This window comes from Leuresthes tenuis, unplaced genomic scaffold (assembly GCF_036924035.1).
Source record: "Leuresthes tenuis unplaced genomic scaffold, fLeuTen1.0.hap1 SCAF_22, whole genome shotgun sequence".
Classification (NCBI taxonomy): domain Eukaryota; kingdom Metazoa; phylum Chordata; class Actinopteri; order Atheriniformes; family Atherinopsidae; genus Leuresthes; species Leuresthes tenuis.
The window spans coordinates 27,408,226-27,480,314 of record NW_027325376.1 but is presented as its reverse complement, the minus strand read 5'-3'; the positions used below and the strand labels follow the sequence as shown (position 1 = coordinate 27,480,314).

Sequence of the window (72,089 nt, the reverse complement as noted above, 5' to 3'; positions counted from 1 at the left end):
CCATAATTGCTGAAAAATGTGTTAGAAAAGTAAGAATGCAGGACAATTCATCATCAAAAGCGGGAGAGGTGTTTGGCTGCAACAACCTGTGAATGTCCAGCCATAATTACTCACAAACGGGTAAGAAAAGGTAGTATTGCCAGACCATACATGATCAAAACAGGGAGCGGAGGTGGTTCAGCTGCAAGGTGTGAATGTCTGACTAAAGTTTGTAAAAAGCGGGTAAGACAAGGTGCGAATGCCTCACAATGTATGATCGAAAGAGGGAGCGGAGTTGGTTCAGCTGCGAGAAAGAGTAAATGTCTGCCTAAAGTTCAAATATATTCACAAAAGCGGTAGGAGAGGTCTTCGGATGAGAGTGGTTGAGAATTTCAAACCATAATCTATAAAATGCGGTGAAAAAAAAGGTGTGATAGAACACTAAAAGGTGGAGCGGAAGTGTTCGGCTGCAAGAAGGTGTGAATGTCCGACTATATTTGATGAAAAGCAGGTGAAGCAAGGTCTGAATGCCCAACCTTACATCATCAAAAGCTAGATCAGAGGTGTTTGGCTGCAAGAAGGCCATAGTTTGCCAAAAGCGGGTAAGGTGCGAATGACCGACTAAATATCAACAAAAGTGGGGGCGGAGGTCTTCGGATGCAAGTGGGTGTGAATGTCCCACCATACAAGTATGGTGGAGAGGAAGCTGTGAATGGCCGACCATAGTAAAAAGCGGGTGAGAAAAGGTGCGAATGTCAAACCATACATGATCAAAACAGGGAGCGGAGGTGTTTTGCTGCGACAAGGTGTGAATATCCACCCATAATTAATGAAAAGCGGGCAACAAGTAGGTTCGACTGCCCAACCATACATCATCAAAAGCAGGATTGGATGTGTTCGGCTACAAGAAGGTTTGAATGTCTGACCATAGTTTGTAAATGCGGGTAAGAAAAGGTTCGAATGCCCGAACATACACCTTCAAAGGAGGGAGCGGAGGTGTTCCGCTTTAAGAAGGTGTGAATGTCCGACCATAGTTGGTAGAAAGCGGGTAAGAAAAGGTTAAAATACCCGACTGCACACAATCAATAGCGGGAGCGGAGTTGTTCGGCTACTAACAGGTGTGAAAGTCTGACCATGGTTTGTAAAAAGCGAGTAAGAAAAGGTGCGAATGCCCGACAATGTATGATCAAAAGCGGAAGCGGAGGTGTTCGGCTGGAAGAAGGTGTGAACGTCCGACCAAAGTTTGTAAAAAGCAGTTAAAAAAAGGTTCGAATATCCAACCAAACATAATCAAAAGTGGGAGCAGAGCTGTTCGACTGCAAGTAGGTGTGAATGTCCAGCCATAATTACTCACAAACGGGTAAGAAAAGGTAGTATTGCCAGACCATACATGATCAAAACAGGGAGCGGAGGTGGTTCAGCTGCAAGATCTGATTGTCCAACCATAATTTGTAAAAACCGGGTAAGAAAAGGTTCGAATGCCCGAATACATACCATCAAAAGCGGAAGCGGAGGTGTTCGGCTCCAAGAGGGTGTGAATGTCCAACCATAATTGCTAGAAAACATGAAAGAAAATTTTCGAAAATCAAACCGCACATGATCATAAGTGGGAGAGGAGGTGTTCAGCTGCAAGAAGGTGTGAATGTCCACCTATAATTCCTGAAAAATGGGTAAAAAAAAGGTACGAATGCCCAACCATACATCATCATAAGCAGGAGTGGATATGTTCGGCTACAAGAAGGTGTGAACGTCCAACCAAAGTTTTTAAAAAGCAGTTAAGAAAAGGTTAGAATATCCAACCAAACATAATCAAAAGCAGGAGCAGAGCTGTTCGACTGCAAGTAGGTGTGAATATCAGATCATAATTTGAAAAAAACTGATGAGAAATGGTGAGAATGCCCTACTATACACCATCAAATGTAGGAGCGGAGTTGTTCGGCTGTGAGTAGGTGTGAATCTCCGACCATAATTGCTGAAAAATGTGTTAGAAAAGGTAAGAATGCCGGTCCATACATCTGGCTGCAAAAAGGTGTGAATGTTCGACTAAAGTTTGTAAAAAGCTGGGAAGACAAGGTGCGAATGCCTGACAATGTATGATCAAAAGCAGGAGCGGAGGTGTTCAGCTGCAAGAAGGTCTAAATGTTCATCAATAATTGCTAGAAAACATGAAAGAAAATTTTCCAAAATCAAACCGCACATGATCATAAGTGGGAGAGGAGGTTTTCAGCTGCAAGAAGGTGTGAATGTCCACCTATAATTCCTGAAAAATGGGTAAAAAAAAGGTGCGAATGCCCAACCATACATCATCAAAAGTAGGAGTGGATGTGTTCGGCTACAAGAAGGTGTGAACGTCCAACCAAAGTTTGTAAAAAGTAGTTAAGAAAAGGTTCGAATATCCAACCAAACTGTTTGACTGCAAGTAGGTGTGAATGTCAGATCATAATTTGCAAAAAGCTGATGAGAAAAGGTGAGAATGCCCGACTATACACCATCAAATGCGGGAGCGGAGTGTTTCGGCTGTGCGTAGGTGTGAATCTCCAACCATAATTGCTGAAAAATGTGTTAGAAAAGGTAAGAAATCCGGTCCATACATCATCAAAAGCGAGAGAGGTGGTGTTCGGCTGCAAGTAGGTGTGAATGTCCAGCCTTACAAGTATGTTGGAGAGGAAGCTGTGAATAGCCGACCATAGTTTGCAAAAAGCTGGTGAGAAAAGGTGCGAATACCCAGCCATACACGATCAAAACAGGGAGCGGAGGTGTTTGGCTGCGACAAGGTGTGAATGTCCACCCATAATTAATGAAAAGCGGGCAACAAGTAGGTTCGAATGCCCAACCATACATCATCAAAAGCAGGAGTGGATGTGTTCGGCTACAAGAAGGTTTGAATGTCCGATCATAGATTGTAAAAAGCGGGTAAGAAAAGGTTTGAATGCCCGAATGTACACAATCAATAGCGGGAGCGGATGTGTTCGGCTACAAGAAGGTGTGAAACTCCGACAATGGTTTGTAAAAAGCGGGTAAGAAAAGGTGCGAATGCCCTACAATGTATGATCAAAAGAGGGAGCGGAGGTTTTCGGCTACAAGAAGGTGTGAAAGTCCACCCATGGTTTGTAAAAAGCGGGTAACAAAAGATTCGAATGCCCGACTATACACCATCAAAAACAGGAGCGGAGGTGTTCAGCTACAAGAAGGTGTGAAAGTCCACCCATGGTTTGTAAAAAGCAGGTAAGAAAAGGTTCGAATGCCCGAATATACACCATCAAAAGCGGAAGCGGAGATGTTCGACTGCAAGAAGGTGTTAACCTCCGACCAAAGTTTGTAAAAAGCAGGGAAAAGCGATAAAAAGCTTTTCGTGAGTTCATGCATTTTATTTTGCTTATAAAATGCATTCCTTCACTCAAACTATGTTAAAACTTATTTGTCCTTCATATTTACCATGTCTAGAAAGATTTAAACAAAAAAACAACGTAGTACTTTGCAGTGAAAGAAAGAGCAAATCTAAAGTTTCAGGAATCCGAGTATAAGCTTGCTTTCATGAGTTCTGCACGATTTCGGATTTTGCTGTGAAATTAATTGCTTTGCTCAAACCAAGTTAAAACTGCTTTGTCCTTCCATATTTATCAATATCGAGATAGAGGAGTGGATGTGTTCGGCTACAAGAAGGTTTGAATGTCCGAGCATAGTTTGCAAAAAGCGGGTAAGAAAAGGTTCGAATGCCCGAACATACACCATCAAAAGAGGGAGCGGAGGTGTTCCACTGTAAGAAGATGTGGATGTCCAACCATAGTTGGTAAAAAGCGGGTAAGAAAAGGTTAAAATACCCGACTGTACACAATCAATAGCGGGATTGGAGTTGTTCGGCTACAAGAAGGTGTGAAAGTCCGACCATGGTTTGTAAAAAGCGGGTAAGAAAAGGTTCGAATATCCAACCAAACATAATCAAAAAAGGGAGCAGAGCTGTTCGACTGCAAGTAGGTGTGAATGTCCAGCCATAATTACTCACAAACGGGTAAGAAAAGGTAGTATTGCCAGACCATACATGATCAAAACAGGGAGCGGAGGTGGTTCAGCTGCAAGAAGGTGTGAATGTCCGACTAAAGTTTAAATATATTAACAAAAGCGGGAGGAGAGGTCTTCGGATTAGAGTGGTTGAGAATTTCCAACCATAATCTATAAAATGCGGTGAAAAAAAAGGTGTGATAGAACACTAAAAGGTGGAGTGGAAGTGTTCGGCTGCAAGAAGGTGTGAATGTCCGACCATAATTGCTGAAAAATGTGTTAGAAAAGGTAAGAATGCCGGACCATACATCATCAAAAGCGGGAGAGGTGGTGTTCGGCTGCAAAAAGGTGTGAATGTTCGACTAAAGTTTGTAAAAAGCTGGTAAGACAAGGTGCGAATGCCTGACAATGTATGATCAAAAGCAGGAGCGGAGGTGTTCAGCTGCAAGAAGGTCTAAATGTCCATCAATAATTGCTAGAAAACATGAAAGAAAATTTTCGAAAATCAAACCGCAAATGATCATAAGTGGGAGAGGAGGTGTTCAGCTGCAAGAAGGTTTGAATGTTCACCCATAAATCCTGAAAAATGGGTAAAAAAAGGTGCGAATGCCCAACCATACATCATCAAAAGCAGGAGTGGATGTGTTCGGCTACAAGAAGGTGTGAATGTCCGACCAAAGTTTGTAAAAAGTAGTTAAGAAAAGGTTCGAATGTCCAACAAAACATAATCAAAAGCGGGAGCAGAGCTGTTCGACTGCAAGTAGGTGTGAATGTCAGATTATAATTTGCAAAAAGCTGATGAGAAAGGGTGAGAATGCCCGACTATACACCATCAAATGTGGGAGCGGAGTGTTTCGGCTGTGAGTAGGTGTGAATCTCCGACCATAATTGCTGAAAAATGTGTTAGAAAAGGTAAGAATGCCGGTCCATACATCATCAAAAGCGAGAGAGGTGGTGTTCGGCTGCAAGTAGGTGTGAATGTCCAGCCATAATTACTCACAAACGGGTAAAAAAAGGTAGTATTGCCAGACCATACATGATCAAAACAGGGAGCGGAGGTGGTTCAGCTGCAAGGTGTGAATGTCCGAATAAAGTTTGTAAAAAGCGGGTAAGACAAGGTGCGAATGCCCGACAATGTATGATCAAAAGAGGGAGCGGAGGTGATCAGCTGCAGGAAGGTCTGAATGTCCAACCATAATTTGTAAAAACCGGGAAGAAAAGGCTCAACAGCCCGACTATATCATATCACCATCAAAAGCAGGAGCAGAGGGGTTCAGCTGCAAGAAGGTGTGAATGTCCATCAATAATTGCTTTAAAACATGAAAGAAAATTTTCGAATATCAAACCGCAAATGATCATAAGCGGGAGAGGAGGTGTTCGGCTGCATGAAGGTGTGAATTTCCGGACATAATTTCTGAAAAATGGGTAAAAAAAGGTGCGAATGCCCAACCATACATTATCAAAAGCAGGTGTGAATGTCAGATCATAATTTGCAAAAAGCTGATGAGAAAGGTTGAAAATGCCCGACTATACACCATCAAATGCGGGAGCGGAGGTGTTCGGCTGTGAGTAGGTGTGAATGTCCGACCATAATTGCTGAAAAATGTGTTAGAAAAGGTAAAAATGCCGGACCATACATCATCAAAAGCGGGAGAAGTGGTGTTCGGCTGCAAAAAGGTGTGAATGTTCGACTAAAGTTTGTAAAAAGCAGGTAAGACAAGGTGCGAATGCCTGACAGTGTATGATCAAAAGCAGGAGCGGAGGTGTTCAGCTGCAAGAAGGTGTGAATGTCCACCCATAATTCCTGAAAAATGGGTAAAAAAAAGGTTCGAATATCCAACCAAACATAATCAATAGCGGGAGCAGAGCTGTTCAACTGCAAGTAGGTGTGAATGTCAGATCATAATTTGCAAAAAGCTGATGAGAAAGGGTGAGAATGCCCGACTGTACACCATCAAATGCGGGAGCGGAGTTGTTCGGCTGTGAGTAGGTGTGAATCTCCACCCATAATTGCTGAAAAATGTGTCAGAAAAGGTAAGAATGCCTCTCAAAAAGCGGGAGAGGTGGTGTTCGGCTGCTAGTAGGTGTGAATGTCCAGCCATAATTACTCACAAAGGGGTAAGAAAAGGTAGTATTGCCAGACCATACATGATCAAAACAGGGAGCGGAGGTGGTTCAGCTGCAAGAAGGTGTGAATGTCCATCAATAATTGCTTTAAAACATGAAAGAAAATTTTCGAATATCAAACCGCACATGATCATAAGCGGGAGAGGAAGTGTTCGGCTGCAAGAAGGTGTGAATGTCCTCCCATAATTCCTGAAAAATGGGTAAAAAAAGGTGCGAATGCCAAACCATACATTATCAAAAGCAGGTGTGAATGTCTGAGCATAATTGCTGAAAAATGTGTTAGAAAAGGTAAGAATGCCGGACCATACATCATCAAAAGCGGGAGAGGAGGTGTTCAGCTGCAAAAAGGTGTGAATGTCCACCCATAATTCCTGAAAAATGGGTAAAAAATAGGTGCGAATGCCCAACCATACATCATCAAAAGCAGGAGTGGATTTGTTCGGCTACAAGGTGTGAAAGTCCGACCGTGTTTTGTAAAAAGCGGGTAAGAAAAGGTGCGAATGCCCGACAATGTATGATCAAAAGAGGGAGCGGAGGTGTTCGGCTGCAAGAAGGTGTGAACGTCCGACCAAAGTTTGTAAAAAGCAGTTAAGAAAAGGTTTGAATATCCAACCAAACATAATCAAAAGCGGGAGCAGAGCTGTTCGACTGCAAGTAGGTGTGAATGTCAGATCATAATTTGTAAAAAGCTGATGAGAAAGGGTGAGAATGCCCGACTATACACCATCAAATGCGGGAGCGGAAGTGTTCGGCTGTGAGTAGGTGTGAATTTCCGACCATAATTGCTGATAAATGTGTTAGAAAAGACTAGAATGCCGGACCATACATCATCAAAAGCGGGAGAATTTGTGTTTGGCTGCAAGTAGGTGTGAATGTCCAGCCATAATTACTGACAAACGGGTAAGAAAAGGTTGTATTGCCAGACCATACATGATCAAAACAGGGAGCGGAGGTGGTTCAGCTGCAAAGTGTAAATTTCTGACTAAAGTTTTTAAAAAGCGGGTAAGACAAGGTGCGAATGCCCGACAATGTATGATCAAAAGTGGGAGCGGAGGTTTTTGGCTGCAAGGTCTGAATGTCCAACCATAATTTGTAAAAACCGGGGAAGAAAAGGCTCGAAAGCCCGACTATACACCATCAAAAGCGGGAGCGGAGGTCTTCCGCTGTAAGGTGTGAACGTCCGACCATAGTTGGTAAAAAGCGGGTAAGAAAAGGTTAAAATACCCGACTGTACACAATCAAAAGACGGAGCGGAGTTGTTCAGCTAAGAGGTGTGAAAGTCCGACCATGGTTTGTAAAAAGTGGGTAAGAAAAGGTTCGTATGCCCGAATATACACCATCAAAAGAGGGAGTGGAGGTGTTCGGCTGCAAGAAGGTGTGAACGTCCGACCAAAGTTTGTAAAAAGCAGTTAAGAAATGGTTCGAATATCTAACCAAACATAATAAAAAGCGGGAGCAGAGCTGTTCGACTGCAAGTACGTGTGAATGTCAGATCATAATTTGCAAAAAGCTGATGAGTTGTTCGGCTGTAAGTAGGTGTGAATCTCCGACCATAATTGCTGAAAAATGTGTTAGAAAAGGTAAGAATGCCGGTCCATACATCATCAAAAGCGGGAGAGGTGGTGTTCGGCTGCAAGTAGGTGTGAATGTCCATTCATAATTACTCACAAACGGGTAAGAAAAGGTAGTATTGCCAGACCATACATGATCAAAACAGGGAGCGGAGTAGGTGCAGCTGCAAGAAGGTGTGAATGTCCGACTAAAGTTTGTAAAAAGCGGGTAAGACAAAGTGCGAATGCCCGACAATGTATAATCAAAAGAGGGAGCGGAGGTGTTCGGCTGCAAGAAGGTCTGAATGTCCAACCATAATTTGTAAAAACCGGGAAAAAAACAATCGAAAGCCCGACTATACACCATCAAAAGCGGGAGCAGAGGGGTTCAGCTGCAAGAAGGTCTGCATGTCCATCAATAATTGCTTTAAAACATGAAAGAAAATTTTCGAATATCAAACCGCACATGATCTCAAGCGGGAGAGGAGGTGTTCGGCTGCAAGAAGGTGTGAATGTCCTCCCATAATTCCTGAAAAATGGGTAAAAAAAGGTGCGAATGCCCAACCATACATTATCAAAACAGGGAGCGGAGATGGTTCAGCTGCAAGGTGTAAATTTCTGACTAAAGTTTTTAAAAAGCGGTTTAAAAACTGATTTGTCCTTCATAGTTATCCATGTCTAAAAATGTTTGAAGCAACTTCCTCATATTACCCTGAATGAGAAAGAACCACACTTGTGATTAAGCCATACGTTCCTTTTGAGGAGTTCTGCATGATTTGGGATTTTGCTATTAAATAAATTCCTTCACTCAAACCGAGTGAAAACTGATTTTACCTTCATATTTATGAATGTCTAGATCGACTTCAACAAAGAACAACATTGTATTTTGCAGTAGAAGAAGTTGAAATTGATCTAGACATTGATAAATATGAAGTTCAAAGCAGTTTCTACTTGGTTTGAGTGAAGGAATGATTTTTATAGCAAAATCGGAAATCCTGCACTCCTCAAAAGGAACGTATTGCTCAACCAAAGGGATGCTTCTTTCTCATTCAGGATAATATGAGGAACTTTATGCTTGATACATTTTTAGACATGGATAATTATGAAGGACAAAGCAATTTTAACTTGGTTTGAGCAAAGCAATTCATTTACAGGAAAATCCGAAATCGTGCAGAACTCATGAAAGCAAGCTTTTTCTCGGATTCCTGATCCTCCAGTGTTGCTCTTTCCTATACTGTAAAATACAACGTTATTCTTTGTTGAAATTGATCTAGACATTGATAAATATGTAGGACAAAGCAGTTTTCACTTGGTTTGAGTGAAGGAATTAATTTTATACATAAAATCCCAAATCATGCAGAACGTATGAAAAGAAGCTTATTCTCGGATTCCTGATCCTTCAGTGTTGCTCTTTCTTCTACTGCAAAATACACTGTTGTTATTTATTGAAGTCGATCTAGACATTGATAAATATGAAGGACAAAGCAGTTTTCACTTGGTTTGAGTGAAGGAATTAATTTTATACATAAAATCCCAAATCGTGCAGAACTCATGAAAATAAGCTTATTCTAGGATTCCTAAAACTTTTGATCTGCTCTTTCTTTTACTGCAAATTACAACGTTTTTTTTTTTTTTAAATCTATCTAGACATTGATAAATATTAAGGTAATAGCCGTTTTAACATAGTTTGAGTGAAGGAATTCATTTTATAGATAAAATCCCAAATCATGCAGAACTCCTCAAAAGGGGCGTATGGCTTAATCACAAGTGTGGTTCTTTCTCATTCAGGGTAATATGAGAAAGTTTATGCTTGAAATATATGTAGAAATGGGTACATATGAAGGACAAAGCAGTTTTAACTTAGTTTGAGTGAAGGAATTTATTTTAAAGCAAAATCCGAAATCGTTCAGAACTCATGAAAGCAAGCTTATTCTCGGATTCCTGATCCTTCAGTGCTGCTCTTTCTTCTACTGCAAAATACAACGTTGTTCTTTGTTTAAGTCGATGTAGACATTGAAAAATATGAAGGACAAAGCAGTTTTCACTCGGTTTGAGTGAAGGAATTCATTTTATAGTAAAATCCCAAATCGTGCAGAACTCATGAAAATAAGCTTATTCTCGGATTCCTAAAACTTTTGATCTGCTCTTTCTTTTACTGCAAATTACAACTGTTTTTTTTTTTTAATCTATCTAGACATTGATAAATATTAAGGTAATAGCCGTTTTAACATAGTTTGAGTGAAGGAATTCATTTTATAGATAAAATCCCAAATCATGCAGAACTCCTCAAAAGGGGCGTATGGCTTAATCACAAGTGTGGTTCTTTCTCATTCAGGGTAATATGTGAAAGTTTATGCTTGAAATATATGTAGAAATGGGTACATATGAAGGACAAAGCAGTTTTAACTTAGTTTGAGTGAAGGAATTTATTTTATAGCAAAATCCGAAATCGTGCAGAACTCAAGCTTATACTCGGATTCCTGAAACTTTAGATTTGTTCTTTCTTTTACTGCAAAGTACAACGTTGTTTTTTGTGGAAATCTATCTAGACATTGATAAATACCAGCCGAACATCTCTGCTGTCGCTTTTGATAATTGATGGTTGGGCATTCTTACCTTTTCTTACCCGCATTTTATAAATTATGATCCGACATTCACACCTACTTGCAGTCGAACACCTTCTCTCCCGCTTTTGATGCTGTATGGTTGGGCATTTGCACCTTTTTTTACCCATTTTTCAGTAATTATGGATGGACATTCAGCCCTTCTTACAGCCGAAAACCTCCGCTCCCTCTTTTGATCTTACATTGTCGGGCATTCGCACCTTGTCTTACCCGCTTTTTACAAACTTTAGTCGGACATTCACACCTTCTTGCAGCTGAACCCCCTCCGCTCCCTGTTTTGATCATGTTTGGTCTGGCAATACTTCCTTTTCTTACCCGTTTTTGAGTAATTATGGCTGGACATTCACATCTTCTTGCAGCTGAACACCTCTCCCGCTTTTGATGATGAATGGTCCGGCATTCTTACCTTTTCTAACACATTTTTCAGCAATTATGGTCGGACATTCACACCTACTCACAGCCGACCAATTCCGCTCCCGCATTTGATGGTGTATAGTCGGGTATTCTCACCCTTTCTCATCAGCTTTTTGCAAATTATGATCTGACATTCACACCTACTTGCAGTCGAACAGCTCTGCTACCGCTTTTGATTATGTTTGGTTAGATATTCGAACATTTTCTTAACTGCTTTTTACAAACTTTGGTCGGACGTTCACACCTTCTTGCAGACGAACAACTCCTTCCCGCTATTGATTGTGTACAGTCGGTATTGTAACCTTTTCTTACCCGCTTTTTACCAACTATGGTCGGACGTTCTTACCTTCTTACAACGGAACACCTCCGCTCCCTCTTTTGATGGTGTATATTCGGGCATTCGAACCTTTTCTTACCCGCCTTTTATCTATGGTCGGACATTCAGACCTTCTTGCAGCTGAACACCTCCGCTCCCACTTTTGATGGTGTATAGTCGGGCTTTCGAGCCTTTTCTTCCCCGGTTTTTACAAATTATGGTTGGACATTCAGACCTTGCAGCCTAAAACCTCCACTCCCTATTTTGATCATACATTGTCGGGCATTCGCACCTTTTCTTACCCGCTTTTTACAAACTTGCACCTTCTTACAGCGGAACACCTCCGCTCCCTCTTTTGATGGTGTATGTTCGGGCATTCAAACCTTTTCTTACCCACTTTTTACAAACTATGGTCGGATATTCAAACCTTCTTGTAGCCGAACACATCCACTCCTGCTTTTGATGATGTATGGTTGGGCATTCAAACCTACTTGTTGCCCGCTTTTTACTATGGTCGGCCATTCACAGCTTCCTCTCCACCATACTTGTATGATGGGATGTTCACACCCACTTGCATCCACTTTTGTTGATATTTAGTCGGTCATTCGCACCTTACCTGCTTTTGGCAAACTATGGCCTTCTTGCAGCCAAACACCTCTGATCTCGCTTTTGATGATGTAAGGTTGGGCATTCAGACCTTGCTTCACCTGCTTTTCACCAAATATAGTCGGACATTCACACCTTCTTGCAGCCGAACACTTCCGCTCCACCTTTTAGTGTTCTATGGGGCATTCACACCTTTTTTTTCACCGCATTTTATAGATTACGGTTGGAAATTCTCACCCACTCTCCTCCCGCTTTTTTTAATTGACAGTCAGGCATTCGAACCTTTTCTTACCCGCTTTTTACAAATTATGGTCGGACATTCACACCTACTTGCAGCCGAATATTTCCGCTCCACCTTTTAGTGATGTATGGTTGGCATTTGCACCTTTTCTTACCCTCTTTTTATACTGATTGCTGAAGATTAAGTTGTTCTTTCTCAAACTACAAAATTTTTTTTATTGTTGAAACTTGATTTGAAGTGGATAAATAAAGAGGACAAACAGTTTTAAGTCAGGCTGATAGAAGGAATTAAATTTTTAGCAAAATCTGTACTTCGTCATATGTCGAGAGATGCTTATTGCTGAAGAAGTTCTTTCTCATTCTACAAAGTACAACGTTGTTTATCGTTGAAACTTGATTAGACATGAATAAATATGAAGGACAAAGCAGTCTTAACTTGGTTTAAGTTAAGGAATTCGTTTTATAGGAGAATCCGAATTCGTGCATAACTCGTAAAATAGAGCTTATTTTCGGATTCCTGAAGAATGAGTCTGGTTCTTTCTCATAATACAAAGTTTGTTGTTTATTGTTGAAACTTCATCAGAAGTGAAGAAATAAATGAATGCCTATCAACAAATGTGGGATCTAAACTCTAGTGCTTCCTCTAAAATAATTTCCATCCATCCATCATCTGCCGCTTATCCGGGGGTCGGGTCGCGGGGGCAGCAGCTTGAGTAGAGAAACCCAGACGTCTCTGTCCCCGGCCACTTCCTCCAGCTCTTCCGGGGGGACCCCGAGGCGTTCCCAGGCCAGCCGAGAGACATAGTCTCTCCAGCGTGTCCTGGGTCTTTCCCGGGGTCTCCTCCCAGTGGGACGTGCCCGGAACACCTCCCCAGGGAGGCGCCCAGGGGGCATCCTAACCAGATGCCCGAGCCACCTCATCTGACTCCTCTCAATGCGGAGGAGCAGCGGTTCTACTCCGAGCCCCTCCCGGATGACTGAGCTTCTCACCCTATCTCTAAGGGAGAGCCCAGACACCCTGCGGAGGAAATCCATTTCGGCCGCTTGTATTCGCGATCTTCTTCTTTCGGTCACTACCCACAACTCGTGACCATAGGTGAGGATGGGAACGTAGATTGACCAGTAAGTAGAGAGCTTTGCCTTCTGGCTCAGCTCCCTCTTCACAACGACGGGTCGGTGCAGAGCCCGCAACACTGCAGACGCCGCACCGATCCGCCCGTCAATCTCCCGCTCCATTCGTCCCTCACTCGTGAACAAGACCCCGAGATACTTGAACTCCTCCACTTGGGGAAGGATCTCATTCCCGACCCGGAGAGAGCATTCCACCCTTTTCCGGCTGAGAACCATAGTCTCGGATTTGGAGGTGCTGATTCTCATCCCAGCCGCTTCACACTCGGCTGCAAATCGCTCCAGTGAGAGCTGAAGGTCACGGCCTGACGACGCTAACAGAACCACATCATCTGCAAAAAGCAGAGACCCGATTCTGAGGTCGCCAAATCGGACACCCTCAACGCCCTGGCTGCGCCTAGAAATTCTGTCCATAAAAGTTAGGAACAGAATCGGTGACAAAGGGCAGCCCTGACGGAGTCCAACTCTCACCGGAAACGTATCCGACTTACTGCCGGCAATGCGGACCAAACTCTGGCACCGGTCATACAGAGACCGAACAGCCCCTATCAAGGGGTCCGGCACTCCATATTCCCGGAGCACCCCCCACAGGACTCCACGAGGGACACGGTCGAACGCTTTCTCCAAGTCCACAAAACACATGTAGACTGGTTGGGCGAACTCCCATGCACCCTCCAGGATCCTGCCGAGGGTATAGAGCTGGTCCACTGTTCCACGGCCAGGACGAAAGCCACACTGCATCTCCTGAATCCGAGGCTTGATTATCCGACGGATCCTCCTCTCCAATACCCCCGAATAGACCTTACCAGGGAGGCTGAGGTGTGTGATACCCCTATAGTTGGAACACACCCTCCGGTCCCCCTTTTTAAAGAGGGGGACCACCACCCCAATCTGCCAGTCCAGAGGCACTGTCCCCGATGTCCACGCGATGCTGCAGAGGCGTGTCAGCCAAGACAGCCCTACAACATCCAGAGCCTTGAGAAACTCAGGACGGACCTCATCCACCCCCGGGGCCTTGCCACCGAGGAGCTTTTTGACCACCTCGGCAACCTCAGCCCCAGAAATGGGAGGCCCCGTCTCCGAGCTCTCCGACTCTGCCTCTTCCGAGCACGTGTTGGTAGGATTGAGGAGTTCCTCGAAGTACTCCCCCCACCGACTCACAACATCCCTAGTTGAGGTCAGCAAAGCCCCGTCCCCACTGTAAACAGTGTTGACTGTGAGCCGCTTCCCCCCCCTGAGACGCCGTATGGTGGACCAGAATCTCTTCGAGGCCGTCCGGAAATCGTTCTCCATGGTCTCACCGAACTCCTCCCAGGCCCGAGTTTTTGCCTCAGCAACCGCCGAAGCCGCGGCCCGTCTGGCCTGTCGGTACCTATCAGCTGCTTCCAGGGTCCCACTGGCCAAAAAGGCCCAATAGGACTCCTTCTTCAGCTTGACGGCTTCCCTCACCACTGGTGTCCACCAGCAGGTTCGAGGGTTGCCGCCACGACAGGCACCGACCACCTTACGGCCACAACTCCGATCAGCTGCCTCGGCAATGGAGTCACGGAACATGGCCCATTCGGACTCAATGTCCCCCACCTCCCCCGGGATATGGTTGAAGCTCTGCCGGAGGTGGGAGTTAAAGCTCCTTCTGACGGGGGATTCTGACAAACGCTCCCAGCAGACCCTCACAATACGTTTGGGCCTGCCAGGTCTGATCGGCATCCTCCCCCACCAGCGGAGCCAACTCACCACCAGGTGGTGATCAGTTGACAGCTCCGCCCCTCTCTTCACCCGAGTGTCCAGGACATACGGCCGCAAGTCCGATGATACAACCACAAAGTCGATCATCGAACTGCGGCCAAGGGTGTCCTGGTGCCAAGTGCACATATGGACACCCTTATGTCTGAACATGGTGTTCGTTATGGACAGTCCATGACCAGCACAGAAATCCAACAACATAACACCACTCTGGTTCAGATCGGGGGGGCCGTTCCTCTCAATCACACCCCTCCAGGTCTCACTGTCATTGCCCACGTGAGCATTGAAGTCCCCCAGCAGAACGAGGGAGTCTCCGGTAGGAGCATTCTCCAGTGCCTCCCCCAGAGACTCCAAAAAGGGTGGGTACTCTGAACTGCTGTTTGGCGCATAGGCACAAACAACAGTCAGGACTCGTCCCCCCACCCGAAGGCGGAGGGAGGCTACCCTCTCGTTCACTGGGGTAAACCCCAATGTACTGGCACACAGCCGGGGGGCAATAAGTATGCCCACACCTGCTCTGCGCCTCTCACCACGGGCAACTCCAGAGTGGAAGAGAGTCCAACCCCTCTCAAGAGGACTGGTTCCAGAGCCCGAGCCGTGCGTCGAGGTGAGTCCGACTATATCTAGCCGGAACCGCTCAGCCTCGCGCACCAGCTCCGGCTCCTTCCCCAACAGAGAGGTGACATTCTAAAAAATAATTTGCTTTCTCAATTCAGAAATTTGTGTGTGTAAGTCACAACACCCGTGACACCAAAACGGCTTTCTTTTCTCTCTTTTCTCTACACTCTACACTGTGAGCACACACACCAAATCAGAAAGGCTTTTTTCTCTCTTTTCTACATTATGGACTGGGGGGACACAAAACCGCTCTCTCTTTTTTTTTTTGATTGTGTGCCAGGGCGTTGTCTCACGTATTAGATTATGCTTAAGATACGAATGGGTTTATCAGTCACATCAGAATCCATACATACTGATCCTCCCGTAATAAAATGGTCGGATCTTATCAAACACACTTTGTTTCTTGTGACAATCAAGTCAGCGAAACAGCGTATACACGTCAAGACCCTGAATCAAGTTTGCCACAAGAACTCATAAGTTTGGCAGTATTGCTCTGCCGTCAGCAATCATATACCCATTTTATTTTCGTGAGACATGTGCAGGCACCTGTTCATCTACTGTTCTATCACTATGAATTAGTTTATCTATTATCAATAAGGATACTTCTACAACTACTATCAAAGTATGTCCGGACTTCTTATGTTGTCAGTTGCTATATATGAATAAGTGGGTAGCTACTGACAAGCATTAAGCATGTCACACAGCCCAAACATATAACATTTCAGGACACACCACACAGTTAACAACCACAGTGAAGCGTGTCAAAGCCCAAACATGTAACATTCAACAGGACACTTACACAACACATTCAAATCAAACAGTCAGACAACATACAAGAACATATACCCCAGCCAGCATTGCTCCTTGCCTATTTTCCTACAGCTCACTATGTGTGTGCACACCTTTATTCACAAACTCTTCAACTTATACTCTTTTACCGAAGCTGCTACAGCTCGATTGGCCGAATACCCTTAGATCCTATTTCGGTGAATTTGACATCTGCCTTACATGTAACAGATTAGCGGTTTAGCAGTTTTAATTTAGTTTGAGTGAAGGAATTCATTTTATAGCAAAATCCGAAATCGTGAAGAACTCATGAAAGTAAGCTTATTCTCGGATTCCTGAAACTTTAGATTTGCTCTTTCTTTTACTGCAAAGTACAACGTTGTTTTTTTTTTGACAGTTTTAACATAGTTTGAGTGAAGGAATTCATTTTATAGATAAAATCCCAAGAGTCTGCTGAGAAAAGAGAGTGAATGCGAAGTAGACTTTAACACGGCTCTGGGAGCGAGCAGAGTGTGGGCTAAGCGGGAGAATTGCTTGAAAGAAACGCGACACCGAATGAGCGGTCAGAACAAAGCCTCAATACGGTGTTCCCGTGGTGTTTTTGTTGCTGCCTTGTCTTTTGCACAGAGTAAAAGACAAGGCAACCATCGAATAGGGCCCGATTGTTCCTACTTGGTCAGCCGAGGAGCAAGGGGGGGGAGAAAGCGTCTCAATCAAGCAAAGCTCACCATGGGGAAGGTGGCTATGCCAACTAGCCTGATGCCCTGCTCCCGCAGTGACGGATAATCGTACTCTGGTTTCTCTTCATAACGTACAACTCTTTCGCCTTTTATTAAAGACTTCCGTGGAGAGCAGCACTAATGAGTTGTTTCTATTTTTGGCAGGATTAACCTGCGGGTGAAGCCCTTTCTGTCTGTGCAAAAAAAATCTTGTTACTGTGCAGAGTGACTTCTCTGAGTAGAGTCGCCTTACCTGTTGCGACTGTGCCGATGTTTGAAGCTGGAGTGCAAAGGTGTTGCTTGAATGGTGCTTGCTGGAGCGTGCGGGAGTGCAAAGTTATACCATTTAAAAGGGCTGAAGAGTGCTCATTGCAGCGGGTGGGCCATAGTAAAAAGCGGTTGAGAAAAGGTGCGAATGTCAAACAATACATGATCAAAATAGGGAGCGGAGGTGTTTGGCCGCGACAAGGTGTGAATGTCCACCCATAATTAATGAAAAGCGGGCAACGAGTAGGTTCGAATGCCCAACCATACATCATCAAAAGCAGGAGTGGATGTGTTCGGCTACAAGAAGGTTTGAATGTCTGACCATAGTTTGTAAAAAGCGGGTAAGAATATCCAACCAAACATAATCAAAAGTGGGAGCAGAGCTGTTCGACTTCAAGTAGGTGTGAATGTCAGATCATAATTTGCAAAAAAGCTGATGAGAAAGGATGAGAATGCCCGACTATACACCATCAAATGCGGGAGCGGAGTTGTTCGGCTGTGAGTAGGTGTGAATCTCCAATCATAATTGCTGAAAAATGTGTTAGAAAAGGTAAGAATGCCAGTCCATACATCATCAAAAGCGAGAGAGGTGGTGTTCGGTTGCAAGTAGGTGTGAATGTCCAGCCATAATTACTCACAAACGGGTAAGAAAAGGTAGTATTGCCAGACCATACATGATCAAAACAGGGAGCGGAGTTGGTTCAGCTGCAAGAAAGAGTAAATGTCTGCCTAAAATTCAAATATATTCACAATAGCGGTAGGAGAGGTCTTCGGATGAGAGTGGTTGAGAATTTCCAACCATAATCTATAAAATGCGGTGAAAAAAAAGGTGTGATAGAACACTAAAAGGTGGAGCGGAAGTGTTCGGCTGCAAGAAGGTGTGAATGTCCGACTATATTTGGTGAAAAGCAGGTGAAGCAAGGTCTGAATGCCCAACCTCACATCATCAAAAGCTAGATCAGAGGTGTTTGGCTGCAAGAAGGCCATAGTTTGCCAAAAGCGGGTAAGGTGCGAATGACCGACTAAATATCAACAAAAGTGGGGGCGGAGGTCTTCGGATGCAAGTGGGTGTGAATATCCCACCATACAAGAATGGTGGAGAGGAAGCTGTGAATGGCCGACCATAGTAAAAAGCGGGTGAGAAAAGGTGCGAATGTCAAACCATACATGATCAAAACAGGGAGCGGAGGTGTTTTGCTGCGACAAGGTGTGAATATCCACCCATAATATATGAAAAGCGGGCAACAAGTAGGTTCGACTGCCCAGCCATACATCATCAAAAGCAGGAGTGGATGTGTTCGGCTACAAGAAGGTTTGAATGTCTGACCATAGTTTGTAAATGTGGGTAAGAAAAGGTTCGAATGCCCGAACATACACCATCAAAGGAGGGGGCGGAGGTGTTCCGCTGTAAGAAGGTGTGAATGTCCGACCATAGTTGGTAGAAAGCGGGTAAGAAAAGGTTAAAATACCCGACTGTACACAATCAATAGCGGGAGCGGAGTTGTTCGGCTACTAACAGGTGTGAAAGTCCGACCATGGTTTGTAAAAAGCGAGTAAGAAAAGGTGAGAATGCCCGACAATGTATGATCAAAAGCGGAAGCGGAGGTGTTCGGCTGGAAGAAGGTGTGAACGTCAGATCATAATTTGAAAAAAACTGATGAGAAAGGGTGAGAATGCCCGACTATACACCATCAAATGCAGGAGCGGAGTTGTTCGGCTGTGAGTAGGTGTGAATCTCCGACCATAATTGCTGAAAAATGTGTTAGAAAAGGTAAGAATGCCGGTCCATACATCTGGCTGCAAAAAGGTGTGAATGTTCGACTAAAGTTTGTAAAAAGCTGGTAAGACAAGGTGCGAATGCCTGACAATGTATGATCAAAAGCAGGAGCGGAGGTGTTCAGCTGCAAGAAGGTCTAAATGTCCATCAATAATTGCTAGAAAACATGAAAGAAAATTTTCCAAAATCAAACCGCACATGATGATAAGTGGGAGAGGAGGTTTTCAGCTGCAAGAAGGTGTGAATGTCCACCTATAATTCCTGAAAAATGTGTAAAAAAAAGGTGCGAATGCCCAACCATACATCATCAAAAGTAGGAGTGGATGTGTTCGGCTACAAGAGGGTGTGAACGTCCAACCAAAGTTTGTAAAAAGTAGTTAAGAAAAGGTTCGAATATCCAGCCAAACTGTTTGACTGCAAGTAGGTGTGAATGTCAGATCATAATTTGCAAAAAGCTGATGAGAAAAGGTGAGAATGCCCGACTATACACCATCAAATGCGGGAGCGGAGTTGTTCGGCTGTGCGTAGGTGTGAATCTCCAACCATAATTGCTGAAAAATGTGTTAGAAAAGGTAAGAAATCCGGTCCATACATCATCAAAAGCGAGAGAGGTGGTGTTCGGCTGCAAGTAGGTGTGAATGTCCAGCCATACAAGTATGTTGGAGAGGAAGCTGTGAATAGCCGACCATAGTTTGCAAAAAGCGGGTGAGAAAAGGTGCGAATGTCCAGCCATACATGATCAAAACAGGGAGCGGAGGTGTTTGGCTGCGACAAGGTGTGATTGTCCACCCATAATTAATGAAAAGCGGGCAACAAGTAGGTTCGAATGCCCAACCATACATCATCAAAAGCAGGAGTGGATGTGTTCGGCTACAAGAAGGTTTGAATGTCCCAGCATAGATTGTAAAAAGCGGGTAAGAAAAGGTTTGAATGCCCGAACATACACCATCAAAAGAGGAAACGGAGGTGTTCCGCTGTAAGAAAGTGTGAATAGCCGACCATAGTTGGTAAAAAGCGGGTAAGAAAAGGTTAAAATACCCGAATGTACACAATCAATAGCGGGAGCGGATGTGTTCGGCTACAAGAAGGTGTGAAATTCCGACAATGGTTTGTAAAAAGCGGGTAAGAAAAGGTGCGAATGCCCTACAATGTATGATCAAAAGAGGGAGCGGAGGTTTTCGGCTACAAGAAGGTGTGAAAGTCCACCCATGGTTTGTAAAAAGCGGGTAACAAAAGATTCGAATGCCCGACTATACACCATCAAAAACGGGAGCGGAGGTGTTCAGCTACAAGAAGGTGTGAAAGTCCACCCATGGTTTGTAAAAAGCGGGTAAGAAAAGGTTCGAATGCCCGAATATACACCATCAAAAGCGGAAGCGGAGATGTTCGGCTGCAAGAAGGTGTTAACGTCCGACCAAAGTTTGTAAAAAGCAGGGAAAAGCGATAAAAAGCTTTTCGTGAGTTCATGCATTTTATTTTGCTTATAAAATGCATTCCTTCACTCAAACTATGTTAAAACTTATTTGTCCTTCATATTTACCATGTCTAGAAAGATTTAAACAAAAAAACAACGTAGTACTTTGCAGTAAAAGAAAGAGCAAATCTAAAGTTTCAGGAATCCGAGTATAAGCTTGCTTTCATGAGTTCTGCAAGATTTCGGATTTTGCTGTGAAATTAATTGCTTTGCTCAAACCAAGTTAAAACTGCTTTGTCCTTCCATATTTATCAATATCGAGATAGAGGAGTGGATGTGTTCGGCTACAAGAAGGTTTGAATGTCCGAGCATAGTTTGCAAAAAGCGGGTAAGAAAAGGTTCGAATGCCCGAACATACACCATCAAAAGAGGGAGCGGAGGTGTCCCACTGTAAGAAGATGTGGATGTCCAACCATAGTTGGTAAAAAGCGGGTAAGAAAAGGTTAAAATACCCGACTGTACACAATCAATAGCGGGAGCGGATGTGTTCGGCTACAAGAAGGTGTGAAAGTCCGACCATGGTTTGTAAAAAGCGGGTAAGAAAAGTTGCGAATGACCGACAATGTATGATCAAAAGAGGGAGCGGTGGTTTTTGGCTACAAGAAGGTTTGAATGTCCGACCATAGTTTGTAAAAAGTGGGTAAGAAAAGGGTGAGAATGCCCGAACATACACCATCAAAAGAGGGAGCGGAGGTGTTCCGCTCTAAGACGGTGTTAATGTCCGACCATAGTTGGTCAAAAGCGGGTAAGAAAAGGTTAAAATACACGACTGTACACAATCAATAGCGGGATTGGAGTTGTTCGGCTACAAGAAGGTGTGAAAGTCCGACCATGGTTTGTAAAAAGCGGGTAAGAAAAGGTTCGAATGCCCAAGTATATACCATCAAAAGCGGAAACGGAGGTGTTCGGCTGCAAGAAGGTGTGAACCTCCGACCAAAGTTTGTAAAAAGCAGTTAAGAAAAGGTTCGAATATCTAACCAAACATAATCAAAAAAGGGAGCAGAGCTGTTCGACTGCAAGTAGGTGTGAATGTCCAGCCATAATTACTCACAAACGGGTAAGAAAAGGTAGCATTGCCAGACCATACATGATCAAAACAGGGAGCGGAGGTGGTTCAGCTGCAAGAAGGTGTGAATGTCCGACTACAGTTTAAATATATTAACAAAAGCGGGAGGAGAGGTCTTCGGATTAGAGTGGTTGAGAATTTCCAACCATAATCTATAAAATGCGGTGAAAAAAAAGGTGTGATAGAACACTAAAAGGTGGAGTGGAAGTGTTCGGCTGCAAGAAGGTGTGAATGTCCGACCATAATTGCTGAAAAATGTGTTAGAAAAGGTAAGAATGCCGGACCATACATCATCAAAAGCGGGAGAGGTGGTGTTCGGCTGCAAAAAGGTGTGAATGTTCGACTAAAGTTTGTAAAAAGCGGGTAAGACAAGGTGCGAATGCCTGACAATGTATGATCAAAAGCAGGAGCGGAGGTGTTCAGCTGCAAGAAGGTCTAAATGTCCATCAATAATTGCTAGAAAACATGAAAGAAAATTTTGGAAAATCAAACCGCTAATGATCATAAGTGGGAGAGGAGGTGTTCAGCTGCAAAAAGGTGTGAATGTCCACCCATAATTCCTGAAAAATGGGTAAAAAAAAGGTGCGAATGCCCAACCATACATCATCAAAAGCAGGAGTGGATGTGTTCGGCTACAAGAAGGTTTGAATGTCCGAGCATAGATTGTAAAAAGCGGGTAAGAAAAGGTTTGAATGCCTGAACATACACCATCAAAAGAGGGAACGGAGGTGTTCCGCTGTAAGAAGGTGTGAATAGCCGACCATAGTTGGTATAAAGCGGGTAAGAAAAGGTTAAAATACCCGAATGTACACAATCAATAGCGGGAGCGGATGTGTTCGGCTACAAGAAGGTGTGAAACTCCGACAATGGTTTGTAAAAAGCGGGTAAGAAAAGGTGCGAATGCCCTACAATGTATGATCAAAAGAGGGAGCGGAGGTTTTCGGCTACAAGAAGGTGTGAAAGTCCACCCATGGTTTGTAAAAAGCGGGTAACAAAAGATTCGAATGCCCGACTATACACCATCAAAAACGGGAGCGGAGGTGTTCAGCTAAAAGAAGGTGTGAAAGTCCACCCATGGTTTGTAAAAAGCGGGTAAGAAAAGGTTCGAATGCCCAAATATACACCATTAAAAGCGGAAGCGGAGATGTTCGGCTGCAAGAAGGTGTTAACGTCCGACCAAAGTTTGTAAAAAGCAGGGAAAAGCGATAAAAAGCTTTTCGTGAGTTCATGCATTTTATTTTGCTTATAAAATGCATTCCTTCACTCAAACTATGTTGAAACTTATTTGTCCTTCATATTTACCATGTCTAGAAAGATTTAAACAAAAAAACAACGTAGTACTTTGCAGTAAAAGAAAGAGCAAATCTAAAGTTTCAGGAATCCGAGTATAAGCTTGCTTTCATGAGTTCTGCACGATTTCGGATTTTGCTGTGAAATTAATTGCTTTGCTCAAACCAAGTTAAAACTGCTTTGTCCTTCCATATTTATCAATATCGAGATAGAGGAGTGGATGTGTTCGGCTACAAGAAGGTTTGAATGTCCGAGCATAGTTTGCAAAAAGCGGGTAAGAAAAGGTTCGAATGCCCGAACATACACCATCAAAAGAGGGAGCGGAAGTGTTCCACTGTAAGAAGATGTGGATGTCCAACCATAGTTGGTAAAAAGCGGGTAAGAAAAGGTTAAAATACCCGACTGTACACAATCAATAGCGGGATTGGAGTTGTTCGGCTACAAGAAGGTGTGAAAGTCCGACCATGGTTTGTAAAAAGCGGGTAAGAAAAGGTTCGAATGCCAAAGTATATACCATCAAAAGCGGAAACGGAGGTTTTCGGCTGCAAGAAGGTGTGAACTTAAGACCAAAGTTTGTAAAAAGCAGTTAAGAAAAGGTTCGAATATCCAACCAAACATAATCAAAAAAGGGAGCAGAGCTGTTCGACTGCAAGTAGGTGTGAATGTCCAGTCATAATTACTCACAAACGGGTAAGAAAAGGTAGTATTGCCAGACCATACATGATCAAAACAGGGAGCGGAGGTGGTTCAGCTGCAAGAAGGTGTGAATGTCCGACTAAAGTTTAAATATATTAACAAAAGCGGGAGGAGAGGTCTTCGGATTAGAGTGGTTGAGAATTTCCAACCATAATCTATAAAATGCGGTGAAAAAAAAGGTGTGATAGGACACTAAAAGGTGGAGCGGAAGTGTTCGGCTGCAAGAAGGTGTGAATGTCCGACCATAATTGCTGAAAAATGTGTTAGAAAAGGTAAGAATGCCGGACCATACATCATCAAAAGCGGGAGAGGTGGTGTTCGGCTGCAAAAAGGGGTGAATGTTCGACTAAAGTTTGTAAAAAGCGGGTAAGACAAGGTGCGAATGCCTGACAATGTATGATCAAAAGCAGGAGCGGAGGTGTTCAGCTGCAAAAAGGTCTAAATGTCCATCAATAATTGCTAGAAAACATGAAAGAAAATTTTTGAAAATCAAACCACAAATGATCTTAAGTGGGAGAGGAGGTGTTCAGCTGCAAGAAGGTTTGAATGTTCACCCATAATTCCTGAAAAATGGGTAAAAATTGTCCGACCAAAGTTTGTAAAAAGCAGTTAAGAAAAGGTTCGAATATCCAACAAAACATAATCAAAAGCGGGAGCAGAGCTGTTCGACTGCAAGTAGGTGTGAATGTCAGATCATAATTTGCAAAAAGCTGATGAGAAAGGGTGAGAATGCCCGATTATACACCATCAAATGCGGGAGCGGAGTTGTTCGGCTGTGAGTAGGTGTGAATCTCCGACCATAATTGCTGAAAAATGTGTTAGAAAAGGTAAAAATGCCAGACCATACATCATCAAAAGCGGGAGAGGAAGTGTTCGGCTGCAAGTAGGTGTGAATGTCCAGCCATAATTACTCACAAACGGGTAAGAAAAGGTAGTATTGCCAGACCATACATGATCAAAACAGGGACCGGAGGTGGTTCAGCTTCAAGAAGGTGTGAATGTCCATCAATAATTGCTTTAAAACATGAAAGAAAATTTTCGAATATCAAACCGCACATGATCATAAGCGGGAGAGGAAGTGTTCGGCTGCAAGAAGGTGTGAATGTCCTCCCATAATTCCTGAAAAATGGGTAAAAAAAGGTGCGAATGCCAAACCATACATTATCAAAAGCAGGTGTGAATGTCTGACCATAATTGCTGAAAAATGTGTTAGAAAAGGTAAGAATGCCGGACCATACATCATCAAAAGCGGGAGAGGTGGTGTTCGGCTGCAAAAAGGTGTGAATGTTCGACTAAAGTTTGTAAAAAGCGGGTAAGACAAGGTGCGAATGCCTGACAATGTATGATCAAAAGCAGGAGCGGAGGTGTTCAGCTGCAAGACGGTCTAAATGTCCATCAATAATTGCTAGAAAACATGAAAGAAAATTTTCGAAAATCAAACCGCAAATGATCATAAGTGGGAGAGGAGGTCTTCAGCTGCAAAAAGGTGTGAATGTCCACCCATAATTCCTGAAAAATGGGTAAAAAAAAGGTGCGAATGCCCAACCATACATAATCAAAAGCAGGAGTGGATGTGTTCGGCTACAAGAAGGTGTGAAAGTCCGACCGTGGTTTGTAAAAAGCGGGTAAGAAAAGGTGCGAATGCCCGACAATGTATGATCAAAAGAGGGAGCGGAGGTGTTCGGCTGCAAGAAGGTGTGAACGTCCGACCAAAGTTTGTAAAAAGCAGTTAAGAAAAGGTTTGAATATCCAACCAAACATAATCAAAAGCGGGAGCAGAGCTGTTCGACTGCAAGTAGGTGTGAATGTCCTCCCGTAATTTCTGAAAAATGGGTAAAAAAAGTTGCGAATGCCCAACCATACATTATCAAAACAGGGAGCGGAGATGGTTCAGCTGCAAGGTGTAAATTTCTGACTAAAGTTTTTAAAAAGCGGTTTAAAAACTGATTTGTCCTTCATAGTTATCCATGTCTAAAAATGTTTGAGGCATAAACTTCCTCATATTACCCTGAATGAGAAAGAACCACACTTGTGATTAAGCCATACGTTCCTTTTGAGGAGTTCTGCATCATTTGGGATTTTGCTATTAAATAAATTCCTTCACTCAAACCGAGTGAAAACTGCTTTTACCTTCATATTTATGAATGTCTAGATCGACTTCAACAAAGAACAACATTGTATTTTGCAGTAGAAGAAGTTGAAATTGATCTAGACATTGATAAATATGAAGTTCAAAGCAGTTTCCACTTGGTTTGAGTGAAGGAATGAATTTTATAGCAAAATCGGAAATCCTGCACTCCTCAAAAGGAACGTATTGCTCAACCAAAGGGATGCTTCTTTCTCATTCAGGGTAATATGAGGAACTTTATGCTTGATACATTTTTAGACATGGATAATTATGAAGGACAAAGCAATTTTAACTTGGTTTGAGCAAAGCAATTCATTTACAGGAAAATCCGAAATCGTGCAGAACTCATGAAAGCAAGCTTTTTCTCGGATTCCTGATCCTCCAGTGTTGCTCTTTCCTATACTGTAAAATACAACGTTATTCTTTGTTGAAATTGATCTAGACATTGATAAATATGTAGGACAAAGCAGTTTTAACTTAGTTTGAGTGAAGGAATTTATTTTATAGCAAAATCCGAAATCGTGCAGAACTCATGAAAGCAAGCTTATTCTCAGATTCCTGATCCTTCAGTGCTGCTCTTTCTTCTACTGCAAAATACAACGTTGTTCTTTGTTTAAGTCGATGTAGACATTGATAAATATGAAGGACAAAGCAGTTTTAATTTGGTTTGAGTGAAGGAATTCATTTTATAGTAAAATCCCAAATCGTGCAGAACTCATGAAAATAAGCTTATTCTCGGATTCCTAAAACTTTTGATCTGCTCTTTCTTTTACTGCAAATTACAACGGTTTTTTTTTCTTAAATCTATCTAGACATTGATAAATATTAAGGTAATAGCCGTTTTAACATAGTTTGAGTGAAGGAATTCATTTTATAGATAAAATCCCAAATCATGCAGAACTCCTCAAAAGGGGCGTATGGCCTTATCACAAGTGTGGTTCTTTCTCATTCAGGGTAATATGAGGAAGTTTATGCTTGAAATATAGGTAGAAATGGGTACATATGAAGGACAAAGCAGTTTTAACTTAGTTTGAGTGAAGGAATTTATTTTATAGCAAAATCCGAAATCGTGCAGAACTCATGAAAGCAAGCTTATACTCGGATTCCTGAAACTTTAGATTTGTTCTTTCTTTTACTGCAAAGTACAACGTTGTTTTTTGTGGAAATCTATCTAGACATTGATAAATACCAGCCGAACATCTCTGCTGTCGCTTTTGATAATTTATGGTTGGGCATTCTTACCTTTTCTTACCCGCTTTTTATAAATTATAATCCGACATTCACACCTACTTGCAGTCGAACACCTTCTCTCCCGCTTTTGATGATGTATGGTTGGGCATTCGCACCTTTTTTTACCCATTTTTCAGTAATTATGGATGGACATTCAGACCTTCTTACAGCCGAAAACCTCCGCTGCCACTTTTGTTGGTTTATAGTCTGGCTTTCGAGCCTTTTCTTCCCCGGTTTTTACAAATTATGGTTGGACATTAAGACCTTGCAGCCGAAAACCTCCGCTCCCTCTTTTGATCATACATTGTCGGGCTTTCGCACCTTGTCTTACCCGCTTTTTACAAACTTTAGTCGGACATTCACACCTTCTTGCAGCTGAACCACCTCCGCTCCCTGTTTTGATCATGTTTGGTCTGGCAATACTTCCTTTTCTTACCCGTTTGTGAGTAATTATGGCTGGACATTCACATCTTCTTGCAACTGAACACCTCTCCCGCTTTTGATGATGAATGGTCCGGCATTCTTACCTTTTCTAACACATTTTTCAGCAATTATGTTCGGAGATTCACACCTACTCACAGCCGACCAACTCCGCTCCCGCATTTGATGGTGTATAGTCGGGTATTCTCACCCTTTCTCATCAGCTTTTTGCAAATTATGATCTGACATTCACACCTACTTGCAGACGAACAACTCCTTCCCGCTATTGACTGTGTACAGTCGGTATTGTAACCTTTTCTTACCCGCTTTTTACCAACTATGGTTTGACGTTCTTACTTTCTTACAACGGAACACCTCCGCTCCCTCTTTTGATGGTGTATTTTCGGGCATTCGAACCTTTTCTTACCCGCCTTTTATCTATGGTCGGACATTCAGACCATCTTGCAGCTGAACACCTCCGCTCCCACTTTTGATGGTGTATAGTCGGGCTTTCGAGCCTTTTCTTCCCCGGTTTTTACAAATTATGGCTGGACATTCAGACCTTGCAGCCGAAAACCTCCACTCCCTCTTTTGATCATACATTGTCAGGCATTCGCACCTTGTTTTACCTGCTTTTTACAAACTTTAGTCAGAAATTCACACCTTGCAGCTGAACCACCTCCACTCCCAGTTTTGATCATGTATGGTCTGGCAATACTACCTTTTCTTACCCGTTTGGGAGTAATTATGGCTGGACATTCACACCTACTTGCAGCCGAACACCACCTCTCCCGCTTTTGATGATGTATGGACCGGCATTCTTACCTTTTCTAACACATTTTTCAGCAATTATGGTCGGAGATTCACACCTACTCACAGGCGACCAACTCCGCTCCCGCATTTGATGGTGTATAGTTGGGTATTCTCACCCTTTCTCATCAGCTTTTTGCAAATTATGATCTGACATTCACACCTACTTTCAGTCGAACAGCTCTGCTCCCACTTTTGATTATGTTTGGTTAGATATTCGAACATTTTCTTATCTGCTTTTTACAAACTTTGGTCGGACGTTCACACCTTCTTGCAGCTGAACACCACCGCTTCCACTTTTGATGGTGTATATTCAGGCATACAAACCTTTTCTTACCCGCTTTTTGCAAAACTTGGTCAGACTTTCACACTTTGTTGCTGAACAACTCCGCTCCCTCTTTTGATTGTGTACAGTCGGGTATTTTCACCTTTTCTTACCCGCTTTTTACCAACTATGGTCCGGCATTCAAACCTTCTTGTAGCCGAACACCTCCACTCCTGCTTTTGATGATGTATAGTTGGGCATTCGCACCTTTTCTTAACTACTTTTTACAAACTTTGGTCGGACATTCACAACTTCTTGTAGCCGAACACATCCACTCCTGCTTTTGATGATGTATGGTTGGGCATTCGCACCTTTTTTTACCCATTTTTCAGGAATTATGGGTGGACATTCAAACCTTCTTGCAGCTGAACCCCTCCTCTCCCACTTATGATCATTTGCGGTTTGATTTTCGAAAATTTTCTTTCATGTTTTCTAGCAATTATTGATGGACATTTAGACCTTCTTGCAGCTGAACACCTCCGCTCCTGCTTTTGATCATACATTGTCAGGCATTCGCACCTTTTCTAACACATTCTTCAGCAATTATGGTCGGACATTCACACCTTCTTGCAGCCGAACACTTCCGCTCCACCTTTTAGTGTTCTATCACACCTTTTTTTTCACCGCATTTTATAGATTATGGTTGGAAATTCTCAACCACTCTCATCCGAAGACCTCTCCTCCCGCTTTTGTTAATATATTTAAACTTTAGTCGGACATTCACACCTTCTTGAAGCTGAACCACCTCCGCTCCCTGTTTTGATCATGTATGGTCTGGCAATGCTACCTTTTCTTACCCGTTTGTGAGTAATTATGGCTGGACATTCACACCTACTTGCAGCCGAACACCACCTCTCTCGCTTTTGCTGATGTATGGACCGGCATTCTTACCTTTTCTAACACATTTTTCAGCAATTATGGTCGGAGATTCACACCTACTCACAGCCGAAACACTCCGCTCCCGCATTTGATGGTGTATAGTCGGGCATTCTCACCCTTTCTCATCAGCTTTTTGCAAATTATGATCTGACATTCACACCTACTTGCAGTCGAACAGCTCTGCTCCCGCTTTTGATGTTTGGTTGGATATTCAAACCTTTTCTTAATACACCTTTTCTTAGCCTAACACATCCGCTCCCGTAATTGATTGTGTACAGTCGGGTATTTTAACCTTTTCTTACCCGCTTTTTACCAACTATGGTCGGACATTCAAACCTTCTTGTAGCCGAACACATCCACTCCTGCTTTTGATGATGTGTGGTTGGGCATTCAAACCTACTTGTTTCCCACTTTTCATTAATTATGGGTGGACATTCACACTTTGTCGCATCCAAACACCTCCGCTCCCTGTTTTGATCATGTATGGTTGGACATTCGCACCTTTTCTCACCGGCTTTTTGCAAACTATGGTCGGCTATTCACAGATTCCTCTCCACCATACTTGTATGGTGGGATATTCACACCCACTTGCATCCGAAGACCTCCACCCCCACTTTTGTTAATATTTAGTCGGTCATTCGCACCTTACCCGCTTTTGGCAAACTATGGCCTTCTTGCAGCCAAACACCTCTGATCTCGCTTTTGATGATGTAAGGTTGGGCATTCAGACCTTGCTTCACCTGCTTTTCACCAAATATAGTCGGACATTCACACCTTCTTGCAGCCGAACACTTCCGCTCCACCTTTTAGTGTTCTATGGGGCATTCACACCTTTTTTTTCACCGCATTTTATAGATTACGGTTGGAAATTCTCACCCACTCTCCTCCCGCTTTTTTTAATATACAGTCAGGCATTCGAACCTTTTCTTACCCGCTTTTTACAAATTATGGTCGGACATTCACACCTACTTGCAGCCGAATATTTCCGCTCCACCTTTTAGTGATGTATGGTTGGCATTTGCACCTTTTCTTACCCTCTTTTTATACTGATTGCTGAAGATTAAGTTGTTCTTTCTCAAACTACAAAATTTTTTTTATTGTTGAAACTTGATTTGAAGTGGATAAATAAAGAGGACAAACAGTTTTAAGTCAGGCTGATAGAAGGAATTAATTTTTTAGCAAAATCTGTACTTCGTCATATGTCGAGAGATGCTTATTGCTGAAGAAGTTCTTTCTCATTCTACAAAGTACAACGTTGTTTATCGTTGAAACTTGATTAGACATGAATAAATATGAAGGACAAAGCAGTCTTAACTTGGTTTAAGTTAAGGAATTCGTTTTATAGGAGAATCCGAATTCGTGCATAACTCGTAAAATAGAGCTTATTTTTGGATTCCTGAAGAATGAGTCTGGTTCTTTCTCATAATACAAAGTTTGTTGTTTATTGTTGAAACTTCATCAGAAGTGAAGAAATAAATGAATGCCTATCAACAAATGTGGGATCTAAACTCTAGTGCTTCCTCTAAAATAATTTCCATCCATCCATCATCTGCTGCTTATCCGGGGGTCGGGTCGCGGGGGCAGCAGCTTGAGTAGAGAAACCCAGACGTCTCTGTCCCCGGCCACTTCCTCCAGCTCTTCCGGGGGGACCCCGAGGCGTTCCCAGGCCAGCCGAGAGACATAGTCTCTCCAGCGTGTCCTGGGTCTTTCCCGGGGTCTCCTCCCAGTGGGACGTGCCCGGAACACCTCCCCAGGGAGGCGCCCAGGGGGCATCCTAACCAGATGCCCGAGCCACCTCATCTGACTCCTCTCAATGCGGAGGAGCAGCGGTTCTACTCCGAGCCCCTCCCGGATGACTGAGCTTCTCACCCTATCTCTAAGGGAGAGCCCAGACACCCTGCGGAGGAAATCCATTTCGGCCGCTTGTATTCGCGATCTTCTTCTTTCGGTCACTACCCACAACTCGTGACCATAGGTGAGGATGGGAACGTAGATTGACCAGTAAGTAGAGAGCTTTGCCTTCTGGCTCAGCTCCCTCTTCACAACGACGGGTCGGTGCAGAGCCCGCAACACTGCAGACGCCGCACCGATCCGCCCGTCAATCTCCCGCTCCATTCGTCCCTCACTCGTGAACAAGACCCCGAGATACTTGAACTCCTCCACTTGGGGAAGGATCTCATTCCCGACCCGGAGAGAGCATTCCACCCTTTTCCGGCTGAGAACCATAGTCTCGGATTTGGAGGTGCTGATTCTCATCCCAGCCGCTTCACACTCGGCTGCAAATCGCTCCAGTGAGAGCTGAAGGTCACGGCCTGACGACGCTAACAGAACCACATCATCTGCAAAAAGCAGAGACCCGATTCTGAGGTCGCCAAATCGGACACCCTCAACGCCCTGGCTGCGCCTAGAAATTCTGTCCATAAAAGTTAGGAACAGAATCGGTGACAAAGGGCAGCCCTGACGGAGTCCAACTCTCACCGGAAACGTATCCGACTTACTGCCGGCAATGCGGACCAAACTCTGGCACCGGTCATACAGAGACCGAACGGCCCCTATCAAGGGGTCCGGCACTCCATATTCCCGGAGCACCCCCCACAGGACTCCACGAGGGACACGGTCGAACGCTTTCTCCAAGTCCACAAAACACATGTAGACTGGTTGGGCGAACTCCCATGCACCCTCCAGGATCCTGCCGAGGGTATAGAGCTGGTCCACTGTTCCACGGCCAGGACGAAAGCCACACTGCATCTCCTGAATCCGAGGCTCGATTATCCGACGGATCCTCCTCTCCAATACCCCCGAATAGACCTTACCAGGGAGGCTGAGGTGTGTGATACCCCTATAGTTGGAACACACCCTCCGGTCCCCCTTTTTAAAGAGGGGGACCACCACCCCAATCTGCCAGTCCAGAGGCACTGTCCCCGATGTCCACGCGATGCTGCAGAGGCGTGTCAGCCAAGACAGCCCTACAACATCCAGAGCCTTGAGAAACTCAGGACGGACCTCATCCACCCCCGGGGCCTTGCCACCGAGGAGCTTTTTGACCACCTCGGCAACCTCAGCCCCAGAAATGGGAGGCCCCGTCTCCGAGCTCTCCGACTCTGCCTCTTCCGAGCACGTGTTGGTAGGATTGAGGAGTTCCTCGAAGTACTCCCCCCACCGACTCACAACATCCCTAGTTGAGGTCAGCAAAGCCCCGTCCCCACTGTAAACAGTGTTGACTGTGAGCCGCTTCCCCCCCCTGAGACGCCGGATGGTGGACCAGAATCTCTTCGAGGCCGTCCGGAAATCGTTCTCCATGGTCTCACCGAACTCCTCCCAGGCCCGAGTTTTTGCCTCAGCAACCGCCGAAGCCGCGGCCCGTCTGGCCTGTCGGTACCTATCAGCTGCTTCCAGGGTCCCACTGGCCAAAAAGGCCCGATAGGACTCCTTCTTCAGCTTGACGGCTTCCCTCACCACTGGTGTCCACCAGCAGGTTCGAGGGTTGCCGCCACGACAGGCACCGACCACCTTACGGCCACAACTCCGATCAGCTGCCTCGGCAATGGAGTCACGGAACATGGCCCATTCGGACTCAATGTCCCCCACCTCCCCCGGGATATGGTTGAAGCTCTGCCGGAGGTGGGAGTTAAAGCTCCTTCTGACGGGGGATTCTGACAAACGCTCCCAGCAGACCCTCACAATACGTTTGGGCCTGCCAGGTCTGATCGGCATCCTCCCCCACCAGCGGAGCCAACTCACCACCAGGTGGTGATCAGTTGACAGCTCCGCCCCTCTCTTCACCCCAGTGTCCAGGACATACGGCCGCAAGTCCGATGATACAACCACAAAGTCGATCATCGAACTGCGGCCAAGGGTGTCCTGGTGCCAAGTGCACATATGGACACCCTTATGTCTGAACATGGTGTTCGTTATGGACAGTCCATGACCAGCACAGAAGTCCAACAACATAACACCACTCTGGTTCAGATCGGGGGGGCCGTTCCTCTCAATCACACCCCTCCAGGTCTCACTGTCATTGCCCACGTGAGCATTGAAGTCCCCCAGCAGAACGAGGGAGTCTCCGGTAGGAGCATTCTCCAGTGCCTCCCCCAGAGACTCCAAAAAGGGTGGGTACTCTGAACTGCTGTTTGGCGCATAGGCACAAACAACAGTCAGGACTCGTCCCCCCACCCGAAGGCGGAGGGAGGCTACCCTCTCGTTCACTGGGGTAAACCCCAATGTACTGGCACACAGCCGGGGGGCAATAAGTATGCCCACACCTGCTCTGCGCCTCTCACCACGGGCAACTCCAGAGTGGAAGAGAGTCCAACCCCTCTCAAGAGGACTGGTTCCAGAGCCCGAGCCGTGCGTCGAGGTGAGTCCGACTATATCTAGCCGGAACCGCTCAGCCTCGCGCACCAGCTCCGGCTCCTTCCCCAACAGAGAGGTGACATTCTAAAATAATTTCCTTTCTCAATTCAGAAATTTGTGTGTGTAAGTCACAACACCCGTGACACCAAAACGGCTTTCTTTTCTCTCTTTTCTCTACACTCTACACTGTGAGCACACACACCAAATCAGAAAGGCTTTTTTCTCTCTTTTCTACATTATGGACTGGGGGGACACAAAACCGCTCTCTCTTTTTTTTTTTGATTGTGTGCCAGGGCGTTGTCTCACGTATTAGATTATGCTTAAGATACGAATGGGTTTATCAGTCACATCAGAATCCATACATACTGATCCTCCCGTAATAAAATGGTCGGATCTTATCAAACACACTTTGTTTCTTGTGACAATCAAGTCAGCGAAACAGCGTATACACGTCAAGACCCTGAATCAAGTTTGCCACAAGAACTCATAAGTTTGGCAGTATTGCTCTGCCGTCAGCAATCATATACCCATTTTATTTTCGTGAGACATATGCAGGCACCTGTTCATCTACTGTTCTATCACTATGAATTAGTTTATCTATTATCAATAAGGATACTTCTACAACTACTATCAAAGTATGTCCGGACTTCTTATGTTGTCAGTTGCTATATATGAATAAGTGGGTAGCTACTGACAAGCATTAAGCATGTCACACAGCCCAAACATATAACATTTCAGGACACACCACACAGTTAACAACCACAGTGAAGCGTGTCAAAGCCCAAACATGTAACATTCAACAGGACACTTACACAACACATTCAAATCAAACAGTCAGACAACATACAAGAACATATACCCCAGCCAGCATTGCTCCTTGCCTATTTTCCTACAGCTCACTATGTGTGTGCACACCTTTATTCACAAACTCTTCAACTTATACTCTTTTACCGAAGCTGCTACAGCTCGATTGGCCGAATACCCTTAGATCCTATTTCGGTGAATTTGACATCTGCCTTACATGTAACAGATTAGCGGTTTAGCAGTTTTAATTTAGTTTGAGTGAAGGAATTCATTTTATAGCAAAATCCGAAATCGTGAAGAACTCATGAAAGTAAGCTTATTCTCGGATTCCTGAAACTTTAGATTTGCTCTTTCTTTTACTGCAAAGTACAACGTTGTTTTTTTTTTTTTTGACAGTTTTAACATAGTTTGAGTGAAGGAATTCATTTTATAGATAAAATCCCAAGAGTCTGCTGAGAAAAGAGAGTGAATGCGAAGTAGACTTTAACACGGCTCTGGGAGCGAGCAGAGTGTGGGCTAAGCGGGAGAATTGCTTGAAAGAAACGCGACACCGAATGAGCGGTCAGAACAAAGCCTCAATACGGTGTTCCCGTGGTGTTTTTGTTGCTGCCTTGTCTTTTGCACAGAGTAAAAGACAAGGCAGCCATTGAATAGGGCCCGATTGTTCCTACTTGGTCAGCCGAGGAGCAAGGGGGGGGAGAAAGCGTCTCAATCAAGCAAAGCTCACCATGGGGAAGGTGGCTATGCCAACTAGCCTGATGCCCTGCTCCCGCAGTGACGGATAATCGTACTCTGGTTTCTCTTCATAACGTACAACTCTTTCGCCTTTTATTAAAGACTTCCGTGGAGAGCAGCACTAATGAGTTGTTTCTATTTTTGGCAGGCTTTACCTGCGGGTGAAGCCCTTTCTGTTTGTGCAAAAAAAATCTTGTTACTGTGCAGAGTGACTTCTCTGAGTAGAGTCGCCTTACCTGTTGCGACTGTGCCGATGTTTGAAGCTGGAGTGCAAAGGTGTTGCTTGAATGGTGCTTGCTGGAGCGTGCGGGAGTGCAAAGTTATACCATTTAAAAGGGCTGAAGAGTGCTCATTGCAGCGGGTGGGCCATAGTAAAAAGCGGTTGAGAAAAGGTGCGAATGTCAAACAATACATGATCAAAATAGGGAGCGGAGGTGTTTGGCCGCGACAAGGTGTGAATGTCCACCCATAATTAATGAAAAGCGGGCAACGAGTAGGTTCGAATGCCCAACCATACATCATCAAAAGCAGGAGTGGATGTGTTCGGCTACAAGAAGGTTTGAATGTCTGACCATAGTTTGTAAAAAGCGGGTAAGAAAAGGTTCGAATGCCCGAACATACACCATCAAAGGAGGGAGCGGAGGTGTTCCGCTGTAAGAAGGTGTGAATGTCCGACCATAGTTGGTAAAAAGCGGGTAAGAAAAGGTTAAAATACCCGACTGTACACAATCAATAGCGGGAGCGGAGTTATTCGGCTACTAAAAGGTGTGAAAGTCCGACCATGGTTTGTAAAAAGCGGGTAAGAAAAGGTTCGAATGCCCGACAATGTATGATCAAAAGAGGGAGCAGAGGTTTTCGGTTGAAAGAAGGTCTGAATGTCCAACCATAATTTGTAAAAACTGGGGAAGAAAACGCTCGAAAGCCCGACTATACACCATCAACAGCTGGAGCGGAGGTGTTCAGCTGCAAGAAGGTCTGAATGTCCATCAATAATTGCTAGAAAACATGAAAGAGAATTTTCGAATATCAAACCAAACATGATCATAAGCGGGAGAGGAGGTGTTCAGCTGCAAGAAGGTGTGAATGTCCACCCATAATTCCTGAAAAATTGGTAAAAAAAGGGTGCGAATGCCCAACCATACATCATCAAAAGCGGAAGCGGAGGTGTTCGGCTTCAAGAAGACATGAACGTCCAACCAAAGTTGGTAAAAAGCAGTTAAGAAAAGGTTTGAATATCTAACCAAACATAATCAAAAGCGGGAGCAGAGCTTTTCGACTGCAAGTAGGTGTGAATGTCAGATCATAATTTGCAAAAAGCTGATGAGAAAGGGTGAGAATGCCCGACTATACACAATCAAATGCGGGAGCGGAGTTGTTCGGCTGTGAGTAGGTGTAAATCTTCGACCATAATTGCTGAAAAATGTGTTAGAAAAGGTAAGAATGCCGGTCCATACATCATCAAAAGCGGGAGAGAAGGTGTTCGGCTGCAAGTAGGTGTGAATGTGCGACTAAAGTTTATAACAAGCGTGTAAGACAAGATACTATTGCCAGACCATACATGATCAAAACAGGGAGCGGAGGTGGTTCGGCTGCAAGAAGGTGTGAATGTGCGACTAAAGTTTATAAGAAGCGGGTAAGACAAGGTGCGAATGCCCGACAATGTATGATCAAAAGAGGGAGCGGAGGTTTTCGGCTACAAGAAGGTGTGAAAGTCCACCCATGGTTTGTAAAAAGCGGGTAACAAAAGATTCGAATGCCCGACTATACACCATCAAAAACGGGAGCGGAGGTGTTCAGCTACAAGAAGGTGTGAAAGTCCACCCATGGTTTGTAAAAAGCGGGTAAGAAAAGGTTCGAATGCCCGAATATACACCATCAAAAGCGGAAGCGGAGATGTTCGGCTGCAAGAAGGTGTTAACGTCCAACCAAAGTTTGTAAAAAGCAGGGAAAAGCGATAAAAAGCTTTTCGTGAGTTAATGCATTTTATTTTGCTTATAAAATGCATTCCTTCACTCAAACTATGTTAAAACTTATTTGTCCTTCATATTTACCATGTCTAGAAAGATTTAAACAAAAAAACAACGTAGTACTTTGCAGTAAAAGAAAGAGCAAATCTAAAGTTTCAGGAATCCGAGTATAAGCTTGCTTTCATGAGTTCTGCAAGATTTCGGATTTTGCTGTGAAATTAATTGCTTTGCTCAAACCAAGTTAAAACTGCTTTGTACTTCCATATTTATCAATATCGAGATAGAGGAGTGGATGTGTTCGGCTACAAGAAGGTTTGAATGTCCGAGCATAGTTTGCAAAAAGCGGGTAAGAAAAGGTTCGAATGCCCGAACATACACCATCAAAAGAGGGAGCGGAGGTGTTCCACTGTAAGAAGATGTGGATGTCCAACCATAGTTGGTAAAAAGCGGGTAAGAAAAGGTTAAAATACCCGACTGTACACAATCAATAGCGGGAGCGGATGTGTTCGGCTACAAGAAGGTGTGAAAGTCCGACCATGGTTTGTAAAAAGCGGGTAAGAAAAGTTGCGAATGACCGACAATGTATGATCAAAAGAGGGAGCGGTGGTTTTTGGCTACAAGAAGGTTTGAATGTCCGACCATAGTTTGTAAAAAGTGGGTAAGAAAAGGGTGAGAATGCCCGAACATACACCATCAAAAGAGGGAGCGGAGGTGTTCCGCTCTAAGACGGTGTTAATGTCCGACCATAGTTGGTCAAAAGCGGGTAAGAAAAGGTTAAAATACACGACTGTACACAATCAATAGCGGGATTGGAGTTGTTCGGCTACAAGAAGGTGTGAAAGTCCGACCATGGTTTGTAAAAAGCGGGTAAGAAAAGGTTCGAATGCCCAAGTATATACCATCAAAAGCGGAAACGGAGGTGTTCGGCTGCAAGAAGGTGTGAACCTCCGACCAAAGTTTGTAAAAAGCAGTTAAGAAAAGGTTCGAATATCCAACCAAACATAATCAAAAAAGGGAGCAGAGCTGTTCGACTGCAAGTAGGTGTGAATGTCCAGCCATAATTACTCACAAACGGGTAAGAAAAGGTAGCATTGCCAGACCATACATGATCAAAACAGGGAGCGGAGGTGGTTCAGCTGCAAGAAGGTGTGAATGTCCGACTACAGTTTAAATATATTAACAAAAGCGGGAGGAGAGGTCTTCGGATTAGAGTGGTTGAGAATTTCCAACCATAATCTATAAAATGCGGTGAAAAAAAAGGTGTGATAGAACACTAAAAGGTGGAGTGGAAGTGTTCGGCTGCAAGAAGGTGTGAATGTCCGACCATAATTGCTGAAAAATGTGTTAGAAAAGGTAAGAATGCCGGACCATACATCATCAAAAGCGGGAGAGGTGGTGTTCGGCTGCAAAAAGGTGTGAATGTTCGACTAAAGTTTGTAAAAAGCGGGTAAGACAAGGTGCGAATGCCTGACAATGTATGATCAAAAGCAGGAGCGGAGGTGTTCAGCTGCAAGAAGGTCTAAATGTCCATCAATAATTGCTAGAAAACATGAAAGAAAATTTTCGAAAATCAAACCGCAAATGATCATAAGTGGGAGAGGAGGTGTTCAGCTGCAAAAAGGTGTGAATGTCCACCCATAATTCCTGAAAAATGGGTAAAAAAAAGGTGCGAATGCCCAACCATACATCATCAAAAGCAGGAGTGGATGTGTTCGGCTACAAGAAGGTGTGAAAGTCCGACCGTGGTTTGTAAAAAGCGGGTAAGAAAAGGTGCGAATGCCCGACAATGTATGATCAAAAGAGGGAGCGGAGGTGTTCGGCTGCAAGAAGGTGTGAACGTCCGACCAAAGTTTGTAAAAAGCAGTTAAGAAAAGGTTTGAATATCCAACCAAACATAATCAAAAGCGGGAGCAGAGCTGTTCGACTGCAAGTAGGTGTGAATGTCCTCCCGTAATTTCTGAAAAATGCGTAAAAAAAGGTGCGAATGCCCAACCATACATTATCAAAACAGGGAGCGGAGATGGTTCAGCTGCAAGGTGTAAATTTCTGACTAAAGTTTTTAAAAAGCGGTTTAAAAACTGATTTGTCCTTCATAGTTATCCATGTCTAAAAATGTTTGAAGCATAAACTTCCTCATATTACCCTGAATGAGAAAGAACCACACTTGTGATTAAGCCATACGTTCCTTTTGAGGAGTTCTGCATGATTTGGGATTTTGCTATTAAATAAATTCCTTCACTCAAACCGAGTGAAAACTGCTTTTACCTTCATATTTATGAATGTCTAGATCGACTTCAACAAAGAACAACATTGTATTTTGCAGTAGAAGAAGTTGAAATTGATCTAGACATTGATAAATATGAAGTTCAAAGCAGTTTCCACTTGGTTTGAGTGAAGGAATGAATTTTATAGCAAAATCGGAAATCCTGCACTCCTCAAAAGGAACGTATTGCTCAACCAAAGGGATGCTTCTTTCTCATTCAGGGTAATATGAGGAACTTTATGCTTGATACATTTTTAGACATGGATAATTATGAAGGACAAAGCAATTTTAACTTGGTTTGAGCAAAGCAATTCATTTACAGGAAAATCCGAAATCGTGCAGAACTCATGAAAGCAAGCTTTTTCTCGGATTCCTGATCCTCCAGTGTTGCTCTTTCCTATACTGTAAAATACAACGTTATTCTTTGTTGAAATTGATCTAGACATTGATAAATATGTAGGACAAAGCAGTTTTCACTTGGTTTGAGTGAAGGAATTAATTTTATACATAAAATCCCAAATCATGCAGAACGTATGAAAGCAAGCTTATTCTCGGATTCCTGATCCTTCAGTGCTGCTCTTTCTTCTACTGCAAAATACAACGTTGTTCTTTGTTTAAGTCGATGTAGACATTGATAAATATGAAGGACAAAGCAGTTTTAATTTGGTTTGAGTGAAGGAATTCATTTTATAGTAAAATCCCAAATCGTGCAGAACTCATGAAAATAAGCATATTCTCGGATTCCTAAAACTTTTGATCTGCTCTTTCTTTTACTGCAAATTACAACGGTTTTTTTTTTTTAGATTTATCTAGACATTGATAAATATTAAGGTAATAGCCGTTTTAACATAGTTTGAGTGAAGGAATTAATTTTATAGATAAAATCCCAAATCATGCAGAACTCCTCAAAAGGGGCGTATGGCTTAATCACAAGTGTGGTTCTTTCTCATTCAGGGTAATATGAGAAAGTTTATGCTTGAAATATATGTAAAAATGGGTACATATGAAGGACAAAGCAGTTTTAACTTAGTTTGAGTGAAGGAATTTATTTTATAGCAAAATCCGAAATCGTGCAGAACTCATGAAAGCAAGCTTATACTCGGATTCCTGAAACTTTAGATTTGTTCTTTCTTTTACTGCAAAGTACAACGTTGTTTTTTGTGGAAATCTATCTAGACATTGATAAATACCAGCCGAACATCTCTGCTGTCGCTTTTGATAATTTATGGTTGGGCATTCTTACCTTTTCTTACCCGCATTTTATAAATTATGATCCGACATTCACACCTACTTGCAGTCGAACACCTTCTCTCCCGCTTTTGATGATGTATGGTTGGGCATTCGCACCTTTTTTTACCCATTTTTCAGTAATTATGGATGGACATTCAGCCCTTCTTACAGCCGAAAACCTCCGCTGCCGCTTTTGATGGTTTATAGTCTGGCTTTCGAGCCTTTTCTTACCCAGTTTTTACAAATTATGGTTGGACATTCAGACCTTGCAGCCGAAAACCTCCGCTCCCACTCTTGATCATACATTGTCGGGCATTCGCACCTTGTCTTACCCGCTTTTTACAAACTTTAGTCGGACATTCACACCTTCTTGCAGCCGAACCACCTCCGCTCCCTGTTTTGATCATGTTTGGTCTGGCAATACTTCCTTTTCTTACCCGTTTGTGAGTAATTATGGCTGGACATTCACATCTTCTTGCAGCGGAACACCTCTCCCGCTTTTGATGATGAATGGTCCGGCATTCTTACCTTTTCTAACACATTTTTCAGCAATTATGGTCGGAGATTCACACCTACTCACAGCCGACCAACTCCGCTCCCGCATTTGATGGTGTATAGTCGGGTATTCTCACCCTTTCTCATCAGCTTTTTGCAAATTATGATCTGACATTCACACCTACTTTCAGTCGAACAGCTCTGCTCCCACTTTTGATTATGTTTTGTTGGATATTCGAACATTTTCTTAACTGCTTTTTACAAACTTTGGTCGGACGTTCACACCTTCTTGCAGCTGAACACCACCGCTTCCACTTTTGATGGTGTATATTCGGGCATACAAACCTTTTCTTACCCGCTTTTTGCAAAACTTGGTCAGACTTTCACACTTTGTTGCTGAACAACTCCGCTCCTTCTTTTGATTGTGTACAGTCGGGTATTTTCACCTTTTCTTACCCGCTTTTTACCAACTATGGTCCGGCATTCAAACCTTCTTGTAGCCGAACACCTCCACTCCTGCTTTTGATGATGTATAGTTGGGCATTCGCACCTTTTTTTACCCATTTTTCAGGAATTATGGGTGGACATTCAAACCTTCTTGCCGCTGAACCCCTCCTCTCCCACTTATGATCATTTGCGGTTTGATTTTCGAAAATTTTCTTTCATGTTTTCTAGCAATTATTGATGGACATTTAGACCTTCTTGCAGCTGAACACCTCCGCTCCTGCTTTTGATCATACATTGTCAGGCATTCGCACCTTTTCTAACACATTCTTCAGCAATTATGGTCGGACATTCACACCTTCTTGCAGCCGAACACTTCCGCTCCACCTTTTAGTGTTCTATCACACCTTTTTTTTCACCGCATTTTATAGATTATGGTTGGAAATTCTCAACCACTCTCATCCGAAGACCTCTCCTCCCGCTTTTGTTAATATATTTAAACTTTAGTCGGACATTCACACCTTCTTGAAGCTGAACCACCTCCGCTCCCTCTTTTGATCATGTATGGTCTGGCAATGCTACCTTTTCTTACCCGTTTGTGAGTAATTATGGCTGGACATTCACACCTACTTGCAGCCGAACACCACCTCTCTCGCTTTTGATGATGTATGGACCGGCATTCTTACCTTTTCTAACACATTTTTCAGCAATTATGGTCGGAGATTCACACCTACTCACAGCCGAAACACTCCGCTCCCGCATTTGATGGTGTATAGTCGGGCATTCTCACCCTTTCTCATCAGCTTTTTGCAAATTATGATCTGACATTCACACCTACTTGCAGTCGAACAGCTCTGCTCCCGCTTTTGATGTTTGGTTGGATATTCGAACCTTTTCTTAATACACCTTTTCTTAGCCTAACACATCCGCTCCCGTAATTGATTGTGTACAGTCGGGTATTTTAACCTTTTCTTACCCGCTTTTTACCAACTATGGTCGGACATTCAAACCTTCTTGTAGCCGAACACATCCACTCCTGCTTTTGATGATGTGTGGTTGGGCATTCAAACCTACTTGTTTCCCACTTTTCATTAATTATGGGTGGACATTCACACCTTGTCGCATCCAAACACCTCCGCTCCCTGTTTTGATCATGTATGGTTTGACATTTGCAACTTTTCTCACCGGCTTTTTGCAAACTATGGTCGGCTATTCACAGATTCCTCTCCACCATACTTGTATGGTGGGATATTCACACCCACTTGCATCCGAAGACCTCCACCCCCACTTTTGTTAATATTTAGTCGGTCATTCGCACCTTACCCGCTTTTGGCAAACTATGGCCTTCTTGCAGCCAAACACCTCTGATCTCGCTTTTGATGATGTAAGGTTGGGCATTCAGACCTTGCTTCACCTGCTTTTCACCAAATATTGTCGGACATTCACACCTTCTTGCAGCCGAACACTTCCGCTCCACCTTTTAGTGTTCTATCACACCTTTTTTTTCACCGCATTTTATAGATTATGGTTTGAAATTCTCAACCACTCTCATCCGAAGACCTCTCCTCCCGCTTTTGTTAATATATTTGAACTTTAGTCGGACATTCACACCTTCTTGCAGCTGAACCACCTCTGCTCCCTGTTTTGATCATGTATGGTCTGGCAATGCTACCTTTTCTTACCCGTTTGTGAGTAATTATGGCTGGACATTCACACCTTTTTGCAGCCGAACACCACCTCTCCCTCTTTTGATGATGTATGGTCCGGCATTCTTACCTTTTCTAACACATTTTTCAGCAATTATGGTCGGACATTCACACCTTCTTGCAGCCGAACACTTCCGCTCCACCTTTTAGTGTTCTATCACACCTTTTTTTTCACCGCATTTTATAGATTATTGTTGGAAATTCTCATACACTCTCATCCGAAGACCTCTCCTCCTGCTTTTGTTAATATATTTGAACTTTAGTTGGACATTCACACCTTCTTGCAGCTGAACCACCTCCGCTCCCTGTTTTGATCATGTATGGTCTGGCAATGCTACCTTTTCTTACCCGTTTGTGAGTAATAATGACTGGACATTCACACCTACTTGCAGCCGAACACCACCTCTCTCGCTTTTGATGATGTATGGACCGGCATTCTTACCTTTTCTAACACATTTTTCAGCAATTATGGTCGGACATTCACACCTATTCAGAGCCGAACACCTCCGCTCCAGCATTTGATGGTGTATACTATACACTGTATAGTAAGGCATTCTCACCTTTTCTCATCAGCTTTTTGCAAATTATGATCTGACATTCACACCTGCTTTTGATAATGTATGGTTTGTCATTCGCACCTTTTTTTACCCATTTTTCATGAATTATGGGAGGACATTCACACCTTCTTGCAGCCGAACACCTCCTCTCCCGCTTATGATCATGTGCGGTTTGATATTCGAAAATTTTCTTTCATGTTTTCTAGCAATTATTGATGGACATTCAGACCTTCTTGCAGCTGAACACCTCCGCTCCCGCTTTTGATGGTGTATAGTCGGGCTTTCCAGCCTTTTCTTCCCCGGTTTTTACAAATTGTGGTTGGACATTCAGACCTTCTTGCAGCTGAACACCTCCGCTCCCTCTTTTGATGGTGTATGTTCGGGCATTCAAACCTTTTCTTACCCACTTTTTACAAACTATGGTCGGATATTCAAACCTTCTTGTAGCCGAACACATCCACTCCTGCTTTTGATGATGTATGGTTGGGCATTCAAACCTACTTGTTGCCCGCTTTTTACTATGGTTGGCCATTCACAGCTTCCTCTCCACCATACTTGTATGATGGGATGTTCACACCCACTTGCATCCACTTTTGTTGATATTTAGTCGGTCATTCGCACCTTACCCGCTTTTGGCCTTCTTGCAGCCAAACACCTCTGATCTCGCTTTTGATGATGTAAGGTTGGGCATTCAGACCTTGCTTCACCTGCTTTTCACCAAATATAGTCGGACATTCACACCTTCTTGCAGCCGAACACTTCCGCTCCACCTTTTAGTGTTCTATGGGGCATTCACACCTTTTTTTTCACCGCATTTTATAGATTACGGTTGGAAATTCTCACCCACTCTCCTCCCGCTTTTTTTAATATACAGTCAGGCATTCGAACCTTTTCTTACCCGCTTTTTACAAATTATGGTCGGACATTCACACCTACTTGCAGCCGAATATTTCCGCTCCACCTTTTAGTGATGTATGGTTGGCATTTGCACCTTTTCTTACCCTCTTTTTATACTGATTGCTGAAGATTAAGTTGTTCTTTCTCAAACTACAAATTTTTTTTTATTGTTGAAACTTGATTTGAAGTGGATAAATAAAGAGGACAAACAGTTTTAAGTCAGGCTGATAGAAGGAATTAAATTTTTAGCAAAATCTGTACTTCGTCATATGTCGAGAGATGCTTATTGCTGAAGAAGTTCTTTCTCATTCTACAAAGTACAACGTTGTTTATCGTTGAAACTTGATTAGACATGAATAAATATGAAGGACAAAGCAGTCTTAACTTGGTTTAAGTTAAGGAATTCGTTTTATAGGAGAATCCGAATTCGTGCATAACTCGTAAAATAGAGCTTATTTTCGGATTCCTGAAGAATGAGTCTGGTTCTTTCTCATAATACAAAGTTTGTTGTTTATTGTTGAAACTTCATCAGAAGTGAAGAAATAAATGAATGCCTATCAACAAATGTGGGATCTAAACTCTAGTGCTTCCTCTAAAATAATTTCCATCCATCCATCATCTGCCGCTTATCCGGGGGTCGGGTCGCGGGGGCAGCAGCTTGAGTAGAGAAACCCAGACGTCTCTGTCCCCGGCCACTTCCTCCAGCTCTTCCGGGGGGACCCCGAGGCGTTCCCAGGCCAGCCGAGAGACATAGTCTCTCCAGCGTGTCCTGGGTCTTTCCCGGGGTCTCCTCCCAGTGGGACGTGCCCGGAACACCTCCCCAGGGAGGCGCCCAGGGGGCATCCTAACCAGATGCCCGAGCCACCTCATCTGACTCCTCTCAATGCGGAGGAGCAGCGGTTCTACTCCGAGCCCCTCCCGGATGACTGAGCTTCTCACCCTATCTCTAAGGGAGAGCCCAGACACCCTGCGGAGGAAATCCATTTCGGCCGCTTGTATTCGCGATCTTCTTCTTTCGGTCACTACCCACAACTCGTGACCATAGGTGAGGATGGGAACGTAGATTGACCAGTAAGTAGAGAGCTTTGCCTTCTGGCTCAGCTCCCTCTTCACAACGACGGGTCGGTGCAGAGCCCGCAACACTGCAGACGCCGCACCGATCCGCCCGTCAATCTCCCGCTCCATTCGTCCCTCACTCGTGAACAAGACCCCGAGATACTTGAACTCCTCCACTTGGGGAAGGATCTCATTCCCGACCCGGAGAGAGCATTCCACCCTTTTCCGGCTGAGAACCATAGTCTCGGATTTGGAGGTGCTGATTCTCATCCCAGCCGCTTCACACTCGGCTGCAAATCGCTCCAGTGAGAGCTGAAGGTCACGGCCTGACGACGCTAACAGAACCACATCATCTGCAAAAAGCAGAGACCCGATTCTGAGGTCGCCAAATCGGACACCCTCAACGCCCTGGCTGCGCCTAGAAATTCTGTCCATAAAAGTTAGGAACAGAATCGGTGACAAAGGGCAGCCCTGACGGAGTCCAACTCTCACCGGAAACGTATCCGACTTACTGCCGGCAATGCGGACCAAACTCTGGCACCGGTCATACAGAGACCGAACGGCCCCTATCAAGGGGTCCGGCACTCCATATTCCCGGAGCACCCCCCACAGGACTCCACGAGGGACACGGTCGAACGCTTTCTCCAAGTCCACAAAACACATGTAGACTGGTTGGGCGAACTCCCATGCACCCTCCAGGATCCTGCCGAGGGTATAGAGCTGGTCCACTGTTCCACGGCCAGGACGAAAGCCACACTGCATCTCCTGAATCCGAGGCTCGATTATCCGACGGATCCTCCTCTCCAATACCCCCGAATAGACCTTACCAGGGAGGCTGAGGTGTGTGATACCCCTATAGTTGGAACACACCCTCCGGTCCCCCTTTTTAAAGAGGGGGACCACCACCCCAATCTGCCAGTCCAGAGGCACTGTCCCCGATGTCCACGCGATGCTGCAGAGGCGTGTCAGCCAAGACAGCCCTACAACATCCAGAGCCTTGAGAAACTCAGGACGGACCTCATCCACCCCCGGGGCCTTGCCACCGAGGAGCTTTTTGACCACCTCGGCAACCTCAGCCCCAGAAATGGGAGGCCCCGTCTCCGAGCTCTCCGACTCTGCCTCTTCCGAGCACGTGTTGGTAGGATTGAGGAGTTCCTCGAAGTACTCCCCCCACCGACTCACAACATCCCTAGTTGAGGTCAGCAAAGCCCCGTCCCCACTGTAAACAGTGTTGACTGTGAGCCGCTTCCCCCCCCTGAGACGCCGGATGGTGGACCAGAATCTCTTCGAGGCCGTCCGGAAATCGTTCTCCATGGTCTCACCGAACTCCTCCCAGGCCCGAGTTTTTGCCTCAGCAACCGCCGAAGCCGCGGCCCGTCTGGCCTGTCGGTACCTATCAGCTGCTTCCAGGGTCCCACTGGCCAAAAAGGCCCGATAGGACTCCTTCTTCAGCTTGACGGCTTCCCTCACCACTGGTGTCCACCAGCAGGTTCGAGGGTTGCCGCCACGACAGGCACTGACCACCTTACGGCCACAACTCCGATCAGCTGCCTCGGCAATGGAGTCACGGAACATGGCCCATTCGGACTCAATGTCCCCCACCTCCCCCGGGATATGGTTGAAGCTCTGCCGGAGGTGGGAGTTAAAGCTCCTTCTGACGGGGGATTCTGACAAACGCTCCCAGCAGACCCTCACAATACGTTTGGGCCTGCCAGGTCTGATCGGCATCCTCCCCCACCAGCGGAGCCAACTCACCACCAGGTGGTGATCAGTTGACAGCTCCGCCCCTCTCTTCACCCGAGTGTCCAGGACATACGGCCGCAAGTCCGATGATACAACCACAAAGTCGATCATCGAACTGCGGCCAAGGGTGTCCTGGTGCCAAGTGCACATATGGACACCCTTATGTCTGAACATGGTGTTCGTTATGGACAGTCCATGACCAGCACAGAAGTCCAACAACATAACACCACTCTGGTTCAGATCGGGGGGGCCGTTCCTCTCAATCACACCCCTCCAGGTCTCACTGTCATTGCCCACGTGAGCATTGAAGTCCCCCAGCAGAACGAGGGAGTCTCCGGTAGGAGCATTCTCCAGTGCCTCCCCCAGAGACTCCAAAAAGGGTGGGTACTCTGAACTGCTGTTTGGCGCATAGGCACAAACAACAGTCAGGACTCGTCCCCCCACCCGAAGGCGGAGGGAGGCTACCCTCTCGTTCACTGGGGTAAACCCCAATGTACTGGCACACAGCCGGGGGGCAATAAGTATGCCCACACCTGCTCTGCGCCTCTCACCACGGGCAACTCCAGAGTGGAAGAGAGTCCAACCCCTCTCAAGAGGACTGGTTCCAGAGCCCGAGCCGTGCGTCGAGGTGAGTCCGACTATATCTAGCCGGAACCGCTCAGCCTCGCGCACCAGCTCCGGCTCCTTCCCCAACAGAGAGGTGACATTCTAAAATAATTTCCTTTCTCAATTCAGAAATTTGTGTGTGTAAGTCACAACACCCGTGACACCAAAACGGCTTTCTTTTCTCTCTTTTCTCTACACTCTACACTGTGAGCACACACACCAAATCAGAAAGGCTTTTTTCTCTCTTTTCTACATTATGGACTGGGGGGACACAAAACCGCTCTCTCTTTTTTTTTTTGATTGTGTGCCAGGGCGTTGTCTCACGTATTAGATTATGCTTAAGATACGAATGGGTTTATCAGTCACATCAGAATCCATACATACTGATCCTCCCGTAATAAAATGGTCGGATCTTATCAAACACACTTTGTTTCTTGTGACAATCAAGTCAGCGAAACAGCGTATACACGTCAAGACCCTGAATCAAGTTTGCCACAAGAACTCATAAGTTTGGCAGTATTGCTCTGCCGTCAGCAATCATATACCCATTTTATTTTCGTGAGACATGTGCAGGCACCTGTTCATCTACTGTTCTATCACTATGAATTAGTTTATCTATTATCAATAAGGATACTTCTACAACTACTATCAAAGTATGTCCGGACTTCTTATGTTGTCAGTTGCTATATATGAATAAGTGGGTAGCTACTGACAAGCATTAAGCATGTCACACAGCCCAAACATATAACATTTCAGGACACACCACACAGTTAACAACCACAGTGAAGCGTGTCAAAGCCCAAACATGTAACATTCAACAGGACACTTACACAACACATTCAAATCAAACAGTCAGACAACATACAAGAACATATACCCCAGCCAGCATTGCTCCTTGCCTATTTTCCTACAGCTCACTATGTGTGTGCACACCTTTATTCACAAACTCTTCAACTTATACTCTTTTACCGAAGCTGCTACAGCTCGATTGGCCGAATACCCTTAGATCCTATTTCGGTGAATTTGACATCTGCCTTACGTGTAACAGATTAGCGGTTTAGCAGTTTTAATTTAGTTTGAGTGAAGGAATTCATTTTATAGCAAAATCCGAAATCGTGAAGAACTCATGAAAGTAAGCTTATTCTCGGATTCCTGAAACTTTAGATTTGCTCTTTCTTTTACTGCAAAGTACAACGTTGTTTTTTTTTTTTGACAGTTTTAACATAGTTTGAGTGAAGGAATTCATTTTATAGATAAAATCCCAAGAGTCTGCTGAGAAAAGAGAGTGAATGCGAAGTAGACTTTAACACGGCTCTGGGAGCGAGCAGAGTGTGGGCTAAGCGGGAGAATTGCTTGAAAGAAACGTGACACCGAATGAGCGGTCAGAACAAAGCCTCAATACGGTGTTCCCGTGGTGTTTTTGTTGCTGCCTTGTCTTTTGCACAGAGTAAAAGACAAGGCAGCCATCGAATAGGGCCCGATTGTTCCTACTTGGTCAGTCGAGGAGCAAGGGGGGGGAGAAAGCGTCTCAATCAAGCAAAGCTCACCATGGGGAAGGTGGCTATGCCAACTAGCCTGATGCCCTGCTCCCGCAGTGACGGATAATCGTACTCTGGTTTCTCTTCATAACGTACAACTCTTTCGCCTTTTATTAAAGACTTCCGTGGAGAGCAGCACTAATGAGTTGTTTCTATTTTTGGCAGGCTTTACCTGCGGGTGAAGCCCTTTCTGTTTGTGCAAAAAAAATCTTGTTACTGTGCAGAGTGACTTCTCTGAGTAGAGTCGCCTTACCTGTTGCGACTGTGCCGATGTTTGAAGCTGGAGTGCAAAGGTGTTGCTTGAATGGTGCTTGCTGGAGCGTGCGGGAGTGCAAAGTTATACCATTTAAAAGGGCTGAAGAGTGCTCATTGCAGCGGGTGGGCCATAGTAAAAAGCGGTTGAGAAAAGGTGCGAATGTCAAACAATACATGATCAAAATAGGGAGCGGAGGTGTTTGGCCGCGACAAGGTGTGAATGTCCACCCATAATTAATGAAAAGCGGGCAACGAGTAGGTTCGAATGCCCAACCATACATCATCAAAAGCAGGAGTGGATGTGTTCGGCTACAAGAAGGTTTGAATGTCTGACCATAGTTTGTAAAAAGCGGGTAAGAAAAGGTTCGAATGCCCGAACATACACCATCAAAGGAGGGAGCGGAGGTGTTCCGCTGTAAGAAGGTGTGAATGTCCGACCATAGTTGGTAAAAAGCGGGTAAGAAAAGGTTAAAATACCCGACTGTACACAATCAATAGCGGGAGCGGAGTTATTCGGCTACTAAAAGGTGTGAAAGTCCGACCATGGTTTGTAAAAAGCGGGTAAGAAAAGGTTCGAATGCCCGACAATGTATGATCAAAAGAGGGAGCAGAGGTTTTCGGTTGAAAGAAGGTCTGAATGTCCAACCATAATTTGTAAAAACTGGGGAAGAAAACGCTCGAAAGCCCGACTATACACCATCAACAGCTGGAGCGGAGGTGTTCAGCTGCAAGAAGGTCTGAATGTCCATCAATAATTGCTAGAAAACATGAAAGAGAATTTTCGAATATCAAACCAAACATGATCATAAGCGGGAGAGGAGGTGTTCAGCTGCAAGAAGGTGTGAATGTCCACCCATAATTCCTGAAAAATCGGTAAAAAAAGGGTGCGAATGCCCAACCATACATCATCAAAAGCGGAAGCGGAAGTGTTCGGCTTCAAGAATACATGAACGTCCAACCAAAGTTGGTAAAAAGCAGTTAAGAAAAGGTTTGAATATCTAACCAAACATAATCAAAAGCGGGAGCAGAGCTTTTCGACTGCAAGTAGGTGTGAATGTCCAGCCATAATTACTCACAAACGGGTAAGAAAAGGTAGCATTGCCAGACCATACATGATCAAAACAGGGAGCGGAGGTGGTTCAGCTGCAAGAAGGTGTGAATGTCCGACTACAGTTTAAATATATTAACAAAAGCGGGAGGAGAGGTCTTCGGATTAGAGTGGTTGAGAATTTCCAACCATAATCTATAAAATGCGGTGAAAAAAAAGGTGTGATAGAACACTAAAAGGTGGAGTGGAAGTGTTCGGCTGCAAGAAGGTGTGAATGTCCGACCATAGTTGGTAAAAAGCGGGTAAGAAAAGGTTAAAATACCCGACTGTACACAATCAATAGCGGGAGCGGAGTTATTCGGCTACTAAAAGGTGTGAAAGTCCGACCATGGTTTGTAAAAAGCGGGTAAGAAAAGGTTCGAATGCCCGACAATGTATGATCAAAAGAGGGAGCAGAGGTTTTCGGTTGAAAGAAGGTCTGAATGTCCAACCATAATTTGTAAAAACTGGGGAAGAAAACGCTCGAAAGCCCGACTATACACCATCAACAGCTGGAGCGGAGGTGTTCAGCTGCAAGAAGGTCTGAATGTCCATCAATAATTGCTAGAAAACATGAAAGAGAATTTTCGAATATCAAACCAAACATGATCATAAGCGGGAGAGGAGGTGTTCAGCTGCAAGAAGGTGTGAATGTCCACCCATAATTCCTGAAAAATCTGTAAAAAAAGGGTGCGAATGCCCAACCATACATCATCAAAAGCGGAAGCGGAGGTGTTCGGCTTCAAGAAGACATGAACGTCCAACCAAAGTTGGTAAAAAGCAGTTAAGAAAAGGTTTGAATATCTAACCAAACATAATCAAAAGCGGGAGCAGAGCTTTTCGACTGCAAGTAGGTGTGAATGTCAGATCATAATTTGCAAAAAGCTGATGAGAAAGGGTGAGAATGACCGACTATACACAATCAAATGCGGGAGCGGAGTTGTTCGGCTGTGAGTAGGTGTAAATCTTCGACCATAATTGCTGAAAAATGTGTTAGAAAAGGTAAGAATGCCGGTCCATACATCATCAAAAGCGGGAGAGGTGGTGTTCAGCTGCAAGTAGGTGTGAATGTGCGACTAAAGTTTATAACAAGCGTGTAAGACAAGATACTATTGCCAGACCATACATGATCAAAACAGGGAGCGGAGGTGGTTCGGCTGCAAGAAGGTGTGAATGTGCGACTAAAGTTTATAAGAAGCGGGTAAGACAAGGTGCGAATGCCCGACAATGTATGATCAAAAGAGGGAGCGGAGGTTTTCGGCTGCAAGGTCTGAATGTCCAACCATAATTTGTAAAAACCAGGGAAGAAAAGGCTCGAAAGCCCGACTATACACCATCAAAAGCGGGAGCGGAGGTGTTCAGCTGCAAGTAGGTGTGAATTTCAGATCATAATTTGCAAAAAGCTGATGAGAAAGGGTGAGAATGCCCGACTGTACACCATCAAATTTGGGAGCGGAGGTGTTCGAAAGTGAGTAAGTGTGAATGTCCGACCATAATTGCTGAAAAATGTGTTAGAAAAGTAAGAATGCAGGACAATTCATCACTCAAAAGCGGGAGAGGTGTTTGGCTGCAAGAACCAGTGAATGTCCAGCCATAATTACTCACAAACGGGTAAGAAAAGGTAGTATTGCCAGACCATACATGATCGAAACATGGAGCGGAGGTGGTTCAGCTGCAAGGTGTGAATGTCTGACTATAGTTTGTAAAAAGCGGGTAAGACAAGGTGCGAATGCCCGACAATGTATGATCAAAAGCGGGAGCGGAGTTGTTCAGCTGCAAGAAGGTCTGAATGTCCAACCATAATTGCTAGAAAACATGAAAGAAAATTTTCGAAAATCAAACCGCACATGATCATAAGTGGGAGAGGAGGTGTTCAGCTGCAAGAAGGTGTGAATGTCCACCCATAATTCTTGAAAAATGGGTAAAAAAAAGGTGCGAATGCCCAACCATACATCATCATAAGCAGGAGTGGATATGTTCGGCTACAAGAAGGTGTGAACGTCCAACCAAAGTTTTTTAAAAAGCAGTTAAGAAAAGGTTCGAATATCCAACCAAACATAATCAAAAGTGGGAGCAGAGCTGTTCGACTTCAAGTAGGTGTGAATGTCAGATCATAATTTGCAAAAAAGCTGATGAGAAAGGATGAGAATGCCCGACTATACACCATCAAATGCGGGAGCGGAGTTGTTCGGCTGTGAGTAGGTGTGAATCTCCAATCATAATTGCTGAAAAATGTGTTAGAAAAGGTAAGAATGCCAGTCCATACATCATCAAAAGCGAGAGAGGTGGTGTTCGGTTGCAAGTAGGTGTGAATGTCCAGCCATAATTACTCACAAACGGGTAAGAAAAGGTAGTATTGCCAGACCATACATGATCAAAACAGGGAGCGGAGTTGGTTCAGCTGCAAGAAAGAGTAAATGTCTGCCTAAAGTTCAAATATATTCACAATAGCGGTAGGAGAGGTCTTCGGATGAGAGTGGTTGAGAATTTCCAACCATAATCTATAAAATGCGGTGAAAAAAAAGGTGTGATAGAACACTAAAAGGTGGAGCGGAAGTGTTCGGCTGCAAGAAGGTGTGAATGTCCGACTATATTTGGTGAAAAGCAGGTGAAGCAAGGTCTGAATGCCCAACCTCACATCATCAAAAGCTAGATCAGAGGTGTTTGGCTGCAAGAAGGCCATAGTTTGCCAAAAGCGGGTAAGGTGCGAATGACCGACTAAATATCAACAAAAGTGGGGGCGGAGGTCTTCGGATGCAAGTGGGTGTGAATATCCCACCATACAAGAATGGTGGAGAGGAAGCTGTGAATGGCCGACCATAGTAAAAAGCGGGTGAGAAAAGGTGCGAATGTCAAACCATACATGATCAAAACAGGGAGCGGAGGTGTTTTGCTGCGACAAGGTGTGAAAATCCACCCATAATATATGAAAAGCGGGCAACAAGTAGGTTCGACTGCCCAGCCATACATCATCAAAAGCAGGAGTGGATGTGTTCGGCTACAAGAAGGTTTGAATGTCTGACCATAGTTTGTAAATGTGGGTAAGAAAAGGTTCGAATGCCCGAACATACACCATCAAAGGAGGGGGCGGAGGTGTTCCGCTGTAAGAAGGTGTGAATGTCCGACCATAGTTGGTAGAAAGCGGGTAAGAAAAGGTTAAAATACCCGACTGTACACAATCAATAGCGGGAGCGGAGTTGTTCGGCTACTAACAGGTGTGAAAGTCCGACCATGGTTTGTAAAAAGCGAGTAAGAAAAGGTGCGAATGCCCGACAATGTATGATCAAAAGCGGAAGCGGAGGTGTTCGGCTGGAAGAAGGTGTGAACGTCAGATCATAATTTGAAAAAAACTGATGAGAAAGGGTGAGAATGCCCGACTATACACCATCAAATGCAGGAGCGGAGTTGTTCGGCTGTGAGTAGGTGTGAATCTCCGACCATAATTGCTGAAAAATGTGTTAGAAAAGGTAAGAATGCCGGTCCATACATCTGGCTGCAAAAAGGTGTGAATGTTCGACTAAAGTTTGTAAAAAGCTGGTAAGACAAGGTGCGAATGCCTGACAATGTATGATCAAAAGCAGGAGCGGAGGTGTTCAGCTGCAAGAAGGTCTAAATGTCCATCAATAATTGCTAGAAAACATGAAAGAAAATTTTCCAAAATCAAACAGCACATGATGATAAGTGGGAGAGGAGGTTTTCAGCTGCAAGAAGGTGTGAATGTCCACCTATAATTCCTGAAAAATGTGTAAAAAAAAGGTGCGAATGCCCAACCATACATCATCAAAAGTAGGAGTGGATGTGTTCGGCTACAAGAAGGTGTGAACGTCCAACCAAAGTTTGTAAAAAGTAGTTAAGAAAAGGTTCGAATATCCAGCCAAACTGTTTGACTGCAAGTAGGTGTGAATGTCAGATCATAATTTGCAAAAAGCTGATGAGAAAAGGTGAGAATGCCCGACTATACACCATCAAATGCGGGAGCGGAGTTGTTCGGCTGTGCGTAGGTGTGAATCTCCAACCATAATTGCTGAAAAATGTGTTAGAAAAGGTAAGAAATCCGGTCCATACATCATCAAAAGCAAGAGAGGTGGTGTTCGGCTGCAAGTAGGTGTGAATGTCCAGCCATACAAGTATGTTGGAGAGGAAGCTGTGAATAGCCGACCATAGTTTGCAAAATGCGGGTGAGAAAAGGTGCGAATGTCCAGCCATACATGATCAAAACAGGGAGCGGAGGTGTTTGGCTGCGACAAGGTGTGATTGTCCACCCATAATTAATGAAAAGCGGGCAACAAGTAGGTTCGAATGCCCAACCATACATCATCAAAAGCAGGAGTGGATGTGTTCGGCTACAAGAAGGTTTGAATGTCCCAGCATAGATTGTAAAAAGCGGGTAAGAAAAGGTTTGAATGCCCGAACATACACCATCAAAAGAGGAAACGGAGGTGTTCCGCTGTAAGAAGGTGTGAATAGCCGACCATAGTTGGTAAAAAGCGGGTAAGAAAAGGTTAAAATACCCGAATGTACACAATCAATAGCGGGAGCGGATGTGTTCGGCTACAAGAAGGTGTGAAACTCCGACAATGGTTTGTAAAAAGCGGGTAAGAAAAGGTGCGAATGCCCTACAATGTATGATCAAAAGAGGGAGCGGAGGTTTTCGGCTACAAGAAGGTGTGAAAGTCCACCCATGGTTTGTAAAAAGCGGGTAACAAAAGATTCGAATGCCCGACTATACACCATCAAAAACGGGAGCGGAGGTGTTCAGCTACAAGAAGGTGTGAAAGTCCACCCATGGTTTGTAAAAAGCGGGTAAGAAAAGGTTCGAATGCCCGAATATACACCATCAAAAGCGGAAGCGGAGATGTTCGGCTGCAAGAAGGTGTTAACGTCCGACCAAAGTTTGTAAAAAGCAGGGAAAAGCGATAAAAAGCTTTTCGTGAGTTCATGCATTTTATTTTGCTTATAAAATGCATTCCTTCACTCAAACTATGTTAAAACTTATTTGTCCTTCATATTTACCATGTCTAGAAAGATTTAAACAAAAAAACAACGTAGTACTTTGCAGTAAAAGAAAGAGCAAATCTAAAGTTTCAGGAATCCGAGTATAAGCTTGCTTTCATGAGTTCTGCAAGATTTCGGATTTTGCTGTGAAATTAATTGCTTTGCTCAAACCAAGTTAAAACTGCTTTGTCCTTCCATATTTATCAATATCGAGATAGAGGAGTGGATGTGTTCGGCTACAAGAAGGTTTGAATGTCCGAGCATAGTTTGCAAAAAGCGGGTAAGAAAAGGTTCGAATGCCCGAACATACACCATCAAAAGAGGGAGCGGAGGTGTTCCACTGTAAGAAGATGTGGATGTCCAACCATAGTTGGTAAAAAGCGGGTAAGAAAAGGTTAAAATACCCGACTGTACACAATCAATAGCGGGAGCGGATGTGTTCGGCTACAAGAAGGTGTGAAAGTCCGACCATGGTTTGTAAAAAGCGGGTAAGAAAAGTTGCGAATGACCGACAATGTATGATCAAAAGAGGGAGCGGTGGTTTTTGGCTACAAGAAGGTTTGAATGTCCGACCATAGTTTGTAAAAAGTGGGTAAGAAAAGGGTGAGAATGCCCGAACATACACCATCAAAAGAGGGAGCGGAGGTGTTCCGCTCTAAGACGGTGTTAATGTCCGACCATAGTTGGTCAAAAGCGGGTAAGAAAAGGTTAAAATACACGACTGTACACAATCAATAGCGGGATTGGAGTTGTTCGGCTACAAGAAGGTGTGAAAGTCCGACCATGGTTTGTAAAAAGCGGGTAAGAAAAGGTTCGAATGCCAAAGTATATACCATCAAAAGCGGAAACGGAGGTGTTCGGCTGCAAGAAGGTGTGAACCTCCGACCAAAGTTTGTAAAAAGCAGTTAAGAAAAGGTTCGAATATCCAACCAAACATAATCAAAAAAGGGAGCAGAGCTGTTCGACTGCAAGTAGGTGTGAATGTCCAGCCATAATTACTCACAAACGGGTAAGAAAAGGTAGCATTGCCAGACCATACATGATCAAAACAGGGAGCGGAGGTGGTTCAGCTGCAAGAAGGTGTGAATGTCCGACTACAGTTTAAATATATTAACAAAAGCGGGAGGAGAGGTCTTCGGATTAGAGTGGTTGAGAATTTCCAACCATAATCTATAAAATGCGGTGAAAAAAAAGGTGTGATAGAACACTAAAAGGTGGAGTGGAAGTGTTCGGCTGCAAGAAGGTGTGAATGTCCGACCATAATTGCTGAAAAATGTGTTAGAAAAGGTAAGAATGCCGGACCATACATCATCAAAAGCGGGAGAGGTGGTGTTCGGCTGCAAAAAGGTGTGAATGTTCGACTAAAGTTTGTAAAAAGCGGGTAAGACAAGGTGCGAATGCCTGACAATGTATGATCAAAAGCAGGAGCGGAGGTGTTCAGCTGCAAGAAGGTCTAAATGTCCATCAATAATTGCTAGAAAACATGAAAGAAAATTTTCGAAAATCAAACCGCAAATTATCATAAGTGGGAGAGGAGGTGTTCAGCTGCAAAAAGGTGTGAATGTCCACCCATAATTCCTGAAAAATGGGTAAAAAAAAGGTGCGAATGCCCAACCATACATCATCAAAAGCAGGAGTGGATGTGTTCGGCTACAAGAAGGTGTGAAAGTCCGACCGTGGTTTGTAAAAAGCGGGTAAGAAAAGGTGCGAATGCCCGACAATGTATGATCAAAAGAGGGAGCGGAGGTGTTCGGCTGCAAGAAGGTGTGAACGTCCGACCAAAGTTTGTAAAAAGCAGTTAAGAAAAGGTTTGAATATCCAACCAAACATAATCAAAAGCGGGAGCAGAGCTGTTTGACTGCAAGTAGGTGTGAATGTCAGATCATAATTTGTAAAAAGCTGATGAGAAAGGGTGAGAATGCCGGACCATACATCATCAAAAGCGGGAGAATTTGTGTTCGGCTGCAAGTAGGTGTGAATGTCCAGCCATAATTACTGACAAATGGGTAAGAAAAGGTTGTATTGCCAGACCATACATGATCAAAACAGGGAGCGGAGGTGGTTCAGCTGCAAAGTGTAAATTTCTGACTAAAGTTTATAAAAAGCGGGTAAGACAAGGTGCGAATGCCCGACAATGTATGATCAAAAGTGGGAGCGGAGGTTTTCGGCTGAAAGGTCTGAATGTCCAACCATAATTTGTAAAAACCGGGGAAGAAAAGGCTTGAAAGCCCGACTATACACCATCAAAAGCGGGAGCTTAGGTGTTCCGCTGTAAGGTGTGAATGTCCGACCATAGTTGGTAAAAAGCGGGTAATAAAAGGTTAAAATACCCGAATGTACACAATCAAAAGACGGAGCGGAGTTGTTCAGCTAAGAGAAGGTCTGAAAGTCCGACCATGGTTTGTAAAAAGCGGGTAAGAAAAGGTTCGTATGCCCGAATATACACCATCAAAAGAGGGGGTGGAGGTGTTCGGCTGCAAGAAAGTGTGAACGTCCGACCAAAGTTTGTAAAAAGCAGTTAAGAAATGGTTCGAATATATAACCAAACATAATAAAAAGCGGGAGCAGAGCTGTTCGACTGCAAGTACGTGTGAATGTCAGATCATAATTTGCAAAAAGCTGATGAGAAAGGGTGAGAAGTCCCAACTTTACAACATCAAATGCGGTAGCGGGGTTGTTCGGCATTAAGTAGGTGTGAATCTCCGACCATAATTGCTGAAAAATGTGTTAGAAAAGGTAAGAATGCCGGTCCATACATCATCAAAAGCGGGAGAGGTGGTGTTCGGCTGCAAGTAGGTGTGAATGTGCGACTAAAGTTTATAACAAGCGTGTAAGACAAGATACTATTGCCAGACCATACATGATCAAAACAGGGAGCGGAGGTGGTTCAGCTGCAAGAAGGTGTGAATGTGCGACTAAAGTTTATAAGAATCGGGTAAGACAAGGTGCGAATGCCCGACAATGTATGATCAAAAGAGGGAGCGGAGGTTTTCGGCTGAAAGGTCTGAATGTCCAACCATAATTTGTAAAAACCGGGGAAGAAAAGGCTTGAAAGCCCGACTATACACCATCAAAAGCGGGAGCGGAGGTGTTCCGCTGTAAGGTGTGAATGTCCGACCATAGTTGGTAAAAAGCGGGTAATAAAAGGTTAAAATACCCGAATGTACACAATCAAAAGACGGAGCGGAGTTGTTCAGCTAAGAGAAGGTGTGAAAGTCCGACCATGGTTTGTAAAAAGCGGGTAAGAAAAGGTTCGTATGCCCGAATATACACCATCAAAAGAGGGGGTGGAGGTGTTCGGCTGCAAGAAAGTGTGAACGTCCGACCAAAGTTTGTAAAAAGCAGTTAAGAAATGGTTCGAATATCTAACCAAACATAATAAAAAGCGGGAGCAGAGCTGTTCGACTGCAAGTACGTGTGAATGTCAGATCATAATTTGCAAAAAGCTGATGAGAAAGGGTGAGAAGTCCCAACTTTACAACATCAAATGCGGTAGCGGGGTTGTTCGGCATTAAGTAGGTGTGAATCTCCGACCATAATTGCTGAAAAATGTGTTAGAAAAGGTAAGAATGCCGGTCCATACATCATCAAAAGCGGGAGAGGTGGTGTTCGGCTGCAAGTAGGTGTGAATGTGCGACTAAAGTTTATAACAAGCGTGTAAGACAAGATACTATTGCCAGACCATACATGATCAAAACAGGGAGCGGAGGTGGTTCAGCTGCAAGAAGGTGTGAATGTGCGACTAAAGTTTATAAGAATCGGGTAAGACAAGGTGCGAATGCCCGACAATGTATGATCAAAAGAGGGAGCGGAGGTTTTCGGCTGAAAGGTCTGAATGTCCAACCATAATTTGTAAAAACCGGGGAAGAAAAGGCTTGAAAGCCCGACTATACACCATCAAAAGCGGGAGCGGAGGTGTTCCGCTGTAAGGTGTGAATGTCCGACCATAGTTGGTAAAAAGCGGGTAATAAAAGGTTAAAATACCCGAATGTACACAATCAAAAGACGGAGCGGAGTTGTTCAGCTAAGAGAAGGTGTGAAAGTCCGACCATGGTTTGTAAAAAGCGGGTAAGAAAAGGTTCGTATGCCCGAATATACACCATCAAAAGAGGGGGTGGAGGTGTTCGGCTGCAAGAAAGTGTGAACGTCCGACCAAAGTTTGTAAAAAGCAGTTAAGAAATGGTTCGAATATCTAACCAAACATAATAAAAAGCGGGAGCAGAGCTGTTCGACTGCAAGTACGTGTGAATGTCAGATCATAATTTGCAAAAAGCTGATGAGAAAGGGTGAGAAGTCCCAACTTTACAACATCAAATGCGGTAGCGGGGTTGTTCGGCATTAAGTAGGTGTGAATCTCCGACCATAATTGCTGAAAAATGTGTTAGAAAAGGTAAGAATGCCGGTCCATACATCATCAAAAGCGGGAGAGGTGGTGTTCGGCTGCAAGTAGGTGTGAATGTGCGACTAAAGTTTATAACAAGCGTGTAAGACAAGATACTATTGCCAGACCATACATGATCAAAACAGGGAGCGGAGGTGGTTCAGCTGCAAGAAGGTGTGAATGTGCGACTAAAGTTTATAAGAATCGGGTAAGACAAGGTGCGAATGCCCGACAATGTATGATCAAAAGAGGGAGCGGAGGTTTTCGGCTGCAAGGTCTGAATGTCCAACCATAATTTGTAAAAACCAGGGAAGAAAAGGCTCGAAAGCCCGACTATACACCATCAAAAGCGGGAGCGGAGGTGTTCAGCTGCAAGTAGGTGTGAATGTCAGATCATAATTTGCAAAAAGCTGATGAGAAAGGGTGAGAATGCCCGACTGTACACCATCAAATTTGGGAGCGGAGGTGTTCGGCTGTGAGTAAGTGTGAATGTCCGACCATAATTGCTGAAAAATGTGTTAGAAAAGTAAGAATGCAGGACAATTCATCATCAAAAGCGGGAGAGGTGTTTGGCTGCAAGAATCTGTGAATGTCCAGCCATAATTACTCACAAACGGGTAAGAAAAGGTAGTATTGCCAGACCATACATGATCAAAACAGGGAGCGGAGGTGGTTCAGCTGCAAGGTGTGAATGTCTGACTAAAGTTTGTAAAAAGCGGGTAAGACAAGGTGCGAATGCCTGACAATGTATGATCAAAAGAGGGAGCGGAGGTTTTCGGCTGCAAGGTCTGAATGTCCAACCATAATTTGTAAAAACCGGGGAAGAAAAGGCTCGAAAGCCCGACTATACAGCATCAAAAGCGGGAGCGGAGGTGTTCAGCTGCAAGAAGGTCTAAATGTCCACCAATAATTACTGAAAAATGGTTAAGAAAAGGTGCGAATGCCCAACCATACATCATCAAAAGCAGGAGAGGTGTTTGGCTGCAAGAACCTGTGAATGTCCAGCCATAATTACTCACAAACGGGTAAGAAAAGGTGGTATTGCCAGACCATACATGATCAAAAGAGGGAGCGGAGGTGGTTCAGCTGCAAGGTGTGAATGTCTGACTATAGTTTGTAAAAAGCGGGTAAGACAAGGTGCGAATGCCCGACAATGTATGATCAAAAGCGGGAGCGGAGTTGTTCAGCTGCAAGAAGGTCTGAATGTCCAACCATAATTGCTAGAAAACATGAAAGAAAATTTTCGAAAATCAAACCGCACATGATCATAAGTGGGAGAGGAGGTGTTCAGCTGCAAGAAGGCGTGAATGTCCACCTATAATTCTTGAAAAATGGGTAAAAAAAAAGGTACGAATGCCCAACCATACATCATCATAAGCAGGAGTGGATATGTTCGGCTACAAGAAGGTGTGAACGTCCAACCAAAGTTTTTAAAAAGCAGTTAAGCAAAGGTTCGAATATCCAACCAAACATAATCAAAAGCAGGAGCAGAGCTGTTCGACTGCAAGTAGGTGTGAATGTCAGATCATAATTTGAAAAAAACTGATGAGAAAGGGTGAGAATGCCCGACTATACACCATCAAATGCAGGAGCTGAGTTGTTCGGCTGTGAGTAGGTGTGAATCTCCGACCATAATTGCTGAAAAATGTGTTAGAAAAGGTAATATTGCCGGTCCATACATCTGGCTGCAAAAAGGTGTGAATGTTCGACTAAAGTTTGTAAAAAGCTGGTAAGACAAGGTGCGAATGCCTGACAATGTATGATCAAAAGCAGGAGCGGAGGTGTTCAGCTGCAAGAAGGTCTAAATGTCCATCAATAATTGCTAGAAAACATGAAAGAAAATTTTCCAAAATCAAACCGCACATGATCATAAGTGGGAGAGGAGGTTTTCAGCTGCAAGAAGGTGTGAATGTCCACCTATAATTCCTGAAAAATGGGTAAAAAAAAGGTGCGAATGCCCAACCATACATCATCAAAAGTAGGAGTGGATGTGTTAGGCTACAAGAAGGTGTGAACGTCCAACCAAAGTTTGTAAAAAGTAGTTAAACTATGTTAAAACTTATTTGTCCTTCATATTTACCATGTCTAGAAAGATTTAAACAAAAAAACAACGTAGTACTTTGCAGTAAAAGAAAGAGCAAATCTAAAGTTTCAGGAATCCGAGTATAAGCTTGCTTTCATGAGTTCTGCACGATTTCGGATTTTGCTGTGAAATTAATTGCTTTGCTCAAACCAAGTTAAAACTGCTTTGTCCTTCCATATTTATCAATATCGAGATAGAGGAGTGGATGTGTTCGGCTACAAGAAGGTTTGAATGTCCGAGCATAGTTTGCAAAAAGTGGGTAAGAAAAGGTTCGAATGCCCGAACATACACCATCAAAAGAGGGAGCGGAGGTGTTCCACTGTAAGAAGATGTGGATGTCCAACCATAGTTGGTAAAAAGCGGGTAAGAAAAGGTTAAAATACCCGACTGTACACAATCAATAGCGGGAGCGGATGTGTTCGGCTACAAGAAGGTGTGAAAGTCCGACCATGGTTTGTAAAAAGCGGGTAAGAAAAGTTGCGAATGACCGACAATGTATGATCAAAAGAGGGAGCAGAGGTTTTTGGCTACAAGAAGGTTTGAATGTCCGACCATAGTTTGTAAAAAGTGGGTAAGAAAAGGGTGAGAATGCCCGAACATACACCATCAAAAGAGGGAGCGGAGGTGTTCCGCTCTAAGACGGTGTTAATGTCCGACCATAGTTGGTCAAAAGCGGGTAAGAAAAGGTTAAAATACCCGACTGTACACAATCAATAGCGGGATTGGAGTTGTTCGGCTACAAGAAGGTGTGAAAGTCCGACCATGGTTTGTAAAAAGCGGGTAAGAAAAGGTTCGAATGCCAAAGTATATACCATCAAAAGCGGAAACGGAGGTGTTCGGCTGCAAGAAGGTGTGAACTTAAGACCAAAGTTTGTAAAAAGCAGTTAAGAAAAGGTTCGAATATCCAACCAAACATAATCAAAAAAGGGAGCAGAGCTGTTCGGCTGCAAGAAGGTGTGAATGTCCTCCCATAATTCCTGAAAAATGGGTAAAAAAAGGTGCGAATGCCAAACCATACATTATCAAAAGCAGGAGTGGATGTGTTCGGCTACAAGAAGGTGTGAACGTCCAACCAAAGTTTGTAAAAAGCAGTTAAGAAAAGGTTTGAATATCCAACCAAACATAATCAAAAGCGGGAGCAGAGCTGTTCGACTGCAAGAAGGTCTGAATGTCCAACCATAATTGCTAGAAAACATGAAAGAAAATTTTCGAAAATCAAACCGCACATGATCATAAGTGGGAGAGGAGGTGTTCAGCTGCAAGAAGGCGTGAATGTCCACCTATAATTCTTGAAAAATGGGTAAAAAAAAAGGTACGAATGCCCAACCATACATCATCATAAGCAGGAGTGGATATGTTCGGCTACAAGAAGGTGTGAACGTCCAACCAAAGTTTTTAAAAAGCAGTTAAGCAAAGGTTCGAATATCCAACCAAACATAATCAAAAGCAGGAGCAGAGCTGTTCGACTGCAAGTAGGTGTGAATGTCAGATCATAATTTGAAAAAAACTGATGAGAAAGGGTGAGAATGCCCGACTATACACCATCAAATGCAGGAGCTGAGTTGTTCGGCTGTGAGTAGGTGTGAATCTCCGACCATAATTGCTGAAAAATGTGTTAGAAAAGGTAATATTGCCGGTCCATACATCTGGCTGCAAAAAGGTGTGAATGTTCGACTAAAGTTTGTAAAAAGCTGGTAAGACAAGGTGCGAATGCCTGACAATGTATGATCAAAAGCAGGAGCGGAGGTGTTCAGCTGCAAGAAGGTCTAAATGTCCATCAATAATTGCTAGAAAACATGAAAGAAAATTTTCCAAAATCAAACCGCACATGATCATAAGTGGGAGAGGAGGTTTTCAGCTGCAAGAAGGTGTGAATGTCCACCTATAATTCCTGAAAAATGGGTAAAAAAAAGGTGCGAATGCCCAACCATACATCATCAAAAGTAGGAGTGGATGTGTTAGGCTACAAGAAGGTGTGAACGTCCAACCAAAGTTTGTAAAAAGTAGTTAAACTATGTTAAAACTTATTTGTCCTTCATATTTACCATGTCTAGAAAGATTTAAACAAAAAAACAACGTAGTACTTTGCAGTAAAAGAAAGAGCAAATCTAAAGTTTCAGGAATCCGAGTATAAGCTTGCTTTCATGAGTTCTGCACGATTTCGGATTTTGCTGTGAAATTAATTGCTTTGCTCAAACCAAGTTAAAACTGCTTTGTCCTTCCATATTTATCAATATCGAGATAGAGGAGTGGATGTGTTCGGCTACAAGAAGGTTTGAATGTCCGAGCATAGTTTGCAAAAAGTGGGTAAGAAAAGGTTCGAATGCCCGAACATACACCATCAAAAGAGGGAGCGGAGGTGTTCCACTGTAAGAAGATGTGGATGTCCAACCATAGTTGGTAAAAAGCGGGTAAGAAAAGGTTAAAATACCCGACTGTACACAATCAATAGCGGGAGCGGATGTGTTCGGCTACAAGAAGGTGTGAAAGTCCGACCATGGTTTGTAAAAAGCGGGTAAGAAAAGTTGCGAATGACCGACAATGTATGATCAAAAGAGGGAGCAGAGGTTTTTGGCTACAAGAAGGTTTGAATGTCCGACCATAGTTTGTAAAAAGTGGGTAAGAAAAGGGTGAGAATGCCCGAACATACACCATCAAAAGAGGGAGCGGAGGTGTTCCGCTCTAAGACGGTGTTAATGTCCGACCATAGTTGGTCAAAAGCGGGTAAGAAAAGGTTAAAATACCCGACTGTACACAATCAATAGCGGGATTGGAGTTGTTCGGCTACAAGAAGGTGTGAAAGTCCGACCATGGTTTGTAAAAAGCGGGTAAGAAAAGGTTCGAATGCCAAAGTATATACCATCAAAAGCGGAAACGGAGGTGTTCGGCTGCAAGAAGGTGTGAACTTAAGACCAAAGTTTGTAAAAAGCAGTTAAGAAAAGGTTCGAATATCCAACCAAACATAATCAAAAAAGGGAGCAGAGCTGTTCGACTGCAAGTAGGTGTGAATGTCCAGTCATAATTACTCACAAACGGGTAAGAAAAGGTAGTATTGCCAGACCATACATGATCAAAACAGGGAGCGGAGGTGGTTCAGCTGCAAGAAGGTGTGAATGTCCGACTAAAGTTTAAATATATTAACAAAAGCGGGAGGAGAGGTCTTCGGATTAGAGTGGTTGAGAATTTCCAACCATAATCTATAAAATGCGGTGAAAAAAAAGGTGTGATAGGACACTAAAAGGTGGAGCGGAAGTGTTCGGCTGCAAGAAGGTGTGAATGTCCGACCATAATTGCTGAAAAATGTGTTAGAAAAGGTAAGAATGCCGGACCATACATCATCAAAAGCGGGAGAGGTGGTGTTCGGCTGCAAAAAGGGGTGAATGTTCGACTAAAGTTTGTAAAAAGCGGGTAAGACAAGGTGCGAATGCCTGACAATGTATGATCAAAAGCAGGAGCGGAGGTGTTCAGCTGCAAAAAGGTCTAAATGTCCATCAATAATTGCTAGAAAACATGAAAGAAAATTTTTGAAAATCAAACCACAAATGATCTTAAGTGGGAGAGGAGGTGTTCAGCTGCAAGAAGGTTTGAATGTTCACCCATAATTCCTGAAAAATGGGTAAAAAAAAAGGTGCGAATGCCCAACCATACATCATCAAAAGCAGGAGTGGATGTGTTCGGCTACAAGAAGGTGTGAATGTCCGACCAAAGTTTGTAAAAAGCAGTTAAGAAAAGGTTCGAATATCCAACAAAACATAATCAAAAGTGGGAGCAGAGCTGTTCGACTGCAAGTAGGTGTGAATATCAGATCATAATTTGCAAAAAGCTGATGAGAAAGGATGAGAATGCCCGATTATACACCATCAAATGCGGGAGCGGAGTTGTTCGGCATTGAGTAGGTGTGAATCTCAGACCATAATTGCTGAAAAATGTGTTAGAAAAGGTAAAAATGCCGGACCATACATCATCAAAAGCGGGAGAGGAAGTGTTCGGCTGCAAGTAGGTGTGAATGTCCAGCCATAATTACTCACAAACGGGTAAGAAAAGGTAGTATTGCCAGACCATACATGATCAAAACAGGGAGCGGAGGTGGTTCAGCTGCAAGAAGGTGTGAATGTCCATCAATAATTGCTTTAAAACATGAAAGAAATTTTTCGAATATCAAACCGCACATGATCATAAGCGGGAGAGGAAGTGTTCGGCTGCAAGAAGGTGTGAATGTCCTCCCATAATTCCTGAAAAATGGGTAAAAAAAGGTGCGAATGCCAAACCATACATTATCAAAAGCAGGAGTGGATGTGTTCGGCTACAAGAAGGTGTGAACGTCCAACCAAAGTTTGTAAAAAGCAGTTAAGAAAAGGTTTGAATATCCAACCAAACATAATCAAAAGCGGGAGCAGAGCTGTTCGACTGCAAGTAGGTGTGAATGTCCTCCCGTAATTTCTGAAAAATGGGTAAAAAAAAGGTGCGAATGCCCAACCAATCAAAACAGGGAGCGGAGATGGTTCAGCTGCAAGGTGTAAATTTCTGACTAAAGTTTTTAAAAGGCGGTTTAAAAACTGATTTGTCCTTCATAGTTATCCATGTCTAAAAATGTTTGAAGCATAAACTTCCTCATATTACCCTGAATGAGAAAGAACCACACTTGTGATTAAGCCATACGTTCCTTTTGAGGAGTTCTGCATCATTTGGGATTTTGTTATTAAATAAATTCCTTCACTCAAACCGAGTGAAAACTGCTTTTACCTTCATATTTATGAATGTCTAGATCGACTTCAACAAAGAACAACATTGTATTTTGCAGTAGAAGAAGTTGAAATTGATCTAGACATTGATAAATATGAAGTTCAAAGCAGTTTCCACTTGGTTTGAGTGAAGGAATGAATTTTATAGCAAAATCGGAAATCCTGCACTCCTCAAAAGGAACGTATTGCTCAACCAAAGGGATGCTTCTTTCTCATTCAGGGTAATATGAGGAACTTTATGCTTGATACACTTTTAGACATGGATAATTATGAAGGACAAAGCAATTTTAACTTGGTTTGAGCAAAGCAATTCATTTACAGGAAAATCCGAAATCGTGCAGAACTCATGAAAGCAAGCTTTTTCTCGGATTCCTGATCCTCCAGTGTTGCTCTTTCCTATACTGTAAAATACAACGTAATTCTTTGTTGAAATTGATCTAGACATTGATAAATATGTAGGACAAAGCAGTTTTCACTTGGTTTGAGTTGAAGGAATTAATTTTATACATAAAATCCCAAATCATGCAGAACGTATGAAAAGAAGCTTATTCTCGGATTCCTGATCCTTCAGTGCTGCTCTTTCTTCTACTGCAAAATACACTGTTGTTATTTATTGAAGTCGATCTAGACATTGATAAATATGAAGGACAAAGCAGTTTTCACTTGGTTTGAGTGAAGGAATTAATTTTATACATAAAATCCCAAATCGTGCAGAACTCATGAAAATAGGCTTATTCTCGGATTCCTAAAACTTTTGATCTGCTCTTTCTTTTACTGCAAATTACAACGTTTTTTTTAAATCTATCTAGACATTGATAAATATTAAGGTAATAGCCGTTTTAACATAGTTTGAGTGAAGGAATTCATTTTATAGATAAAATCCCAAATCATGCAGAACTCCTCAAAATGGGCGTATGGCCTTATCACAAGTGTGGTTCTTTCTCATTCAGGGTAATATGAGGAAGTTTATGCTTGAAATATATGTAGAAATGGGTACATATGAAGGACAAAGCAGTTTTAACTTAGTTTGAGTGAAGGAATTTATTTTATAGCAAAATCCGAAATCGTGCAGAACTCATGAAAGCAAGCTTATTCTCGGATTCCTGATCCTTCAGTGCTGCTCTTTCTTCTACTGCAAAATACAACGTTGTTCTTTGTTTAAGTCGATGTAGACATTGATAAATATGAAGGACAAAGCAGTTTTAATTTGGTTTGAGTGAAGGAATTCATTTTATAGTAAAATCCCAAATCGTGCAGAACTCATGAAAATAAGCTTATTCTCGGATTCCTAAAACTTTTGATCTGCTCTTTCTTTTACTGCAAATTACAACGGTTTTTTTTTTTCTTAAATCTATCTAGACATTGATAAATATTAAGGTAATAGCCGTTTTAACATAGTTTGAGTGAAGGAATTCATTTTATAGATAAAATCCCAAATCATGCAGAACTCCTCAAAAGGGGCGTATGGCTTAATCACAAGTGTGGTTCTTTCTCATTCAGGGTAATATGAGGAAGTTTATGCTTGAAATATATGTAGAAATGGGTACATATGAAGGACAAAGCAGTTTTAACTTAGTTTGAGTGAAGGAATTTATTTTATAGCAAAATCCGAAATCGTGCAGAACTCATGAAAGCAAGCTTATACTCGTATTCCTGAAACTTTAGATTTGTTCTTTCTTTTACTGCAAAGTACAACGTTGTTTTTTGTGGAAATCTATCTAGACATTGATAAATACCAGCCGAACATCTCTGTTGTCGCTTTTGATAATTTATGGTTGGGCATTCTTACCTTTTCTTACCCGCTTTTTATAAATTATAATCCGACATTCACACCTACTTGCAGTCGAACACCTTCTCTCCCGCTTTTGATGATGTATGGTTGGGCATTCGCACCTTTTTTTACCCATTTTTCAGTAATTATGGATGGACATTCAGACCTTCTTACAGCCGAAAACCTCCGCTGCCGCTTTTGTTGGTTTATAGTCTGGCTTTCGAGCCTTTTCTTCCCCGGTTTTTACAAATTATGGTTGGACATTAAGACCTTGCAGCCGAAAACCTCCGCTCCCTCTTTTGATCATACATTGTCGGGCCTTCGCACCTTGTCTTACCCGCTTTTTACAAACTTTAGTCGGACATTCACACCTTCTTGCAGCTGAACCACCTCCGCTCCCTGTTTTGATCATGTTTGGTCTGGCAATACTTCCTTTTCTTACCCGTTTGTGAGTAATTATGGCTGGACATTCACATCTTCTTGCAACTGAACACCTCTCCCGCTTTTGATGATGAATGGTCCGGCATTCTTACCTTTTCTAACACATTTTTCAGCAATTATGTTCGGAGATTCACACCTACTCACAGCCGACCAACTCCGCTCCCGCATTTGATGGTGTATAGTCGGGTATTCTCACCCTTTCTCATCAGCTTTTTGCAAATTATGATCTGACATTCACACCTTCTTGCAGACGAACAACTCCTTCCCGCTATTGACTGTGTACAGTCGGTATTGTAACCTTTTCTTACCCGCTTTTTACCAACTATGGTTTGACGTTCTTACCTTCTTACAACGGAACACCTCCGCTCCCTCTTTTGATGGTGTATTTTCGGGCATTCGAACCTTTTCTTACCCGCCTTTTATCTATGGTCGGACATTCAGACCATCTTGCAGCTGAACACCTCCGCTCCCACTTTTGATGGTGTATAGTCGGGCTTTCGAGCTTTTCTTCCCCGGTTTTTACAAATTATGGCTGGACATTCAGACCTTGCAGCCGAAAACCTCCACTCCCTCTTTTGATCATACATTGTCAGGCATTCGCACCTTGTTTTACCTGCTTTTTACAAACTTTAGTCAGAAATTCACACCTTGCAGCTGAACCACCTCCACTCCCAGTTTTGATCATGTATGGTCTGGCAATACTACCTTTTCTTACCCGTTTGTGAGTAATTATGGCTGGACATTCACACCTACTTGCAGCCGAACACCACCTCTCCCGCTTTTGATGATGTATGGACCGGCATTCTTACCTTTTCTAACACATTTTTCAGCAATTATGGTCGGAGATTCACACCTACTCACAGCCGACCAACTCCGCTCCTGCATTTGATGGTGTATAGTCGGGTATTCTCACCCTTTCTCATCAGCTTTTTGCAAATTATGATCTGACATTCACACCTACTTTCAGTCGAACAGCTCTGCTCCCACTTTTGATTATGTTTGGTTAGATATTCGAACATTTTCTTAACTGCTTTTTACAAACTTTGGTCGGACGTTCACACCTTCTTGCAGCTGAACACCACCGCTTCCACTTTTGATGGTGTATATTCGGGCATACAAACCTTTTCTTACCCGCTTTTTGCAAAACTTGGTCAGACTTTCACACTTTGTTGCTGAACAACTCCGCTCCCTCTTTTGATTGTGTACAGTCGGGTATTTTCACCTTTTCTTACCCGCTTTTTACAAACTATGGTCCGGCATTCAAACCTTCTTGTAGCCGAACACCTCCACTCCTGCTTTTGATGATGTATAGTTGGGCATTCGCACCTTTTCTTAACTACTTTTTACAAACTTTGGTCGGACATTCACAACTTCTTGTAGCCGAACACATCCACTCCTGCTTTTGATCATGTATGGTTGGGCATTCGCACCTTTTTTTACCCATTTTTCAGGAATTATGGGTGGACATTCAAACCTTCTTGCAGCTGAACCCCTCCTCTCCCACTTATGATCATTTGCGGTTTGATTTTCGAAAATTTTCTTTCATGTTTTCTAGCAATTATTGATGGACATTTAGACCTTCTTGCAGCTGAACACCTCCGCTCCTGCTTTTGATCATACATTGTCAGGCATTCGCACCTTTTCTAACACATTCTTCAGCAATTATGGTCGGACATTCACACCTTCTTGCAGCCGAACACTTCCGCTCCACCTTTTAGTGTTCTATCACACCTTTTTTTTCACCGCATTTTATAGATTATGGTTGGAAATTCTCAACCACTCTCATCCGAAGACCTCTCCTCCCGCTTTTGTTAATATATTTAAACTTTAGTCGGACATTCACACCTTCTTGAAGCTGAACCACCTCCGCTCCCTCTTTTGATCATGTATGGTCTGGCAATGCTACCTTTTCTTACCGGTTTGTGAGTAATTATGGCTGGACATTCACACCTACTTGCAGCCGAACACCACCTCTCTCGCTTTTGATGATGTATGGACCGGCATTCTTACCTTTTCTAACACATTTTTCAGCAATTATGGTCGGAGATTCACACCTACTCACAGCCGAAACACTCCGCTCCCGCATTTGATGGTGTATAGTCGGGCATTCTCACCCTTTCTCATCAGCTTTTTGCAAATTATGATCTGACATTCACACCTACTTTCAGTCGAACAGCTCTGCTCCCACTTTTGATTATGTTTGGTTAGATATTCGAACATTTTCTTAACTGCTTTTTACAAACTTTGGTCGGACGTTCACACCTTCTTGCAGCTGAACACCACCGCTTCCACTTTTGATGGTGTATATTCGGGCATACAAACCTTTTCTTACCCGCTTTTTGCAAAACTTGGTCAGACTTTCACACTTTGTTGCTGAACAACTCCGCTCCCTCTTTTGATTGTGTACAGTCGGGTATTTTCACCTTTTCTTACCCGCTTTTTACCAACTATGGTCCGGCATTCAAACCTTCTTGTAGCCGAACACCTCCACTCCTGCTTTTGATGATGTATAGTTGGGCATTCGCACCTTTTCTTAACTACTTTTTACAAACTTTGGTCGGACATTCACAACTTCTTGTAGCCGAACACATCCACTCCTGCTTTTGATCATGTATGGTTGGGCATTCGCACCTTTTTTTACCCATTTTTCAGGAATTATGGGTGGACATTCAAACCTTCTTGCAGCTGAACCCCTCCTCTCCCACTTATGATCATTTGCGGTTTGATTT

At 43.6% G+C, this 72,089-nt stretch overlaps 3 non-coding genes across 3 annotated transcripts; all 3 read left to right on the top strand.

Annotated features, from left to right (window-relative positions):
- The first annotated feature begins 16,918 nt into the window (after positions 1–16,918).
- LOC140282428 (U5 spliceosomal RNA) lies at positions 16,919–17,033 on the top strand. The gene has a single exon (XR_011909864.1). It is a non-coding gene; the product is annotated as a U5 spliceosomal RNA (small nuclear RNA).
- An 18,122-nt stretch (positions 17,034–35,155) lies between these two features.
- On the top strand, positions 35,156–35,270 carry LOC140282506 (U5 spliceosomal RNA). Its single transcript, XR_011909932.1, has one exon. It is a non-coding gene; the product is annotated as a U5 spliceosomal RNA (small nuclear RNA).
- A 14,404-nt stretch (positions 35,271–49,674) lies between these two features.
- Positions 49,675–49,789, top strand: LOC140282505 (U5 spliceosomal RNA). Its single transcript, XR_011909931.1, has one exon. It is a non-coding gene; the product is annotated as a U5 spliceosomal RNA (small nuclear RNA).
- Positions 49,790–72,089: the final 22,300 nt, after the last annotated feature.